This window comes from Lonchura striata, chromosome 6, assembly GCF_046129695.1.
Source record: "Lonchura striata isolate bLonStr1 chromosome 6, bLonStr1.mat, whole genome shotgun sequence".
In the NCBI taxonomy this organism is placed as follows: Eukaryota; Metazoa; Chordata; class Aves; order Passeriformes; family Estrildidae; genus Lonchura; species Lonchura striata.
Window position 1 is genome coordinate 40,536,748 of NC_134608.1, and position 70,939 is coordinate 40,607,686.

At 48.7% G+C, this 70,939-nt stretch overlaps 2 protein-coding genes across 3 annotated transcripts in view; one reads left to right on the forward strand and one right to left on the reverse strand.

The window, feature by feature from the left end:
- Positions 1 to 15,435: 15,435 nt before the first annotated feature.
- ALX4 (ALX homeobox 4) lies at positions 15,436 to 54,016 on the forward strand. The gene is made up of 4 exons (XM_021533620.3): positions 15,436 to 15,832; positions 43,186 to 43,496; positions 51,016 to 51,144; positions 53,160 to 54,016. The coding sequence occupies exons 1-4, from the start codon at positions 15,436 to 15,438 to the stop codon at positions 53,472 to 53,474; spliced, it is 1,152 nt and encodes a 383-aa protein (XP_021389295.1). The 3' UTR covers positions 53,475 to 54,016.
- Positions 54,017 to 63,747: 9,731 nt separating this feature from the next.
- EXT2 (exostosin glycosyltransferase 2) overlaps positions 63,748 to 70,939 on the reverse strand; it is a 71,936-nt gene continuing 64,744 nt past the window's right edge. For both annotated transcript variants that reach the window (XM_021533226.3, XM_021533227.3), the window contains one exon: positions 63,748 to 66,499. In XM_021533226.3, the coding sequence (XP_021388901.1) occupies positions 66,361 to 66,499 (139 nt within the window). In that variant the 3' untranslated portion in view covers positions 63,748 to 66,360. The remainder of the gene's footprint in view (positions 66,500 to 70,939) is intronic.

Here is a 70,939-nt window from a genome sequence, read left to right on the forward strand (position 1 = left end):
TGCTAAAAATCCTTTCAACTTCCTCCAGCTCTTTTCCAGCCAGAGAAATGCAGAACTGAGTGTGACATTTGAGTACCAACATTACCAAGTGTAGTACAATCTCTGCTCCCAGAAAGATGCATTTCTACTGGTATCACACTGGCAGTATTTTCATTAAAATATGTAAATAAATTTTCTTTCAGTTTATAAAGTTCCATCTTAATTCCACATACTAGAAATTTTTAATCTGGCAATATTAAGACAGGCATCATCAAGAAATATGATTAGAAAGATTTAATATAAGTTGACTTTACCAAGCAAGCTGTATTCCTGTTTCAAAAGGACAAGTAGCTCCCCTCCCAAGACACATTCCTGTGAAACAGTGTATTGGCAAAAGACTTTTGTCCTTGCTGTTTACCAAAACTTTTAATCCATGACCAACATCGGACTGCTCTGTCTATAGATCCCTGAATCATCCTTCAGTCCCAGACTAAGCGTTGTTTATTCACAAAATCTTGTGGATTGGCCCTAGATTTACCTCTGTGTAACTGAGAGCCCAGCCTGGGCACTGGGAAGCAGTTCTGTCTAACCATCCATGCTGGAGAAGGGACATAGCGAGGATACTTTCACAGTAACATTTTGCAGAAATTATCCAAACCCACGAGAAATTCCTGTGCCTGTAGGTCTATTACTATGTTAGACAAAAATTGCATTTGTCCTTTGATTTTTTTAATAGAAGAGTGTCTGTATGTCAAAACTTTGGGGAGCTGGGCTGTGTTAAGGCTCCAGCCTGGAAGTGGACTTGAAGTTTTTCTGCTCAGGAGGGAGGAAGGACTGAGAGCCAGAGGCAACCCTCAGGCACTCGGTTTTCCTTTCTGTGCTTGCAGAGCAGGGTGTAACTCAGCTGCCCCCACCAGGACACTGAGTCCTCTCAGTCCCTGCCAGAGCCCTTGGCCACGCTGGTCTTTGCCCATGAGGTGCAGAAACCCCACTCCTGTGACTGCCCTTCCCAAGCTGCCTGTCCAGCAGCTGCCGCCCAGCATGGCACACAAAGGATGCTCACGTACCAGCTGGGCAGCAGCACAGAGGGGACAGTGTCCCTGTCTGTTTGCAAATGCTCCCTGCACCAAGGATACACTCCTGGCCAAAAATAGCCTTTGGGTTTACATGTATTGGCTAAACAAACCATGCAGCTTTTAACCCCACTTGAAACCAAAATCTCCCAAGGATTTCTAATCAGAGAGAGAGACATGTACCCTCATGTGTTCAGGAAATACTTTTTTTTTTTCTTAGCTCTGTAACTAAGCTTTTTGTTCTCACTTCATTTTCTTTTTGGTCAGTTATGGTTGATTAAGCCCAATATCTGTGTGTCTGTGCTACTAGACACTGTTCCTGCTGCTTCTGGAGAATAGAGGATTTGGTTTATGGCCCATATGAGGCAGAGAGAGACAGAGACAGTGTGAAACAGACGGAGAGGAAATAAGTTAACTTTAGATTCTTCTTCACCCAATTTTTGAAGAACAACTCATGGCCATATCCTGCTCTTGGATCTTAAATGATTTGCGTAATACTCTAAGTGTGTAAGATGTACCAAGTATTTTTAAGAGCCATTATGCAAAGGTGAAGTACAGAGTAACTGTGCCAAGTTATTGTAATCTGGAAAGGTAGGCATTTGCATAGAACTGTAAGTTTTGTACACAACTAGTAAGATGCTCAGTGTGTAGTATTTCAAGTAAAAAAATAAATCGTCTCTCCCTCTCCTCTCGCTTTCCCTATCATCAATTGACATCAATGGTTAAAGGCCTTGGCAGAAAATCTAAATCACAGATAAAGAAGTAATGCAAACAGAAAGCCTAATCCTGCTGCCAAGAAGTTAAACAGCAAAAATTTTACTGACGTTAGCACAGGCCAGATTGGGCCCAGGCACAGAAAAATTAGGAAAAGTTGCTATCTAGATTGTGTGAGCCTACATAATGCAGTCTCTAGAGGTTTGGGAGATTTCCCTTTGGAAACATGTCCACCCAAATATGCATAAGAGAAGGAGATAGTTCCCAAAACTCAACTTCCCTCACAGACTTGGATGTATTCTTCTTGGACAGCTCCAAAAATATATATATATTTCTCTTTTTAGTAGATAGGAAAGCAAACTTTATAGTCCACATACCTGTACTAGTAGAACATAAGTGTAGGTGTATTTTTTGTGTAAAGATGGGCTGAAGAGAAATGGATATTTTTAACACCTCTCCAGACATGTTGCATGTTCTTGCACTCTTCAAACTCAGATATCTTTTTACAGGTTTAACACTGTGAGCAGCCATAGCTGCAGGGAGTCCACACTGCTGTATGTATGTGGTCCTTCATATTCTAACCAGAGGAATCTCTCAGGAGATGGAAATATCAGTACAGGAGCCTTGAACTGGCCTCTGCTTCTGTAAGGAGACTGTGCAAGAGGTGTATCCTCAGCAGATCTGAGCAACAACATCACTGCAGCAAACTTTACTGCAGGGCTTTTCCTCCAGGGGATTAATTTAATCTCCAGGTAAATTCAGTTCCCCACAGCCACACTTGCCACTCACAGAAGGACATTTGTGCAGGCCCAGTCATACCCACAGCATTTTTCTGCTGCAGTTTATTTAGGGGTTTCAGAGGGCAGTCCAGAAGGATCACCTCAGCAAACCCCATATAGATTCTGATAGCAAAGCAGGACAGTGCTTAGCAGCTTGTCACATGTAGGTATGAAACAGGTCAGGGTCAAGTGTCCAAGAAGACACCACCAAATTGTCCCCACTGCCCCTTGCACCAGGTTTCCTGGGTAGTTGCCAAAGCCAGGGCACTGACTCCACCTGAGAGGCTTGCACCCAGGGTAACACAGGAATTATGTCCCTGGAGAGGAGGAACTGGACACGAGGCAATGGATGGAGTTCTGTTTCATCCTCAGCCATGCAAGGAACTGGATTCATGTTTCTTTGGTATCTGTGAGGTCTCTGTTCATCTGTGCACTTCAGTGATCTCATCCTTGCTGCTTGTCCCAAGGTAAAATAAATTTATGGATTTAAGGTGACTGAAGGTTTTTAAAACAAATCTCTTCTTGTCCCCCAAGGAAACTAAAAAATCATATTTCAGCTTTCTGTTTTGTTTAAATGGCATCACACAATTCCATTGCCCTCCCGGAAATATCACCAAGAAACTGCCTCAAATATGACCTGGGAGAGTGCTGATGCAGTTGAAGTAAATCATGCCAGTCATCCAGAGTGAACTTTTATTCCCATTCTCCTTATAAAAATAATATTAACCAAGGTAAAAAGGAAAAAAAAAAAAAAAAAGAATGCTGACTTTCTTGGAACTGGCTATCAGTTGAGTGGGTCAATTTAAGGTTTTTAGTGAATATATTTCCCTCATGCTGTTTGAGGCCTTGAAGAGGAACTACTATACATCTTCCAATATTTTTCAGTGCTGTGTGTTGTATAAAAAAAGAAATCAGATAGACACACCACTGAACCCCAGGTCAGCTGGAAATTTTGCTTATTCTGACTGTTGAAATACAATCAACCCAAACCCAAGCCCTCCTTCTGAACAGCATTATTTTTTTTAAACATAAATAGACTTTTTTTTTCTTTACTTGAGACAAATACTGAAGAGACAAATGCCTTGTGTGAATTGCCACACTGCCTGTCAGAGCCATGTCAATTTCTGTGAGGTGAAAAACCATCCCGGATATTCAGTACACTAAGGCTGCTGCAGACAGTTCTGCTGGAAAGGAAGATAGAAAAATATAAGAGGTAAAAAGATGTGCCTTAACCACTCTAGAAACAGCAGGTTCATATTTCAGACTCATGGGGTCACAGACTGATGCATTTCTTAAAAGGAGTCAAAAAGCCACAAATACTGTTCACTGAGCAGATGTTCTCCAGGTAATGGCAAAGGTATGTTTGATTAATACTGTTTTACCAGCATATTTAAAATTTGCCCCACAGAGCTGTAGGCTGTTTAATTGAATTTCTGCTCAAAAGAAGGTTGAAAAGAAAGCAAAGGACCAGCTTCTAGGTGTAAAAGTAGTGTTATCTTCGTTGAAACCACTCTGAAGCCAGTGGAGCAAACAGCTTGAAGTAAGGAAAAATGTGACATTTTCTAGCCATGTTCTGGCAGCAAATCACTCAGTGGCAAGGAGCTGAGAGTTGTTCCCTTTCCTGTCGGTAGAGTGCTTGCTGCTGGGCAGCTCACCCTTGCCATGAGCTTTTTGCTTCCAGTAAAGTAAACATAAGTTCACAATCATGTGCAAATAATCACATTGGCTCAAAGATGGAGATCAAAAATCTTATTGGCCTTTACAGGCAGTGACACCTTCATTCTGACTAGTGTGCTCAGGATCAAGTCTTGATGCTCATTTCATACCACTGAAAAATCCAGAGGCACACTGCAAGATGCCATGGGCAAGAGTAATATATTTTGTCTCTCTATTATTTGGGTTTTTTTGCCTTCAATGACAGGATTAAATGCAGAGGTTCACCCAGATGGCATGGAAATTTCAGAGTCACAGACAGTATGAAGTCCCTTTTAGGAGAATCTGGGTATTGTGAACACTTACAAATTGGTCATTTATGTCAAAATGTAAGAATTTGTGTGCGAGAACAGATTCTTCCACATATGGAAGTCCTGACTAAAATATCTAATTTATTATATCCCACTTGCCCCATGAATCTAATATCATAAGCCAAACAACAGACAGTCATTATGTCCATAGAAACCTCAAGTGTTGGATGCGAACTCAAGAAACATATGGCCTAAATGCAAAAAGGAGTTGAAGGCACTGTGTGCCACCATAGCAGAACTGTTTGGTGGATTTGGTGCCCTTGATCCAGAGCAGAGAACCTTTTTTATTTCACTGCTGAAAAACAGGGAGAAGTGAATGTCATATAAAAGTACTCAGCGATCAGGGATACTCCATGGAAAAGGGAAAGTTGGTTGAGCTGGTGGTGCCTCCATGAACCAATGGAATTTGTTCCAAGGGAGTGTGTACTGGCACTGGTGGTTCAGTAAACATCACAGAGTGGTCAGTCTCTGAATCTGCTTGGGGTCGAAAGTGATCCGAAAGAAGGAAATCTGAAAAATTCAGGTCTAGCCACAACTGGATTCATACACACCTCAAGGCAGAGACACAGCCATACCAGCATGTGTCTGAGGTACTGGACAGGAAATGCAAGGTGAAGGGTGCCTTGGAGAATGGGCAACCCAAAAGCTTTTACGACATTTAAATCTGGTAATTCCTGGAACCTTTTGGCTTCTCCTGGTCTGATGCACAAAGATGTGTTTCACATGCTCTGGATGTGCAGTTCTACATGATTAGCCCATGCTAATCACCACGGGCCTGGGACACATCTCTCAGTAGTGAGCAACCTGGTTGCATGGTGCTGCTGCTGTCAGCATGTTTTTGTTAATCACATCTGAATGAGGGTTACTACTTCTGGGTAAGCAATCAAACATTTAAACTGCATCTGCATAAATGCTCACCACCACATGAGGGTTTAAGCTGCTCTCAGCAGAGTCAGGAGTCATCAAGCAAATGCCCATGGCTTCTCTGGGTGTATCACCATCTGTCTGCATGGTTTTGTCCTTTTTCAGTGGCAAATGTAGGCTTAGTGCTGGTGCACGTGAAGGACTGGTGGCTCCACAGAAAAGCAGGTGCTCTGAAAGCTTTAAATAGCTCTGCCACATACTTCAAACATGACTGGCAGCACTCCTAGTATTCTGCCCTGCATTATTTGGCCAAGAAGCCTCAGCCTTTAACTTCCAGACTTGGCCATTTCAACCTTAAGCCTCCATATGTCTCAGTCCTTCAGAGCATCCCACCCCTGAACCTTGTTTAACACAGGTATGGCTCCCTGGGGTGCTGTTCAAACATGCCAAGGGAGTGGAACATAATGAGAACCCATGGTAGGGCATCTTTAATTTAAGCCAGGATTTGAGCCCAGGCCTTGGCAGATGTCTAGGAGAATGTTGCCCAAGTGTGCTTGTTTTCCTCCTTTCTTTTTCCAAGTGTTTGTTTCCCAGTTTGCACTAAATTTTATTGAAAACATCAGGCTAATAGCAATGGGGAGAGTGGTTGAGTAGATTTTGCCTCTTTTTCCCTTTTCTTTCTGGAATGCAGCCATCAAAATAAACATTAAATGCAAAATGCTGGGGCTTGAGTTATTACTTGTGAGGGTGCTGGGAGGGAAATTTATAGCAACATTACTGTGTTTTGCTAGAAATCTCTTAATGCACCAAAGTGGAGAGGTGTGTGTGTTTTTTATTAAAATGTTGCACTCTATAAATCTGAGCAGCAGGGAGGACACAGGTGGGCCCGGGGCTCAGCTGACTGGACTGTCATTCTGAACTTGGGGAAGGTCTGTCTGACTGTCCTATCACCCCATCCCAGCATCAGCACAGCCACAGGCTGTCTCCATCACAGACTGCAATGGCTGTGGAGGCTCTGCCTCCACTTCATTACTTTATTAGCCTTCTAGTACCTAAAGTGGAAAGAGGGAGAGGGACTTTAGGCAAGAGCATGTAGTTATAGGACAAGGGGGAATGGCTTTAAACTGAAAGAGAGTAGATTCAGGTTAGATTTTAGGGAGAAATTCTTCACTGTGAGGATGGTGAGGCACTGGAAGAGTTTGCCCAGAGAAGGTGTTTATGCCCCATCCATGGAAGTGTTCCAGGCCAGGGTGGACAGGGCTTTGAGCCACTGGCTCTAGTGGAAGATGTCCCTGCCTCTGACAGGGGGATTGGAACTGAGTTATCTTTAAGGTCTTTTCCAACACAAGCCATTCTCTGATTCTTTGTTGTTATTGCTGTTGCTGTTGGGTTTACTCCCTCTTTTTGTCCTTCTGATTTTTAAGCCACCAAAAATGGCCAGTCAGACTGTCATTGCTCCTGCTTTGATAGCAAATTTCCTATCATTCACAGTGTTGCTTTTTGGACTTTCTCAGTGACTTTCTCTTGTGCCCTGGCAGCAGTGTGTCCTGATCAGAAGTTTTCATGAGTGGATGACCCCTAAAAGCTGAGGATGGCAGCTGGGCAGAGGTCTGTTGCTGTGACTGGGCAAGAGTGTCACCATGCAATTTGGAGACTTGGGTGCACTTCACCAAGGTTGCTAACTTGGTACTTAATATGGACTCCAGGGAAAGCTGACAAAGCTCAGGACCTGAAGAAATAACAGTCACTTGTGTCTCTGTGTCTGTCAGGAGATAAGGTACTTTTGCCTGAAATTCAGGGGCTGACCATGCCACTCAGCTGGGCTGCTGCTGCTGAGCTGCTCACTGAAGGAAGGGGCAGAGACCCACAGGATTCCTGGGCTCTTCCCCACCATCCAGTGAACAGCAGATATTGTGGCTGAGTGAGTTCAGGCAATCACAGTTTGAGGCTCATTTTCTCTGCCTTAAATCAGGGGTACTTCCCTCAGTGTGAGCTTTTAAAATGAGGACATGACATCATCGTGAGATGTCCATGCAGGCAGGCATCTCCTCAGCCTTCTCCACTGCTTGGAAAATGTCTTGGGTGCTTTCTGTAAGACCCAGTCCTGGACCATCCTGTGGAGGGAATTTGTGAACCCTGTGAACCAACTCCCCCTTAATTAGACATGGCTCTGACACAATAAGCCTTGATAGGATTTTTCACATGTTAAAAAAAAAATAAATAAGCAATAGCAGTGCTCCTGGAAGGCTAAAAAAAAATAAACAAGCAAGAGAGTAACAGGAAAGAAGGGGTCATATCTATGGTTGAGGAGACTGGAAGAGCAGCATGAAGCCCTTGCTAGGAATCACTTCTACTCGGAGATGCCGCCGCCGCGGCTGCGAGACCCGGCCGTGGCGGAAAGCCGAGCTCCCGGGGAGCCGCGCCGGGGCCGGCAGCCCTCGGCCCGGGCGCTGTGTGCCCACGGCTGCCAAGGGCGGCTGCCGAGTGTCCGAGAGAAGACACCGTGCGAAGAAGCCGAAGATTTTATTTGCAAATCCCCTTTGTCCTGCTCCCCTCCTTCTTCGGGACAGTTCTGGAAGGGACTTTTCTAGGATTTGCCTAACCCCCAAAAAAATCACACGCTCCCTTTTCCTACACTCCTCCTCGAATGAACCTGCTGATAAGAGCGGGGTTTCTTCCGGCGCCAGTGCCTTGGAAGCCAGCGCTCTGAGCAGCGGGATGGGAGAAAGCCGCTGCCGTGGCCCCGGGACAAGAGTGGGAGCCCAGCGCGGGCGCTCCTCACCCGGGCCGGGAGCTCAGGAGCTCAAGCTCCGCGGCGCATTTAGCCATCGCCCTGAGCACTTAAACCGTGCTGGGGCAGCAAATTTTGGAGCGAATCACAAGGAAAATAAGTTTGTGCGTGGTGCACTGTCCGCCGAACATTGTGCTGTGATATCTGTAACTGGTACGCAATTGTTATCAGGAAAAGAAAAACCGTCATGATTATAATTCCTAGTTCCGGATCAGGAGTTATTGGGAAGATCTGTTTTCTTTGGTTTAGACTTGGTTTAAGGGGGCTGCTTGGACATTGCAACGAGAAAGGTGCATTTGCTACAAGCAACCCCTAAAATATCTGCCGAAGAGTAAGACAGGGCGGGGAGCAAACGAAATTCAAGGAGCGGGGCAGGGGCAGGGGACGGGGCTAAGCCGGCCCCTCCGTCGCGGCAGCCCGAAGGTTCGGGGGCGCCGAGCAGAGCACTGTGAAGTGCGGGAACGGGCGCGGGTCTGCCGCCCCTCTCCCAGACCTGAAGCCGCCTTGTCCTTGCCTCGTAATTACAATAAAAAGTATCCACGCTTCTCTGGGAGAGGTTTTCATCCTCCCTTGGCAGCAGGCACCAGCTGCTGTTCGCCGAGGGATGCTGGAGGTGGGTCTCCGCGCTGGGCCAGCGTCCTCCCTGCGGCCTGGGCGGCGAGGCCGGGTCTCAGCACCAGGCGTGACGGACCGGGGGCGAGCTCCCTCCCTGCCCCAGCGTGTCCCCGTCTGCCTGTCCCAGCTCTGCCCTGCTGATAAAGGTCAGGGAGAGCCGCTCTCGCCGCGCTGACAGGTGCACCAACTGCTGGATGCCTTCGCTCGGAGCTCCCTCCTCCCTGACCTCTTTGTTTCAAGCGCAGGGCAAGGAGGACATTCACAGGCCGACGCACCCCAAGGGGAAATGCTTATCCCGCGGCGCATCGCGGCCCTGGCCTCAAAAGGTCACCAATGTCGGGGCAGTCCTTGTCCTGTTCCTGGGAGCAGAGCCCGGACGCTTGGGGCGGTGGGTCCGCCTGGTCCCGTAGCACATTCCCAGGACAGGAGGGCGGTACCCAGAGCGCGGTGCCGCATCCCTGGGGCTCCACTGCCCCCCGAGCCGCCCAGCCCGCCGCCTCCCTCAGCTCCCGGGGGTGCTGCCGTGCACTCTCCCGCGGAGCCCCCGGCAGGAGCCGCGGGGCAAGCTCGGCAGCTATCTCGGCGTTACAGCCCAGGGGACCACCGCTTCCCCTGAAGGCAGAGCCGCCCTGCCTCCACTGCGCCCGAACTTCTGGCACGCAAAAGATAGCGCCTGATTTCAGAGCCAGTGCTGGCAAGGTCACACGCAAAAGGAAAGTATCGAGCAAATTAACAGCAAGCGCATATTTCCCCGCGTGAAGTAATTTACCGACAGCCACCTGGGATTCAATATAGACACTCTCCCCCCACCGTCCCAGATCTGTCCGGGATGCTTGGAAGCGGGACGAAGTGAGCGGCACGGCTTTAACTCAGCCCGGCCTTACCGCCTAAGCCAGTCTGGTCCTCAGACCCGGCTCAGCCCGCACCGGGACACGGTGCCAGCTGGGTGCGCTCCGCCGCGCCCGGCGGGACGCGAGGCGGAGCGGGGTGCGGAGCGGGGTGCGGGGGTGCGGGGGCCGCCCCTGATCCATCTTCCCATTGGTCCTTATATACCGGCGTCACCCGGGGCCCCGCGAGTGAGATGCCAAAAGAGGTGATTTTCCATCTATTTCTGGGAACACCAGGGGAAGGACGGGGTCGAGGGGTTTCTGCTGCTGCGGGGACCCCGGGTCCCGCTGACCACCTGACAGCGCAGGACACGGCCCGCCGCGGAGTGGGCCCAGCCACCCTACTCCGGCCGCGGCAGCCTCGGGGTCTGCATGCAGGACCGGGTACATAAATGCCCTTCGCTGCCCGCAGCTGGACGCGAGTTCCACACTGACTGGAAAGAGAAACAAAAAGAAAACAAAATTTAAAAATTAAAATAAAAACTAAGGGAACACAATTCTCGTCTGGAAAGTCCTTGCGGCCCGGAGCAGTTCCCTAAGGCACCTTAGGGACCCCGGCGTCATGCGAGCAGAGCAGGCCATGACGGCTGTGGCCCCTCCTGCCGCCTCCCCTTGTGCCCCGCACGGAGAGGGCTGGGGGTCCCCGCCTCGCCCCCACCTCCCGAGCGGGCACCGGGGCCCCACCCTGAGCTGCTCAGCCCGCGGACCGGCAGCGGGTCCGGCGGGTCCCTCACCCAGCGTCCCAGCGACCAAGCAGGTGCCCTCTTTGGTGACAACACACCGATACACAGGCACAGGTGGCCATGTGGATCCTCATGGAGCCCCCCGCCCCCGGAGCAGCAGGACGGGCCGCGCTGCGGAGTGGGGCCGAGAGCCGCGGACAGCGCGGCTGCGGGACCGCGGCCGAAAAGCGGGGCTGAGGGGTGGGAGCCTGCGGGAAGCGGAGCTCTCCTGCTGAGGTAGCTGTAAGAAGCAACGGGGTGGGATCTAAGGAGGTGGATGAAAAAGCTTTGCCTGCACAAGCCTAGAGAGGCAGGGGCTAGCCTGGCCAGCATCGGAGCCTGGTCCTTTCTTCTTCCCGGAAAGGAGGGGAGCGGGTCAGCGTCAGTTCTCCGTAAGCGCTTTCGTTACACGAGGAACGTATTTTAACAACATTAGATATTTAGTCCCGAGGAAAGGCTCAAAAGGCAGGACAGCAAAGCCCCCTCAGCGTGCAGCTCAGGCCCCAGCCGGTGCCCGGCAACAAGAAAGAGCCAGAGCACAAGGCGGCAGGTATCGGCCGGACGGCCACTAAGCAAGCTCCACTCCTGAAATAAAGATGCAGCCTTCATCCCGCTGGGAAAAAAAAAAAATGTTAGGGGAGATTAGCACGAGTACTTTTTTCCCCTCACTCCCGCCCTGCAGTGGTGTTATAAATAAGTCGCCTTCAGATCTCGGTCCAGTACAAAAGGACCCCTCAGCTCTGAAGTGACCACATAAACCAATCCGTTCGGGAAACAAATTCAAAACAGTTTTCATAAGCAGGGCTCAGTCAAAGTGCCAGGAGGGAATGGTGTGAAAGATCTCCCCTCTCTCCAACCCCCTCTCGAGTGAAATGACCCTGCTCCCTAAACCGAGCTATTTACTCTGGGGTGCTGGACCTGGCACCCCTGACTACTGCACTGACTCTCTTCAGCCATCCCGCCGCCGCTCTGGCTGCAGCCATCGGGAGTACCAGGAGGACGGCGGAGGCTTGAGGGGACACCCCTCAAGCCGCGGGTTTCCCTCGATGGTGGCTGGGAAAGCGGGGAAGAGCATTCTTGCCTCCTCCCCCGGCCTCCTGCGAGAGCCGGGCTCGTCCCAGCAGCCGTCCCGCCTGCCCGCTCCTCACAGCCCTGAGATGCCGCGCCCGGCGTGCAGGGACCAGAGGAAATCTCTGCCTTTTCCCTGGACTTAACACAAGTCTGAGTGTTTAAATCACACGGGAATAAAGATTTATTTTTCTTCCAGAAATCGAAATGCAGGATATGCCCGCAATCGCCTGCGCCTCGCTCCGGGTCCTCACCCGGGAGCGACGCCCGCCCTTGCCTCGGCAGAAAGGAAACAGCTCCTCGGAAACAAGCTAGTCAGGGCTGCCCTGGGCTGTCTCTTCTTCCTGAGGTGTCGCCGGCAGGGACACCTCGAACGCCCGGAACTGCAGATTCCTGACGATTCCCGCATCTATTACTCTGTCGGTGTGAGCTGCCGTCCATAAAGGCGGGACCGGTTTGCTCTCACATGGGCTCCCGCAGCTCTGGGGCGGAAGGAACCCTCGGGAGTGATCTCTTCCAAAACCAACAGGGACCATACCTGAAAATTGTCTCGATATAAAACCCATGTACATATGGAATTGGCTCCTACGGAGCGCAGACCTTTCGGCCGCTCTTTTTCCCTTCCCTTTTGGGATGCATTTGATGCAGGGACGGGGCAGGTTTGGGGTCACTCAGAGGAAAAATTATGAGATCGTGTTTCAAATGTTGCGCGTCCCTTTGCGCCCTTGCTCTGCGGATCCTGGGTCCAGCAGTGGAGAATGCGGAGAGACCGGGCGGGCAGAACGCCGCGGCCGGACGGACACGGCAGTCCCGGCTGCACCGAGACACGCAGCTCCATCGCCTCGTTTAACGGGAGGGCTGCTGCAGGCTCCCTGTGTGCTTTTGTGTTCGCAAGGCTCCGCTTCTGGCTAACGGGGGCTGAGGGGAATCCCCCGTCACACTTGCTGAGAGAATTGCGCGCAAACCTAGTCCTGCTAAACAAAAACAGTCAGGAAAAGTGATTTCCCGGTTATTCCCCCCCACGCCCTCTAGATCGCCAGGTACTTGCGCACATCCTTTCCCCCGGTAACGATTCCCGAATTAACCTTCCGCTTCTAGGGATGCAAATTGGTACTTAGATAGCGGGTACCGTTGCTGTCCTTTCCGAGGGCTGCGGATTAGCTCTGATTTGAAGTTAATGGATTTTTCGTTATAATTTAATGCAAGAAGGGGCTAGCCGAGACTTCTGACCAAAAGGAAACCTGGGCAGCTCTTTCGGGTCGGCCACGCTGTACTGCCTCTGCGAACCAGTGCATTGCAGCGTTTCTGAATAAAAATTTTATTGATATGTATTTATATGTATATACATATATATATGTTTATAATCTCCTGCCCGATCCCCAAATCTCTCCCTTAGGTTTTTGCTCTTGCTGTTATTTAACTTTGCCGAAGAGAAGTCCCGAGGCCGTGTATAACGCTGTAGCATCGAGAACTGCTCTCTCATAACTTCTTTCAGGCTTCTTTTTCGTTCCCCAAAAAAATTGCGGGAGAAGGAACTGGGAAGCACGTATTTAAAGCGCCCCTCCACCGTGCGGACGCTGTGAGTCCGCTGCAGAGGAGCTGGGGATGAGGGAGCTGAATGGCTCCCGGTACCCAGGGCAGCTGCCCTTCGGCAGAGCCGCTCGTAGGCTGCCGGTACCGGCAGTATGCAGGCTCCCTTGGCCGTCCCAAAGTGGATTTTAGAAAGGCTTTCATGTATTGAGTTGGTTTGGTTTTTATTATGTCGTGGACGAGGGAAAGAATGGGGCCTGCAGTGGGGTGGGTGAGTTTGGGAGGGGAGAAAGAAAGGACGAGAAAATAATTAAGTAGAGGTAATAAAGAGAATAAGGAAGGCAAATCCACTGAAAGCTTTCTTGGACTAGAAAACTCAGCGAGCCCGGCCCTGCTCTGAGGCAAACTCACAAAACGGTTTAAAATCTCGTAAATGAATCCGTCTCTGGCTGTTTTTAATGACGACGTCGCTAGAAATCCCTTCTGCATCTGGGGGGCGAGGGGTGGGCGCCTATTCTTGTCAGATCCGAACTAATGAAAACGGCGGTGCCGGTCTCGCCCGTGGAGCAAAGGCCTGGAGGGTGGCGGTGGCCACGGGCCCCTCCCGAGCATCGTCTCGGTGGTCACATTCCCGTTCTGCCGTCCCGCTCCCCCTTGAGCCGCATCCCGCTCCCCCGCAACACAGATACACACATACACAGATGAAAGCCACGAGTCCCCCCCCGCTCTGCACGGGGTGGGGGAAGCTACTCGGGAGAAGGGAGGACACATGGTTCGGGCCCCGGCGGGAGCCCGCTGAGAGCCCAGAGCAGCAGCCGCTCCCCGCGCTCCCCGCCTGCAGCCGGCTCCGCTGCGGCCCGCGCTCCCGAAGGGGTTAAGGTTCTTCTTGTCTTCCTTTTCTGTTACTAGTTTTTTTCTTTAACTTCGTTAAATTCTTTTCTTTTCTTTTCTTTTCTTTTCTTTTCTTTTCTTTTCTTTTCTTTTCTTTTCTTTTCTTTTCTTTTCTTTTCTTTTCTTTTCTTTTCTTTTCTTTTCTTTTCTTTTCCTTCCGAAGAACTGTGGATTTAGTTTGCGTAATATCTTTATTACTGAAAACTTCAAGGTAAGTGAGCAATAGAAACCAGATGTGGGGATGGGAGGAAGGCAGGGTAAGAGTAAGTAAGGGGTAGCAGGAGTTAACTGGAGGAGGAGGGGAATCAGGTTGAATTGGGGGGGGGGGGGGGGGGAGGGAGAAGGACGACGAAAGGTGAGTATTGATTTATTTTTAAGCTCTTTCTGGGTTGTAATTGACCCCTCAAACCAAAAAGGGCTCCAGCCAGCCTCTGTCCCTTTGCAAGTCACCTCTGGCAATCCCAGAAGCTTGGTCCAATTTCTGTGTGCTTGGTGACCCTGTCAAAATCCGTCCCTGCTGCCCTCCCGTTTGGATCCAGTAGTTTTACACCTGAAGAAAGCACGCTTTTAGAGGTAAATAAATAATGACCATCGTAAACGTGTGGCGAGACCCGACGGAGAGCTCGCCCGGCTCTGTGCGGGGCGACCGCGGCACCGCCGTGCCACAGTAGAGAAACCATGGCTCACGGCAGCGCTGGCAGAGCTCTCGGGCCTGAAGGGGTTAACGGGCGGGGGGAGGCTTAAAGGCAGATAGCTGCGAGGAAAATCCGTATCGCCTTTAATAGAGAGAAGGGGGTCGCAGAGGCGAGGGTCCCCAGAGCTGGGGCAGTGAGCAGAGGAGAGAGCCGGAGTGAACAGAGCGTGTCACGGCCATTAAATCGTCCCCGGCGCTCCCGTCGGCGCGGATCCCGCACTCATCCCTTCGTGGAGTTTGTGTCATCTGCTTGATTTTCTGGTTTATAATCATAAAAAATTTTGGGGCTGGTTTGTTTTTCTGGTTTGGTTTCTTTTTTATTTTTTTTAACGCAAAAGATTATGACCTCCACCTTCCCTCTGCTTCCACACACCCCCATACACACACACACACTCACACACACCCCTTCCTAGGCCCCCTCCCCTCCACTGTCATCATCTACATATTAATTGGGGGAGAGGTCTTCCTCTCTCTCTCTCTCTTTTTTTTTTTTTTTTTTTTTTTTCCCAATGTGGTGGGGGGGAAAGTGCAGAGAAGAGCCTCTTTAGAGTGTAGTTTGGAGAGAGACACGGAGGGCAAGCGTATGTGAGAGAGGGAGGGAGGGAGGGAAAGAAAAAGACCCCTTTTACTGTGCGAGAACTTAAGGGGGTTTGGAGATCTGGTCAGCTTTCACAAACATCTGAATCCTCTTAGAGGTTCCCGGCCCAGCTGTGAGTGTGTGTCTATGCGAGAGGGAGAGAGAAAGAGTGGCTCCTGGTGCCCCTCCAAGCGCATTAAGGACACTTGGGCCTTTTAATTTTAGGAATGAATGCTGATACTTGTGTTTCTTATTGTGATCCGGCTGCCATGGATTCCTACTACAACGCAGCCTCCCAGGACACAGAAGGCTCCTCGCCTTTTAGGGCATTTCAAGCAAGTGACAAGTTCAGCCCTACTTTCCTGGCCAGCAAAGGACAAGGCTTTGGTGACAGCAGCACTAAGTGCCGGAGCCGCTACAGCCAGCAGGAATGTCAGTCCCTGGATGGCAGCGTGCAGGCTCCCGGCTCTGCCGGGTCTCCGGCCTCCTTTAACAAATACCCTCCGCAGCAGCAGCCGCCGCACCTCTATATGCAGCGAGGCCCCTGCAAAACCCCCCCGGACAGCAACATCAAGCTGCAAGAGAGCAGCGGCCACAACGGAGCCCTGCAGGTCTCCTGTTACGGTGAGTCCTTGGCGTGCGGCGGGGAAGCACCGGAGGCGAAAGCGGAGAGAGACTCCCGGGCCTGGGAAGGACCTCCCGGGAATGTGGGGGGTGGCTGCCTGGCAGGACAAACCCTACCGGGGTCAAGGAGACCTTGCCCGGCTCCGGAGCGCAGCCCTCTCTCGCCGCAGCGGGGGCCGCCGTGCCCCACGAGTATCTTCATTCCCAGCCGGGTCTGGAGCCCGCGATGCCCGCGGGAAGCCGCCCTTCCCCCGTGTCCCCTTTAGCCGTGATCGTAATCGTAGTTTCGGATTGCGGGCGATGCGCTCCCGCAAAGCGCTAGCTCTTGTGCCTCGCGGGGAATTCCGCGGAAAGCGGGACAGAAACAGAAAGAGCGGAGCGCCAGGCTGCGCAATGTGCTCTCCGCGGGGACCGTTTTCCGCAGTAGGAATTTCTGCACAATTTCGCCGACATCATCTCTGTCCGCGGTAACGGCCTCTCCTGTCTCTCACTTTCTTTCCTAATTGCCACTCCCCTAATTGATTTCTGCCCGGCTGCAGATAACCCCCTCGCATCCCCTCCGTGGGTCATTAGCAGTAATTAAGACACTCCCTCGCGCTGGCGCTCGACAGTACAGCCGGGATCGGGGGCGCTTCTCATGTCGTTTCCGACCGTGGCTTTAAAAGGCTTCTTTGGAAGGCTTCCGCTGTATCGGAGCAGCTAGGGAAAGGCAAAACAAACAAACAGCCCCCCCTAAAAACAAACAGAAAAATTCAACAATGAAATAAATAACCCCCCTAAATTTTCCCAAGAAGAGGAGGTGGAAATGAAAGCTTTTCCATTCCCTCCCGGTGATCTCTCTGTGGGCAGAGGGGCTGCCCCGGCCTAGATTCAGAGCGTGTCTCCGCTGTCGGAGTCTCATTCTCGATGCGTTAGTCCTAAACGCAAGGACAGCTATAGGACCGTGTCTCCAGGGCGACCCTAAGGCGGACAGTGACTATGGACTGGGGGCACAGAGGAGGTGGAAGAGGTCCGGGTCAGGCCAGCAATCCCACTTCTAGTCTCCCGCCGTCATTTGAGCACTCTTTGCTCTATTTACCCTTTTTCTCCACCTCTAGACTTAAAAGAGGGTAGAAGCACCTTACTTACTTCTGCCTGTCTCCCAAACCCTGGCTTGCCATGTCGCCTTCAGGCGCCATCCTTTGCCCCCTTCTTGCAGCTGAGGTGTCCCCGGATCCAGCTCCACAGCCCCAGTTCCCCGAGGCACAGGTGACTCCTCTTCACAGGAAAAGGACATTAAGTCCTCTCCATACAGACGTGCCCGGGAACGGCAAGTATAGCCCAGCTGCGCTGCCCCACACGGGCTCCTGCCCGGACCCGCACGGGTCCCTACCGCTCCCGGTGGCACAATCATCCTCCCGCGGGTATGTCCTCACCGGGCCCAGCAGTGGCATGAGGGCTCTCTTTTAGGGCTGCTTGCACACATTTTCTGGCCAGAACTTATCTCTTACGCTCCCTCTCTTCTCCTGCCCTTTCCCCCTGGGCGGAAAGGGGGAACCCTTTCCCCCACCAGCGTCAGGCCCGCTCCGCATCCACGGAGGCCCTCTGGAGCCATCCCGGGCTCCGCGGGAAAGGACACACGGTGGGACCGGGGAGACCTGCGGGGCTGCGGCCCGTGCAGGAGGCAATCGGTTCCCGCTGCCTCTGGGAATGGGATGGTAGGGCAGCCCCCCGTGCTTTCCCCGCCGCCCTGACATCCTCTCTCTTCTAACCGGCTCTCTTGTTTTTGTAGGTTGCAAGGCCCAGGGCGCCGGCATAGCCTGTGATGACACATTACAACCCCCCGGTAGAATCACACGAGTTTATTGCCTTCCTAACACCGCCAGGGTCCCCCTGATTTATTTTCAAGCGAGGCTCGGGGCTCTCCTTCAGTGGGAGCCCCGCGGCGGCGGCGGGTGGCCCGGCCCGGCCCGGCCCAGACCGCGCTCGTTGTGAGCCCCTTGTGATGTGGCTGGGGACGGTGGGCTGTAATGAGAGACACATGGTTCGGCAAGGATAATTAATAGCAATAGCGATAATAATAGTGCTTAATGGTTGAAGAGAGAGACTTGCTAATAACAGACAGATCGGGGTTTCGCGGAGTGACTGCAGCATCCATAGGCGCCTCTCCGCCTTTTCCCAAACCGCGAGACCTCTGCGCCGGGGCAGGAGTTGTGCCCGAGGAACCCCCGCGAGGGCTGAAGGGACGGGGAAACCTCCGAGTCGGGGTAGATCCCCTCGGCGCGGGTGAGCCCGGGGCAAGAGAAACCCGCCCTCGTTCTCCGCAGCGGGCACAAGCGCGGCCAGCAGCGCACACACGGCGCTCAAGGCCGTGAGGAGAGCCACCCGGAGAGCTCTGCTCGGGAAGCCGGGGACAGGCGACTGTCCCACTGCTTCCCGCCGACACCCCGCCGCAGCTTCGCTGCTGGTACTGCCGTGCGCGTTGTGCGGAGGTGAAGGAGCGCGTCGGGGACCGCTGGTTCCCCGCGTCTTCTGCTGTCCGGGCCTGAGCAGCATGCTGGAGTGGTGGGACTCCGTGACTGTAACCCCCTCAATTTTAAAAACAACAAAATCCCAAAAGAAGAGGAAAAAATACCCAACCAAGCAAAACACAAACCGAGGCCAACCAGCAGGCAGGCTCTCCTGCCAGGCGATACCCGGGCGGCGCTTCCCCTGCGCCCGTCGCTGCGGCGGGCCCATCGCCCGGCCCGGTCCCCTCCTGGTGCTCCCCGCACGGTGGCCCCGTAGCCCTCGCCTCGCCTTTCCCGTGGTCGCTGTGGAGGCCGGGGAGAGCCCGGAGCCGAGCGGCCGGGCGCTGCGGCGGGGGCCGGGCCGGCCGGGCACGGCGGGCATGGCACACACTCCGTGTGACGGAGGGACAGGGTGTCCCCTTCTTTTTTTAGTTGTTTCATTTCATTTTATTTCTTTAATAAACAAGTATTTTTGAGTTATAAAAAGCCCGAGCGTGCCATCTATTGCCCTCGGCTTCTATTTCTAGATCTAAGACCTTCCACTGCATTGTACGGATAAATATAGGCCAGGGAGAACTGTGGCCGTAAATACACGCAGGACACGGACGGCAATCTTCGGAGCGCTTCCAGCCCGGCTTCTGGCAGGGACAGCGGCACCGGGGGGCCCTGGCTCTCGGCCGGGCTCCCCGCGGCCCCCTCGCAGTGGCGGCTGCCAGCCTGTCCCTATGGGGTTCCCGGCACGGCTCCTTCTGTGTCTACCCGGAGCCCGCTGCCCCTGCGCTTCGACGGGCCGGCACTACTTACCCCGGATTCCCTGCCTCGAATAGGGGTACGGGTTATTCCGCAAACCGGCACGGGCAATGAGAGCCGAACTCTTAAAAATAAACTCACAGATTCAGAGAATTTTCAAGGTTGGAAGAGACCTTGAGTATCATCTAGTCCTGAGAACAGGTTATATATCTTGGCTTAGGAGGAGAAAAAGCTTTCAGATGATTTATGTGCTGTAGTAATTTGACTTGCTATTTCTACTGCGTGGAGCTGAAGTAAGTTATATTTCTTGAAACATATGTATTCACATACCCCTATACACACAGAAATATATACGTATATTGCTGCCTAGAAATACCAGCTGGAACAAAATCCTTTTGAGAGTGAAGGCGAATGTGATGGGGACGTTTGCTCAAAGGAAACAGGAGAAAGGAAACGGCTTTCTCTAACAGAGGAAATTCTTTAAGTACCGCGTTATGCAAATAACAACTTCTTTTTTTATTTAGCTAGCAAATAAGAAGTGCGGCCTTAAGTGCGTTATTACTAAAGTACAGAAAGCCACTGCTGTAGGAATCGGAGGCTCACTGCGTGCTCTTTAAATTGACACTTTTAATGGATTTCTCCTCCTCGTTCCCTGATGTAACGCAAGCGGCAGGCACGGCAGGAACGAGCTCTCTGGCGGTCCCTCTCCGCCTCCCGCGAGAGACGCTCGCTGCCAGGCGCTCGGGGCTCCCCGCGGCGCCGCGCACAGCCCCCGCCGACGTTCAAGGGCTCTGCGGAGCTCGCCGCTCGCCGCGGAGGGCCGGCGGCCTCTGCTCCCTTCCCTCGGCTTCCGCCGCAGCCCCACGCCCGGAGAGGAACGGGGGCCGTGTGCTCCCCTTGGGACTCCCGCAGGGCTCCCCCACCTCGGCCGATGCCGTGTCCCTGCACCGGCGTCCGGGCCGCCCTGCTAAGGATCTCCGCAGGAACGGCTCTGCCTGGAGCGGGGTGGCGGTCCCTGCCCCTCGCCCGCCGAGAGCCCGGGCGCGGAGGACTTGGGGAGGGGTGTCCCGAGCTGCGGCGGCCCTTCGGTCCTGCCTCCCCTTCCCTCTCCCCGCGGCTTTGATCTCGGCTCCCGACTCCTGCCCGGGCTCCTCCGCCGCGGCTGGGAGCGCAGGGGCGGAGGCGGGCGGGGTGCGCGGCCTCCCCCGCACCTCTGTGCGCCGGGGTGGGGAGATGCTGCTGCCCTGATCCCCGCGGGGAGCAGCAAGGCAGTATAAAGGGGAGAGGCGCGAGCGGGGAAGCGGGGGAAAGGGGGGACGTGATCCAAGCTGGCATCGGGGAGCAGGAGCCGGCAAGCGGAGCCGGGAGGGCGGGAAGGCGAGGCGAGCTTCAGGGAGCAGGGCGGCAGAGCCGGCCCTTCCCTCCCGCTGATGTGGGACCGGCTGCCCGGCGAGGCTCGGCCGCCGGCTCCCGGCGTGCTGCTGACGCCGCCCTGGCAATAGCCCTCTCTTTTCCACAATAGGGCCACCAGATCTGCCATTCAAGGGTTCCGGCACCCTCCCAGGGAGGGGAGGGAGCTCTCGCCAGGAGTTTGGCTAAGCCTCTGTTTGAACAGACACTCGGAGGTGCGGGATCTCTTCCGCGGAAACCTGCGGGATTTCCTCAGGGAGCCAGACACGAAGGTAGGGCTCACGTTCCTTACCCCTAGGGCCGCGCAGGAAAGTTTATTCGCGGCTCTTTCCAGAAGGTGTTTTGTGCTTCTCTCGAATTGGACGGTAGAATTGGTAGATCTGGCTGGAGGCTTTTATAGGATTCCTGACCCGAGCTGTTTATAACACTCATGTGTCAAAGGACCAGGAGACTCCCTCCCCCTGTATCCCTGCCGCTTGCTCCTTGCAGGAAGATTTCTTTTCGCATTAGAGCTGTTTATTTTCGACTTGTCTGCTGCTGATTGGAATTAACTCCGCTTTAGCCCTACACTTCAGCAGCGCTCGCCTGTAAACCCAGCAGGACGCTACCGGCAACAAGAAGGTGCGGAAAGAGAGAGAGAGAGTCTTAAACTTTTACTAGTCTTACTTATTTTGAAAGCAACACAGAGCGAAGCAGACGAGAAAAATACTGATGTAGAGAGAGATTTGGAGATGCTTGAGTGTATTTTTTTCCTAAGGGTTTGGTGTAGGAGTCCTATTAACAATATATGCTGATGCCAGATAGCGCAAATGAGCTCTTCGTGTGTTATCTGGAGCTGCAGGCTGTTTATTTTGTGCAGCCTTTTGAGTGTACATTCAGTGTGGTTGCATGACTAACTGGCTGGAGTGATTCACTGGCTGCTTTATGGGTGACTGCTCAAAACAAGTTGTGAATCAAAAGATATTTCTTTGGCTGTGGTTTCTAACCTCCCAAGTTAAATGCACCCACGGTTTAAGGGGAGCTAATGTGCAGATTTCAATCCCTCAGATCGTGAGGATTTATTCATTTTCCAGGCCTTGCGTTCAAAGTCATGATGAGTTTCCCTTGTAAGAGGGAGGTGGTGTCTGAGAGGCTCGGAGCCAAGGTCTGCTGCTAAAGGACATCTCCAGACCTGTCCATTCGGTCACTCTAATAAAAACTGCTACTTTAGCCAGTTTTGCTCCCTGGAGTCCTTAAGATGCTTTATTACTTGTTCAGGGCATTTTTGTAGCTTAGCAATTCTCAGGTAAAAAGTGTGAATGTGTCCTGGGGCAGTAAGAAGCCTTTATTCTCATTTTACAGTAGGAAAAACTGACAATTGGAGTACCGGAGTGGCTTGTGCAAGGTGAAACTGTGGCCACTCAGTGGCATTAGTGTGACCTTTGCAGGGCCGTGGCTCGGGCAAAAAGAAGCACTCAGCTGGCTTGAGAAGGGGCCACTGCTGGAGTCAGAAACTTACGGAGTAGAAGTCCCATTTGTGATTTTGTAGGGGCTTTAATTTGACAGCCTTATTCTGTACAAAAAGCTATAAGCAATCGGTGTGTTCTTATATCCTCGGGTTTTTTGGTATGTAAAATAGGCTTAACCTGCCAATCCACGTTAATGGTCTAATCTTTGAAAAGTAACTCATCAGCATAGACAACCTCTATTGGCCAACACAAGATATGAGTTATGCTTTTCAGAAAATGCTGAGCAATCCCTGCCCCAAAAATCATGTTTCTGAGGTACTCATCCTACACATCTAAAAAAAAAAAAATATCCCATCTCAATTGTTAATCATGTTGAAAAGCATAGGTCTAATATCTTTATGTAGATAGATTTTTAAATGGAAAAAAGAGATAGTTGTGGATTAGGAGAAGCCTGTATGGTAATGCAGCTGATATAGGATCCCTGTGACTTGAGAAACATTTACTAAGATGGATGGTTATATTTCATATTAATAAAATGTCAGAGTAATTTATCATATTTACATGTGTTGAAGCAGCCTCAACTTGTAAAGGAAAGTTCATAAGTAAAGGAGGTCCACTTTACTTAAATAAATGAGCTCCACTTTATTTTCTGTGTAAGTTCAGATTTCCATGTTATTATACATACTGGTGAATCTTCTTGGCTATATTTTTTCATTCATTCTTGTAAATCATCTCCATATTTTGACTGTCACATAAGTAGACACAATGTGAAAGAGCAATTGTGATCACCACGATAATTCTAAGGTCATTTTTCAGTCAAAGAGAGGAATCGGTGAGCAATAGGGTAAAGGATGGAGAGAGGAAGGAGAAGAGAAGGATGAGGAGAGGCAGGGTAAGAAGAAGAAGATATCGTGGATGGGTAATAAGCAGTGACAGACTCAGCATTATTATGGAAGGTGGTCTGCAACAGATTTTATGAACTATCTAAGTATGAACCCACCAGTATAAAATTCTTTATATCTCCCTTGAGAATATCTGTGATTCAACATTTTGTAGCTGCTGTCTTCAGGTCCCAGCAGGACTTAGTCATGACAAGTTGGTACATCATGAACTATGGTCTCTCATCTGCACTGACTGGAGACAGTTGCATTATCCAAGTCAGTACTAAATGTCTAAGTCTGTTTGTATCTATTTTTTTTAAATGAAGACTCAGTTTAAGTTGTTTTTAATCTGCTTATTGGAAACAGATGGTTGAATCAGTATTATTTCTAAATATATTATTTATTAGCAAGAACTAATAGGTTCATTAGCTGTAAGGCAGTGGGTGAGCTGGTGGTGGAGCCTGAAAGATAAGCTGGTTTACTCACCAACAGACTGTATGCTGCATGCTGAGCCTGGGTGCAAACTCTGTGGGACTTGACACAATAGCCACCTTTATGAAGTCTGAAAACCCTACAGAACCAGAGGGCAGGGAGTCAACAGCATCAAGGCCCATCAGAGAAGTGCTATCAATGGGGAATGAGGAAATCAAGGAAGAGAACAAATGCTTTGGGCAGAGTAGTGTTGGATGGAAATAAAATAAATTTGTAAGATGTCAATATAGCTCCTATCTGATTGCTGTTCCCCATCTGGGCTCTAGGTGCAAGCACTGCTGCTTAAAAGAAGTATCTCGTGTCACATCAGTTACCCCCTGTAGTGAAAGCAGTCCCCTCGGGACTTTGCATATTGACTGACTACTTCACTTGGGAGCTGTAGCATCAGTTTTAAGGTAGGATGCTGTTTCCAGAAAGGGAAATGGGGAACTGTATTCATTCTTTTGATGCAAGAGAGATCCGATAGCAAAAGTGGTTGCAGATATCTAATCTATTCAGGAGCAGTGGGAAGTGAAAGAAATTTACACCAGAATTAAATCAAAACAAACCAAAATTGTACAATGTGCACAGGGAAAGAGTGCAACATCAAGAATTTTCCCAGAAAGGATCAAAAACAATCAGAGAATAACTCTGTTCTGGGACAGTGCTCAAAGAGATCTGAAGCCCCATGACTCTGCAAGGTGTTGAGAAATGCGTGTGACACAGGCCAGAAGTTGTTTTACAAAACAGGGGAAACAGGAAAGTATTGCTCAGCCCAAAACTTAATACAAGACCTGTGCCACAGTAAGGTTTCTGAAAAGAAAAGCACTTCAAAAATTATACCACAGGCTCACAGGTGTCCCAGTATGCTGGGCATGGAGCAGTTCTCAGGGCCTTGTTCTGCAGAGCTGGTTCCCAGAGGGGAGCCTGAGGCCAAACTGTGGGGCAGGGTACGCACGAGAGCCTGAGCCCCAGTGCTGGTCTGCAGCCCATGAGGCAGGGAGACCTTCCGGAGCACCGTGCAGTTCTTTTCCAGCCTTCCTTGGGATAGTGCATGCCCAGACCTCTTCCTGGAGTAGAGTCAGGAGCACAGCTGTGGCAAGGACCCATAGCTGAGAGCTGAGAAGCCCTGCACTATAGACATAACCTGGCTTATCAAGATTTGGTCTGAACCTTCATAAGCAGATTGGAGCCAGATATCACTCTGAGCTAGACAGGACGTAGCCAAATGCTAGAAGGCAAGAGGAAGAAGAACCTACCTAAATTGGCAGAGGACTTGCAGACATTTTGTGTTTCTCACATCTCCAGAGAGGACTTCCAAGATAAATAGCCGATGGACTAGACAGTTAGGCAGAATGTGCAGAAGGCCAGAAACACTCCATGAAGATGTGGGATTTACGGCAGAGCTTAAATATTTCATTTCAGCTCTTGAACAGAAGTTGGAAAGCTGCTACTGGAAGGGAAGCTGGTTGCTTTATATAGGTATGAGGTCTTGTGCTAAAGAAATGAGTATTTCCATCCAGATCATACCACTTCAAGGTATTAGAAAAAGGGACTTATGAAGGATAGAAAGCATTGAGGTATTGGCTGCAACATCAAACATGGGTGCAGCAACTCAGTTAACTGCAGCTCTGTTGGGGAGGGGAAATATCCACAGAGAGGGTTGTTATAAATGACTGGTCGGGACAGAGACTCATAAAAATCTACTGAAAGGCCAAAAGTCAGCTCAGGAAAAATAGAAACCTGTAGCTGCACATGCAAAATTGGGTGATGCTGGTTTTAAGTTAGAGTTGAAGATATAATAAAGCTTATTTATGCCTAGGCTTGGATATTAAGTTGGTATCCAGAGAACCCTGCTGTTCCCTTGTGGCCTTTAATTAGTTTGGTTTTGTGCCTGGTTGTCCTGAAAATCCCCTTTCCTTGGTGGTAAAAATTGGAGCTTTTGGTTGAACAACCTTTTTCTCCATTTATCATCAGTCCACCTCAGAGGGTGGTCAATGGGAATAGCCAAGTAGCAGGAGAGGGGTTTATCATCTGTGTAATTTACAGGCATCACAGGTGCTCATTCAGACATGGAATTCAAAGGTGAAATCTTGTATAGGAGAAGGGAAAATAAAACAACTTGTGACAAGCACTCTTGAGAGTTCATTATCACCAAAACACTCATAGAAGAGGTCCTGATGTTTTGCTACGATGTCTTGAAACTGTAAAGTCTTTAGTCATGCCATGAGAGAACCGGTTTTGAGGAAAATGCAGACAGATGATGGCAAATTACAACAAGGAGGTGTGATGCTATTCTTGCATGTGTTGTGTTTCTAAAGTGTGTCCCCAAAGATGGGGAGAAACCCTACTGCAGTTGGTCATGGAAACCAGAGAGGGAGATGATGGCACAGTCCAACATGTAGCCCTCACTCTTGCATGGGTCTGAGGCAAGGCTGGGACTGAGTAAAGCATCCTTGCTGGCAAAAATTGCATGCAGCAGACCAGACTGCTGGGATCCAGGAAATTGCTCAGCATAGCCAAGGTGGGAGATGAACTAACACTGAGCATACACATCACTGGGGCTGGGACCTGGGACCTGGTCAGTCCTGAAAAAATCAGGCTTTCAGCCTGCAGTATTTTCCTTCAAGAACTTGGCTCGTGTGAAAGAAAGAGGTTTGGGCCATCTGTTTGTGGTGCCTGCCCCTGTGGGCAGGCCCTGAGCTGTCTCTTTGAGCTTCTATACAGGTTTTTGGACCTCATCAGCTGTCCTGGTTAGAAAAGAAGGACAGCAAGAGCTTTGCTGTGTGATACATTAACCAGAGGGTGCTTATGTCTTATTATTACTAGATAATATCTGGGATGTGCCTTACTAGGTTCATTTTGGTTTCCACGTGAATATCTGGAGGTCAAAATGGCTTTCATGTTAGCACAAGTCCATAAAACACTGTAGCATGGGTCTCCCATGCCCTGTGTACAGCAGCCCTCCCTCTGGAGACCGAGACAGCAGGTCCTGCATGGGCAGCCACCCAGACCCTGTGGTACAGCTGGGATGTCCTGGTGTGAGGTGAGCCCTTTAACAGGAACCAGTGATGTTTTATAAACAGGCTGTCAGGAGCTCCAGCCTGCCAAACTGAATTGAACCCTGAGCAAGGTGAACTGCTGAGGAGAGGCATAACATGCACCCTGGGCAAACTCAGCCAGGAGCAAAGGGGCAGTGTTTCCCCAGTGTCATGGAAGGCAGCATAGAACTGTCAGTCTGTCTGGCCTTGCAGGGCACTGATGCTGCTCCTGGAGGCTCAGCTGAAAGGCTTGCCAGGATTACAAAAGCTCCACATGCCCCCTGTGAGAAGAGAAAGCTACCCTGACAGTGAAAGGAGAGCAGCCAGGCATTTTCAGGGCTGAATCATTTTCCATTGAACACAGCTAGGGGTGCCTGTGGGGTTGGAACAGCACTGACACAAGAGCACAGTCACCAAAGGCTAGTTCTGCCAGTGCCTTGTTCAAAGGCTTTTTTTTTTTTTTTGTGCAGATACCTCCCTCAGCAGGACAGCAAGAAAAAATCTGAGACTACATCCTTTTTTTACCTCTTTCTTCCACAGTGTGCAGGAATGAAAAGTCTCCTATTTCACCCATAGATGTAAGTTTGCAAGAGCAGAGTTCATGGAACTAAGAGGGAGTGTTCCTCAAAAAGGCTCCTGGTGTCAAACAAGGTGTGATTAAAAAAACCAAACCCTCGCTTGGCAGCCTTGTCTGCTTTTTGGCTCTTTTCAGACTAGCAAGGCAAAAGCCCTCTGGTCATGGTGGGAAAGCTTGGAATTTAAAGATGAAATGTCCTATAGGAGCTGAGAAAATAAAACAACATACAACAAGCACTCGTGGGAGCTCATTATCACCAAAACACTCAAAAAAGAGGTTGTGATGTTTTGCTGTGATGCCTTGAAGTTGTAAAGTCTTTAGTCAAGCCATGAGAGAACCAGTTTTGAGGAAAATGCAGACAGATGATGGCAAATTGCTACAAGGAGGCATGATGCTATTCTTGCATGTATTGTATTTCTAGAGTGGGTCCCCAAAGATGGGAAGAAACCCTACAGAGCAGTGTGTCCTGGGGACCTTACAGCAGTTCATTGTTGATGTTGTTGGGCCTTTGCCTGAGAGAATCTGCCAGACAGTATTTGTTGGTAGCTATGGATTTCTTTAGAAAATGACCTGAAGTTTACCCAAAAAGGAACCAAGAGGCTATGATAGCAACCAAGCTCCTAAAGGCTGAATTTTTCACCATATTTGGGGACCAAGACACAAAGAGCATGCAACACGGCAGAGACTTTGATGCCAAAGTATTTCAACAGGTTTGTCAGATGCAAGTAAAGGCAATAGGAGGTATCCAGTATCCTAAAGATGGTAGAGAGGAGAAGCTTGGAAGGTGCTGAGAGAAAGCATTGAGCCAACTGAATGCCACCTGGCCTGAGATGCCTCCATGTACACTCCCTGCTGTCCCTGTGCTGCTCCTGAAGGCTTGAGTACTTGCCTCATGTCAGCATCTGAGATGCCATCTGAGAGACCTGTGTTTTGCACAGCACCAAAACCCCATGAGTGTGCAACTGAATCACCCCCCAGACACTTCACAAGAGAGTGACAAAAGGACCAGGACTGATCCAGCCCTTTGTCTATTCTGTTGGGTTTTAACAACTTTCAGTGTAAAGGGAAAGTTGTGTCTGGCCTCAGTTGTCCTTTTCAGACATTAGCCAGGAAACATAGCACAGTCCTTGCAAGAAATTCCTAAATCTGGACCATGTAAGTCTGGCCTATCTGGACTCTGCAAAAATCCAGTGGAACAGCCTAGGTTTTTCTAGAGACAATCTGATGCAAATATTGCCTTAGGCAATGTGAATGTTCTCAGATGTATGATTTTGTGTGTTAATCCGGCTGATTGCACCTTCCACAGAGATGGAGATATTAGGAGCCTGCAGCAGATAAACCACAGTCTGTAGCACTGGCCACATACATGCATTAACACATAAGAGGCCAGTGGGTTCTGGCCAAGGAGAAGTTATGAGGGTAACTGAGTGGGTCCTGAAAGCCAAGAATACAGCTAAGGGTGTTGAGTCTGGTAGAAATTAGTTCCCTACTGGGGAAAAACAGGGAATGGCCTCATTTAGCCCACAGACTTCATTAAAACCAAGAACTTTGCTGAGAACTCCTCCTCAGGATTTCAAAAGAAAAGGGAGCAGCAGCTGAAAGCCTGTGGTGGCATCTCAGTGGGAGCAAAGTCAATCCAAGCTCTGTGGAAATGTCCCAGTAGGAAAATGTGATACGAGTGTGTAAATAGCTAGAGTGGTTGCTCTGGCACTTCCTCCCTGTATGCCTGGCATGAGGTAGGTCCATGGGTCTGGGTTCTTCTGGAAGGAGGCTGAGCAGGGCATGTTTTTGCAGGTGTGCCTGACAGTGATGAGCAAAGCAGTTCCCCTTTGTTCAGCCCTGTGCCTGAAGTATTAACACCTTGGTGTGAGCATGGGCACTGAAGACTGCCCAAAGCACATCCCAGAGCATGTCTGGCCCAGGTGGCAGGGGAAAGCAGGGGAGCTGGCATCATGACAGTGATAGCAGTGTAGCAACATGGGTGAGGTGACCTGATCCTCATCCTGTTGTGTCCTGCTCAAAGGGATGTCAGACCACCCCTTTTCCAGGCAGGCAGCTCTGCCTCACAACCTTCAGCTCTCCTGGGGCAAAAACCATTAAACAAAAATATGGCACACTGGCTTCCAGACTCTCCCTGCCTGCTAATAATCTATGAAGCTTCCTAATGTATCATCCAAACACCATAGTACATCAGCTGACAGGAGAAAAAGTAACCTTTTATTTTCTGTTTGTCAGATCATGTTCTTGACAAAGTTAAAAACTCATGTCATATAGTCAACAGTGTATTACAGTTTGAAGAAATTGGACTGTATAGCAGTTTATAAGCCTCAGCTCCATAAGCTGCAGGAGATGTCATTGGAAAGAATAATATGGTTTAAGCCAAGTCAGGAAGCTGCATTTTTGCTTTGGAAAACAGAGGACATAAGCAGCAAATACTCAGAGGTCCCTGATGCCAGACAAATCTCTCATTACCAGCAGGCACAGCCCAGGGTGCTCCCTTCTTTGGGATGGAGAGTTTCCTCTAGCAGTAAAACCTTGGCTCTAAAACCCTGGCTTCTTGGAAGCTACATGCTCATAACTGTGTTCGCTGAAGGGGTTTTGGAGTTTGGAGTCCTATTATTTACATCCGACTGTATATTTTCTCCTGAGAGTCCTATAAACCAAATGAATTGCAGAAGAAATCACACATTCCCACACAGGCATGTTTGCCTCCCATGAATCTGAGCAACCATGACCCAAATGTACTGTGAGATAGTAAATCTCAGAAGGCAGTGTGTGGGAAGCCTAGTCTGAGATGAGAAGGAAGGAGAAAGCAACCCACTGCAGCCCCCAGCATCTTTCCCTGCAAGCACTCGGTGCCCATGAGATGCTTTGGGGAAAAAGAGGCCAGCCATTGCCTAGCGGCCCCACTAATTCCAGGAGCCTTCAGACACTGGAAACTGAAGTGTTTATCTGTTCTTCCTAAACTTCAGCCTTTCCAGAGCCTTGCAGACAGGCTTGTTCCTGAAGAGGAAAGGCAAACAGCTGTTGAAAAGGAGTCTTGTTTGCTCTTATCTAGGAAACTGAAAGAACACATACCTTTCCAACCAGTGCTTCCCAGGTGTAGTGATTCCAGCTCATGATTTCTAACTGTGTATTTTACTCTCCTTTCTAAGCCATCCTGCCTGCAGCCACTCTTTTAAAGCCTCCTGTTGCTTTCCACCCTGCTAGAAAAGGCATCATGACGTCTTTAGGCAGAGACTTTCTAAGTTGTGGTCCATGTCAGCACACAGCCACCTTTATGGAGATCAGGTATCTCCCAAAATAAGGGCTCCCCTAAGGAAGTATTTTGGAAGACAGGGAGCAGGACGGATGGACACTCCGTGTGTTTTATTTGCAAATTGTGAGCAAGGTATGAGTTTTTGAGGTCTGTCTGGGACATAGGATTGTTGTTGGGATGATGTTTGTGAGTAATCTTTGGTCAGCAGACTGTGTGTGTGGGTGAACTGGTGCAAGGAGCAGGCAGCTGAAAGGTGGTGAGTGGAAGGCAGGACACGGTGGACACGAATTATGAGTTCTTGTTCCTTGACTGGATGAGCACCTCTGGCAGAAGCAGATTTCTGGGACAAATATTCCTTTTCACAAGTTCCAAAAGATGATTTCTGTAAATGTTTGCTAATGTTTACTTCACATTTGTAGTCACTCATGTCAATATGATCCTGTTCTGGAATGTTAACTGGAAGCAAACAAAAAAGTGGGCATGAACTCAGCTGTCTAATTTAGGCTGATTTTCATGGTCATTATCTTTCATGTAATCATCCAGTTTGGTTGAGAACTAGTGGTGCTCCAGGAGTTCCACTCCTTCCAAGAGTCATGATTTTTTGTGTTTTCTGTTACAAAAATGTGTTACCAGAGTCACTGTTGTTTGTGTCTACTGCCTGACACTTCATACCACAATCTTGCATCTAGTTTCTTCTAACCTAATCAAAACTTAACAGCCTAAAAGCTTGCCTAAAAGCTCCCACAGCAGTTGGCTGCCTCTGGCTGTTTTTACAATACTTTTTTTTTTTTAAAGTTCTTCTGAATCAATTAAGCCATTTGCAAGAATGTAACTAAAACCAAGCACATTTTTGTTTTCTTCATGTCAGGAAAAAAATCCAATGATGACTTTTTTCATAAGTTCTGCTGCACTGTGCTGTGGAGCAAGATCATCAGACTTACAGTGGAGCTGGGCTTTGGGTAGGAAACATGCTTTGTGCCTTTCCTCTGAAAGATTATTCAACATCTAGCCATACGAAGTTGTGGTTTGAACTGTCTCACACCTAAAGACACTGCAGATTTCTCATGTTTTAAGAGTGTTTTCAGCCAGGTCTGAACTTAATCTTATTGAAGTGACCATTTACCCTAATAGTTGGTCCAGCCTTGCTTGAACGCAGGCAAGGAAGGGGAACAAAGGCTGGGATAAGGATAAGTAATTTTGATGTGGCAGAAACTTTTTCTGAAGACTGATGAGTATGCTGGATTGAATGGCGGTGTAGATCTACTTGGCAAAGATACAAAGGTTTATGGCATGATTCAGGGCATCTGAGAGGCACAAGACCTTCACCTTCAGAATGCAAAAATATTCTACAGTGCTAAGTACTTTTTAAAGCTCAGGCTTAGATAGGGTTGTGTTATGTGCTCTGTCTCACTTTGCCATCCACACAACACAAGAAGTAGCAGTGCCTCACCTCACCAGGCTTGTGACACAGGCATCTCTGTGTGACCTCTGGCACAGCTTGGTGGTTGCCGTGGGGAGCCCAGACAACACTGCTGAATAGAGTGTGGATGCCACGGAGTAAATAATTATCACCTTCAAACCCTGGATGATGGTGAGAAAATGGAGAGGTGTCCACTATAGAGAGGGGTCCGGTGTCTGTGATCCGAAGACCCAGAAAGCAAGAAATATTTAGCTAGAGAGTTAGAGAGTACGTGCAGGATGGGCAGCCACTGTGGGAATGTGGCTCACCAGGCACAGTCTGGGAAAAGAACTGAAACTCAGAGATGGAGTAGAAAGTAAAGGTCAAATGCTCTTGGCTCATGCAAACCTAGTTCTGTGTGGGTTTTTTTTGTTGTTGTTTTGGGTTTTTTTAAATTTCACTTTTCCCCCCTGGTGACAATTATTTGTGTTGCAAGGTGAAGTAGTTCTCAAGTGAAATGAAATCCCTTTCTCTGACCTCAGAGTGCATAGCTCTCTGAATTACTTGAGAAGCACAGTTTACCCTTTGAGCAATTCATAACTCCCCTTTCACAAGTAAGAGCACACTTTTGTGGATGTTTTCCTTTTTCAGTACTGCTAAATGGATTTTTTTCCCCTTAATAACTGTCATTTGACCTGCATCTTGGGTTCAATCCCCATATGGGCCATTCACATCAGACTTGGACTCAGTGATCCTTGTGGGTCCCTTCTAACTCAGAATAATCTGTGAGTCTGTGAATGTTGCTATTCTTAGCTCAAAATTAAAAATATAAGTTGCTGATTGTGAATAATATTTATTGTTCGTTTACTAGAGGAATCTTAGGCACATCCATTCAATTTCCTCTTAGTGCCTCATTATCAATAAACCTTTGCCTCACTGCTTCTGTAAATTATTTTCATCTCTTTCCTTTGGGAACCATGTATTTGGGCTCTTGCACAAGTGTCTCATGAGGGTAATTGGTCAAGTCAGGGCATATAAGTTTTACTCCTTGATGAATTGGCAAAACTTCATTAAAAGGGGATTATTGAAAAACACATAAGTATTTTTCAGATGAGGAAAGCAATGCACTTAAACCATGATGCAAGAAGAGTTTCCCAGTATTTTACCAAGCACAGTGGCTTGTGTCAGCTATTGATATCATTCAAAAGGCTTAGGTTATCCTGACTCCCATAGTAAACATATACCTTCTCTCTTCTGGGATACGAAGGATGTGGAGCTAAAGCCCCAGAGAAGCCCTAAGTTGGTATATGTGTTTCAGAGCTGATGACAAATGAGAGAGAGTTTCAAGCACTCTTTCCCTACTCCTCACAGCCCCAGCAGAAAAGAATGTGAGGTGCAAGAGCGTAGTACTCACAACTAATGGTGGTCTCCCATCAGAGGCTGCACCAGTGTTGGCAGCTCATGGCCAACACCAGTGGTGGACACAGACCCAGAGCCACGCTGAGGCAGGGGAGAGTTGTTTGCTGCAGAGGCTGGAGGAAACCTACAGAGGCCAAGGGTTTATTAAACTTCAGTTTGACTCAAGCTGAAATATGTGCCTCTAGAGCAGGGCAGCAGAGGTTCACCGAGTCCTTTCTGCAGACATTTTATGACAGTCTTTGGGGATACATATATGAAGACTGGGGCGTTCTGAGTAATTAAAAAAAATATTTGTTTAGACTGTGTCAGGGTCATCTGGAGTTTCCAAGCAAGCCAGTCTTAGATTTTTCTCTCTGGCCTTTCTCCACAGCTATAGTGTCGACACACACTGCGGTTCATGGCCAGGCCTAGCAGGGCAGCCATATGTCCTCAATACCACAAAACAACTCTCAAGCTCAGAGAGACCTTGATGTCATTATGTACCCCCTGCACTGCATGTGGGCTCATGGAGATCAGGGATGAAAGTGCCTTATACCAGGCATTGCTGCTGCCACCTTCAGACCCTGTCAGGAGTCTGGGCTTTCCCACCCCAATTGGCATCAGAATCTCCTCTGCAGGAAAACCCTGTGGGGCTGCAGCATGGCCCCCACCTCACGATGAGGGTGTAAAGGTCAGGGGAAACAACCTGCTGCTCTCAGCTTTGCTGTTGGTTATTTTGCTTTGCTTCTTGGCTGGCAAGTTCCCAGTTTGGTTGTGCTGCTTTGTTTCACTTTGGGATTTTGCTGCCCTACTACTCTCTGCCAGTAAAAGCTGATGCCAGTCTGTTGCCTAGGCCCAGTGACAGTGAATTAGTGGGTTTGGTAGCCAGAGACCTAATTTCTTTCTGGAATGCTTCTAAAAGCCTAGTGGTTGTAGGAATTTCCCCAGACCTGGCTGGCCTTGAGTTTTGCAATGTGCAGTTGGAATGAAAATAAATTATAGATGTTCTTCCAAGAATAGGCAGGTTTGGGGAAGGCTGAAGGTTTTTCTTTCCTCGTCTGGGCCTTTCTTTACTAATCAGCTGTATAAAACTGAAGAACAACAGAATGGCTTTACTAAGAAATCTTGCCCAAACTTTGTCTCAATGTTTAAAGTCAAGTCTTTCTGTGGTTCTGTGAGGTTCTGCCAACTTTGGTTGTTTTCTGCTTTTACTCCAGCTTTCTATCACTCCTGCTTTCTAATTTCCAAGTGTAGTACTCAAATCCCCCTGAGATGCGTCGTACTTGGGTTCAAATGGGGTTGCCACAGCATCTCATCCAGACTCAGCAGTCCCAAAGTCTTCTCCATGGGGGCACCTGGGGGCCCAAACTGAGAAGAACAAGGAGCACCATGGCAGCAGTGTTGGAAAGATTTGCTTGGGCTTACCTGACGGGCATCTGAAGTACAGAACACTGCACTTTAGCATAAGGGTAGTCCAGGGACACACATGTGCTGCAGTGCCTTGCTGGACTAGGGCCACAGGCTGGCTGCTTCAGCTGGGCAGAGCCTGCTGGACACCACCCTGGCCAGGCCCTGCAAGCCATTGAAGTTCAGCTGTCATTAATCTGAACCAGGACTTCATAATGCAGATGCAGCTGAGTTTCTGCCCAGCCCATTACAAAATGGCCCTGACCTCCCTCCTCCTGCCCCTCTGCTCAGTTGGCAATTTTCAGGTTGCAGGTCCAGCCCTGCTACCAGCAGCACAAAAAAAATAGGCAACTAGAAGTCACCTCTGGGAGGCAGCTAAACTTCAACAATGCTTGGCTGTCTCTGCTGCAGAGAGGTTGCTTTTGCAAAGCAGACAGACAGAAGAATGCAGAGAGAGGCAGACAGACCAACCAACCCAAGGATGTGAACAGTGTCCAGGCACGCATCGACCAACAGGATGGAGTGAATCACTCTGCAAGCTGGCAGCAGGGAATTAAACTCTGCCATAGCCAGACATCAGAGCAAGGATCAACTCCCTTCAGGCATCTTTGTCTTACCAGCAGGAAGTAGAATCCTCCCTTCTTAACTAATGGCTGATTTCTACCTTCAGTCACCAGATGATGGCCGCTGGTGCCTCACTTGGTGCATGGCTAGCATGGGAGGCAACACGCACATTGAAGTGTGGAAGGCACGACTGCCTCATACCTCCCTTTCACCTTGTCAGAGCAGAAGTCCTGCTCATCCAGCACACAGCCTGGGGTGGAAATTGTAGGGGAAATGTCCACGGCATGTTGTGGGGAAGAGAGAGGGACTGACCGGTGCAGGGGAAACCTCTGGAGAAGATTGTCAGGACAGCTTGTCAGGAGGGAAGAAGAGCCCCTTTCATCTTGCAGTGCTGAGCTGAGGGATCTTTTCAGATCCTTGCAGTGGCCAAACGGCACGGGTGAGGTCAAGATGAATACATGAATCTGCATCTGATGGGAACTCTTATGCTCTTCCTTTCAGAGTGAGAGCTTAGCCCTAAGCCCTGCATCAACCTCATCTGTCACTCACATCTGAGCAGCCTCAGTGCTACTGCGGGCACTGAGTGGCACTGAGTGCTGCCAGCCCCAGGGCTCCACAGCACTTACCTCTCCCTGCTGCAGGGGCAGGGCCTGACTTCACAGGGCCCCAGCACTGGGAGGGGATGAATCCCAGCCATCTTAGATGCTACTGTCACTAACTCAGCTGGAGATAGCACCCAACAGAGGAGGAGCAACCTTGCTGAATCTAGATTTTTCTAAAAACAACACAACAGAGGAATAACTGAATGATCCCAAAGTAAGGCAGACCTGGTGGACTGGGCAGGTGTTTCTCCAGATGCTGACAGCCAGTAAAGATGTTGCAGTAGGAGAACTCAGCTCAGATAGGAGCAGAACTGAGTTCCTTCCCACACTGGGACAGAGCATCAAGGTGCACAAAGCCCTACAGTGCCTGTCTGTGCAGAACATAAGTCTTCAGCAAACAGAACTGAGGACCTGTCTGTTCTGTGCGTAGGTGTGAGTGTGTGACTGAGATGACACCATTCAATACTTTGTCCAATATTAGTGATGCTGATTTTTTTCTTAATGAAATCACATATCTCATCTATTCAGCACTGAGCAGTTAGGTGCTTACATCTGGTTCTGAGGAGCTTAGGAAAAACCAAGACCCTCAGGTGATTACTGTCATGGCAAGGCATGCAGGACTGCTTGGGGAGGAGAATACTTATCTAAAATTATCAAAACCAGAGCCAAGAGGAAACTGAAAGCCCTTTCAAGCCCTCTTCTCATACTTGTCTGCCTTGTCCATCTTCCCTGGCTGGTACTCACTGGGGATATATCAGTTCAGAGGTTCTAGATAGCTTTTGCCTCACACACACTGCTTTAGGCAGAGATACAAGTAGGATGGAGCAGAAATCCACCATTTTTTCCTAGCTGTTTGTGACATGCCAGTGGGACATGTGGGAAATGAGACATTTTAAAATGCAGTAGCTGATCCATCTTGTTTGTCATACTTTCAAATTTTGCACATGGCCTGGCATGCTGCAAACCTGTAGCTGATCACCCCCAGCCCTGTGTCTGGGGACACCTGTGTGTCTAATCTTATGTGGCTCTGATGTCACCAAGGTGGCTGTCACTTCCATCTGCTGTCACTTAAAAAGTCATCTTGTGGCTGATCCTGGCATATCCCCAAGGCACTGTGTCTACCTCTGCAACACTGAAGACCTTCAGGTGTCAGAAAGAAAAAAACTATGTCACTGGAGAATCATCAGAGAGAACTGAGATGCCCAACTCCAGAATATTGGCATAAGCAATTATTTCCCTTCACATTCAGCAGTGGGGAAGCCATAGTATGCAATGGAGCAGTTTAATTTTCTCTTCATGGAGGCAATGGCAGTACATTTTCTCGCTCTTTCCTTATATAATGTTCCGGGAGCCAGAAAGTCAACTACCATTGCAGCAGGTTGTTTAGAAGCATTTTTGTGCCTTCAAAATTTGCTAGTCAGCACTTTCCTACTTTTCAGATGGTTGTGTCACATGAAAAAAGACTTGGGGAATGAGCTGTGCCTTTTTCTCTAGCCACAGCTTCTATGCAGAGTTTTCAGAATTGATCTGTTTATGTAAAAGCCAGTTTTGTTAGTGTCCTTTAAAAAACATGAAAGAGGAGCAAGCAGCACATGTTGCATTTGTAGACAATGCTGAGCTCTCCCCAAGTAGCCACAGGGTGTGTGAATCCAGCTAATCAGGCAATAAAGCAACACATGCCCTCAAAAACAGATGTTTGTACTGGGGAGAAAAAAAGCTAGTTCAGAATAAAAGTGAGAGGAGCAGTAATTTTACCAAGTAAATAGTGCATATTCCCAAGGCTTGCTGTGATGTAAACTTCTCAGCAGCGCTAGAGCTAATGTTTATCAAGCTGTCTGTCCCCAAACTCATACAGTGATTTACTCCAGGAGAACTAGCCAGGAACAAAAGCCAGGAACAAAAGGGCTTAAGTGCAGCCAGGGCTGAGATGAATCTGACTCCCTCAGAAACATCTCCCAGGCACAGAGTGGAGGTAGAGCCAGTGACTCAAGTTAAACACTGGCTTCAGGGCCACCAAACATCCACCCATGGACTTACTGTGTGGGACATTTGACACTGTCTCCAGACTGCTTTTCAGGAACAGAAGAAGGTTTTTAGATGTTTCTGCTCCAGGCCTTAGTATTGTTCCTGCTGTATGCTCTGATCAGAAAAATAAATCTCTTCTCAAAGAGGAGAGCCCTAAGGTGTGGTCAGGAGAAGCACATTAGAAAGAAACACTCCTTTCCCTTTTTCATTCTTCTACAAGCAGACTTTTCTGTAGGACTTCACTCTGCCTGTAATTAGCTCCCCAAGGTGATCAGGAATTTCACAGCTATTTTTAGTCACTGAGTTCCACCGTGAGTAACCACTGTGTCCCCCACTTTGCTGTAGAGCCCCAGCAGGCGCAGGCAGCAGAGCAGCAGAGCCAGCAGCTTTGACAAGCTCAGCAGAGATGGACAGTGTCCATGCAGAGGAGAACATTCATGCAGTGGTCTCTTGAGCACAATGGGAGGTCTGTGAGTGCTGTACCATGAGCAGAGGAGTAGCTTAGACCGTATTCAGCCTTCCTTCAGGTTCTGCAGAATCAACCAAAGGAGGTCCCAGTCTGGAAGGGACGCACAGGCTGTGTATTCATCCTTACCCAGAGCTGAAATGGAGATGATCCGACCAGCTTCTGCTTAGCAGAAAATGGTAACTGCAGCTTCCAGAAGGAAGCCAATGGTTTTTCTCCTATCTAGAATTATACCACCTGCATTTAAGAGATGAATGCTGCCCAGTTGGGCACTTCAGTTGGGCACAAGAGTGAAAGTATGATTAAGCATCTGATCATTGTGAATAAAATCAGTGATGCCACATACAACTGAAAAAGTGTTAAAATCCTTTCTACATGTGCAGACTGTAAGAGCACTGACTCCCTCAACAGAAATAAACCTAAATATTCAGGTCTTTATATGTCGAAAATTCAGTCACTTTGTTTTTTCCTATATAACCCAAAATGTGAATTTTTAAAAAATAATAGTCTTGCGCTGACTTCTAGACTTTAATGACAGATAGGAGGCAGAAGACTGCAACAGATAGCTTAGAAACAAGTACAATCATTTCAGCATGAGTTAAGGCATGATCACAGGAGTTGGATAAGATTCCTGTGGTTGGCCAAGTCCTTGAGATGTGCTGGCTGGGCTCTGGTGCAAATCTGCCTTAGTAAGAAGTGCAAAATACACTGCCTGAACCCTCTCTAGACAAAATTTTAGCACTGGTATTTAAGTGAGAGTTCAGACAATGACATTAAGAGCTTTTTTTTTTTTTCTTTTTAAGCTTCATTGCTATGAAGACCCTTAATTTTTTTTTTTCAAAGGGCCATACCTGTGTAGGCAAGGAGAGGCACCCTAAAGTGGCCAGCACCGGAGGCATGGAATCTGGGGGTGGGTGGGGGGAGCACTCCTATTCCCACACTTGGGAACCTGTTCCCACACTCCTGTGCCCACACTTGGACAGGAAAGCAGAAGGCCCCAGTGTCATTTAGTGTGGGAGCAGAAGGGCAGGCTGCTGCAGCCCCATGCCACCCGTGCTGTGCTCTTTGGACATGGGTTGCCCACAGACAGACAATGTCTGTGAGCTGCCACATGCCAGTAGCAGTTCCAGGCTATTCTTGAAGCCTCCCAGAACTGGGATAGCATCAGCTCTTTGCTGACACTGTAATAGCTTGGACTAGATGTTGCCAGAGCAGTACATAGCAGTGCCAAGCCCCAGCAGCCTCTTTAGCAGGGGAAGCTGCCGTGTGCTGGCTGTGTCCCTGGGCTGTGCTGCCCATGGAGCTCTCCTGCAGCCTTATGGGCTGTGGGGCTGCCACCACAGGATCTGTGTGAAGCAGCCTATGGGGCAGGAGCTGTGACTTGTCATGCATGTGCTGTGCAAAGCAACCCTACCATTTCAAGTTGGACCCAAAGCTGTGTGCTGGAAATGTCCCAGCCTCCATCCCTGTGGATGCACCAAGCTGACTTTGCTCTAAATTAAATTCCATGGATAAGACTGTACATAGTGAAGATTTTCTCTCAAAATAGCACACCTGAGGAACAAAACAGATACAAGCTGTGAATCCAAGCATTCTGACAGCATGATAAAGATGACTGCTCCCTCCAGGAGCATGTGAGCAGAGCAGCACAATGCCTTGCTGTCTCAGAATGGCCTCTCCTCATGGCCATAGGTGAACATAGTCTTGTGTCTCCTGCACCCCGTTTCTCCACTGTAGGGTTCCCAGGACAGATGTGGTGAGATTTGAAAGGCATATCCCCTGCAGAAGAAGTGAGAATGCAGGCATCCCTCCTGCCCAAAAGGAGCTGCAAGATGCTTGGGGCCCACATGCCCAGTTATCCTGGACTGTTCCTTGGCAGCTGACACAGGGTGACTCAGGGAAGGTCTTGGGAGTGCTGACAGTCTAGCAGGGAGCCAAGGCATTGAGAAAGGATGGTATAATTGTGGGAAGTCAGAAAATATCCTCCTTCTACTGCTACAAGGGCAAGGATGGATTGGCAAGCAACGAAGGAGGCACCAAGCTCTGCTGTCAGGCTTGTAAGGGTGCAGTGGTGCTCACATTAACTCCTTGTCATAGAGATCTTCACAATATGTAACACAAGGTCTCTCTAGGTTTGATTAGAAACAGACACTCCAAACTTTGCACTGAAACTTTGAGGCCATCTCCAGTTACAGGAAGTCTGGGCATATCCATATGCAGATGTATGCAATTTGTTTCACTTCAGCAGTTAGCATGACTGTTTTGAGGTCAGGGAGCCTGTTTCTAGGGAATGAGAGTTATTTCTTGGGATGCTCAGCTGAGGGTGGATGCACACCATGCCCTCCCAGCACTGCCATCAGGCCCTCCATCCCGGAGTTTCTGCCCCTCCCACGGAAACAGTTCATCCCTACCCGGGCTCTCAGGGGCTAGAGATGAAGAAGCCCATGTCTGCTGCAGTGCAGGAGCACTAGAGCAGCATGGCTGAGCTGCAAGGAAGGCTCTGGACTGGCAGAAAAGGCACAGGAACACCCACTGCTTGTGCAGTAGGGACAGTCCTTGCATCTTGGGGCTGGTGGTTTGTGATGGAGATAACTTATCACCGCTGAAAGTCTGCTCTCAGCTGCAGTTTGAGCTATGCTGTCAACAAACTTAGAACAGACACAGCGCTTTTCTCTGTCCCTCTGTGTGTCTATGTGTGTGTGTGTTTGTGTATCTGTGTGTTTGTGCAGACCCTTCCCCAGCTAACTGAGCTCCTGAAGCAGATAAAAAACAGCAGAAGATTTCCCAAGGAAAGTCTTCAAGTCTCGTGTTTGCTGCTGTTGGAGCTGCAGGGGGTTTAGGAGTTAGGGAGGCAGCCAAAGTAAAGTTGTGGGGGAAAATGTACTGAGCTTCCTGACAACATAAATAATAAAAGAAAGAGAGAAAGGGGAAAAAACCCCCAACCTCTTGGAATACTTTATTTATTACTCTGTCTCTACTGAATCTCATAGGTGGCAGTCCATTGCTGCAGACTTTCTGGAATTGTTCTATTTTCTGTTGTAAAAATTACAAATATCATGTCTGTAGTGTATGATTTACCAAGGCTTTGGGGCAGGGCACTGTCCCAGCCCATTTTGGACAGGTCTGTCCACTTGCATCCCCCAGGAGCAGTGCGAGAGGTCAGCCAGTTGGAGAAGGCAGGATCAAAGAAGAGAGAGTGTATCAGTCCCTCCTCTGTGTCTGTGTCAGACTAGACACAGGTCCTGGAGCCCAGGGAGCATAAATTTTTGCAAAATGTTCCCAAGGATCAAAGCAAAGAGAGATGAGATAGACATCAAGCTTTGGTAAGCTTTATATGGAGCTCCTCAAAAGTCTGAAGTAACAATATTAGAGAAAGCAATAAATCTGAAATCACAGTAGGGTGAAAGTGGCAGGTAACTCCATTGCCTTCATCCAAGGTCTGCCTACAATCCCTCTGTACCACCTGGGCAATTTTCTTCTCAAATCCCTTTCATAGCTCATCCCCCCCAGACTTAAACCTGGGCCATCCCTGCTCTTAAGCCTGAGGGTGATAGCTACATTTCACCTCCTGGTTTCATCCCAATCATCTCAGTGCAGCCTTTGAGCTGCAAGAGTGAAAGATGGGCAAGGACTTGTACACTGTACCCCTTGTCACAACAATTTTCATAGGCTTTTGGCTGTGAAGATCTGACAGAGATGTTCACAGAAGGGCTAAACTGTACATATACAGTGAATTGGCAAAAGGATTTTGTAACAAGAGATGAGTACTGCCAAAGACACAGGCTAAGATGCCCAAGCTGGCATTAATGACCCTGGCTATCACATTGCCTGGGAAAAGCTCCCAGTGGGGACATCACTACACAGTGGAACTGTTTCCCAGAAAGACTGATCCTGGCCTAGTAAGTTTTAGAAATAGACTAAAGGGAAATTTCAAAAAAATATGAGATTATGTGCTCTTGGCTTGGTAAGGAGAGCATGGATAGAAAATAGCACACTATCACTTCCCACACATTTAGGAACTGAGCATAGTGGCTCAAGGTTAAAACCTGCAAAAGGGCTACCATGTTTTTTGCCCAAAGATCCCAGCCAGAAATGGGGTCAGGTGTGACCCTTGGCTATGCATTTTATGCCAGGTGGCCAGTCGCCCACACAGATCCCTCATTTTCTGTCCTGGGTTCAGCCCACCATGCAGAGCAGTGGAATCAGATAAAGGAGAGCCATGGGTCCCCACCAGGGTCCTGCTGGCATAGCATCACTCTTGCTAATGAAGGGGACACCACTGCCACTGGAGGCAGGAGGTGTGCAGGGGAGGACACAAACAGTGCCTGCACCTGAGAACACATATACGCCATTTACAAAGCTCAAAGGTGGTTTTTAGAAAGGAACAAGTTCACTGGTCCAGGGTTTGAAACCTCTTCCTCCTGCACTGCCATGCTGCTCTCATATGTCATGTCTCGTTAATTATTAATTGTTGAGGGCAACCAGGTGGAAACAGTGCCCCAGACCGCTGTCACACTCCTCTCATTTCCCTCTGCCCTGCACACACGGGGTGCTGTTTCAGCAGGTGTCTCAAACTGTCCTTTTCTGTGGCACTAAGCCCCATTAACAACGTCTTTGCCAAAAGCAATGCAAGTCCTGGCAGAAGGCTGTGGGGGTGACTGGGGGTGTCAATCAGGAGCACCTCTGCTGACACACCAGCATTGCCTGAGGATGCAGGAGCATCAAACAGACCCCACCGAGCATCACATGGGGCTGCTCTGTACTCCTGGTTTTCTACTCTGTGTTATTCAGCAGGGGAGCACAGATGGGCTGGTGGCAGGGGACCTGCATGGTGCACGGAGCAGATGGGTACCTCTCAGAGACCTTCCCTGTGGCCAGGACCAAGGGATGTAGTGCTCCATGATGTTCAACCCTGATGTGGCTGTTGAGAGGTTGAAGGAGGGTCTTGCTGGGATGTGCGCACCTGAGTGTGCAGAGCTCATCCTCCCACCTGGGTCTCTGAGAGGGAGCTGGAGCTGAGAGAGCTGGCCCCAACCTCCTCTTGCCCATCTGTGCCAGGCAAAATATGTCAAAAGATTTACATCTCTTTCCTTTTCTCTCTCTCCCTGCCCCTATCCCTGGTCAAACCTGCCCTCCTCTTCCCTCCCCTGCCTCCCACTGAAACAGGTAAGGAAAGCGGCTTGGGAGAGCCTGACTTGCAGCCAAGCTCCGACCCTTCAGCAATGGACAGCAGCTACCTCAGCGTGAAGGAGGCCGGGGTGAAGGTGCCCCAGGACAGGGCCAGCACAGACCTCCCCAGTCCCATGGACAAGGCTGACTCGGAGAGCAACAAGGGCAAGAAGCGGAGGAACCGCACCACCTTCACAAGTTACCAGCTGGAGGAGCTGGAGAAGGTCTTCCAGAAGACCCACTATCCCGATGTCTATGCCAGGGAGCAGCTAGCCATGAGGACAGACCTCACTGAGGCTCGTGTACAGGTATGGGGGGAAATCCTGGGGCTGGGTAAGGGGTAGATGAGCTGCAAAAAACCTCTGAGGTTCCCTTGCAGCCCCATCATAAGCTGCAGGCAGCCAAGCCCTAATCAGAGCCTGTGGCACAAGGAAAGCACAAGGAGGTACATCCACACCTGACACTGGTGTCACCTCCTTTATTGGTGTGGTGTCCTGCAATCCAGTCTTCACAGAAACACCTCTTGCCCTTGAGCTAGTGGGACAGTAGGTGGGTAAGCCTCACTGCCTCTCTGAACAAAACTTGCAGAAAATCTGCTCCCTTCTGGAGGCTTGCAGGGACACAGGTTCTTTACTCTGAGTGGGAGCAAGATTTCCACAGCATTGGCTCTTTCTGGCAGATGGGGCTGCAGAGGTGACTGGGAGTTCAGTGCCAGAGAACATGGTGATGCAAGAGAGGCAGCTCTTGTTGCTGCTTGGCAGGTGCTGAGACTGCATGAAAGCTGGAGATCTGGAGGTAAAAGGTGCACCCACCACCTTAGGAGAAGCAGGAGAGTCAAACAGCCACACTCTGTTGACAGTCTCAATCACCTCCACCACACAGGTGCCAGCTCTCATGAATGAGCTCCCTTGAACTAACCTGGGGGGCCAGCAGACCTGAAGTCCACATCAGAGGAGGGAATGATTCTCTGACTAGTGCCCTTTCCTGTGAGTCAAGGTTAAACAGGAGGCATGTCAGGGCTCAGCCGTGTGCAAAAAGGAGCACCACTGCATGGAGCAGACATCCGCAGCTCATGCCTTGGTGGCCAGCTCCTTCTCCAGCACAGCTAATCCTGTCACTTCCATCTGCAGGCATTTGTCAGCTCACCACCCCCAGAACCTGCATTAGCATCAAGAACAATTGGCCCACGGAGACACCTTATTCTATCTTTTATACCAGGAATAGTCCCAGCTCGCAGGCAGTCTCTGCTTTAACCTTTACAAGTAGTTGTTGCAAATAAGGCCCACATTCATGCTTAAGTCCATTTTAGTTTGTACATTCCCTGCTGAATTCAAACAGTTCTCGTGTGCTTGCCTAAACTGGTTTGCAGGGTTGGTGTGCTCTTCCTCCCCACAGCTGTTTCTCTTCAGGCTGGACATGGCTGCGTTTCAGTAGGCAGCCCTGTGATTCCCGTTGGTCCCGAGCGCAGCATGCTGAGCACCACGGGATGGGCAGAGCAAGGCACTGCTACAAACATCAGCTCTTTGCTTGTGCCACTGGATGCAGCTCTTGATTTCCCAAAAACACACCACAAGTGCTAATGGGGTCTCCTGGGAGGCCAGGCATAGCATCGGGTTACTGACTGCACGGTGCATGACATTCCTTTAGCTCAGGAATGAGAATGAGGTGCTGGAGGGTGGCAAGCTCCTCCCGCTCGCTTCTGAGCCAGGGTTTGCAGCTACTATGTCATCCCATGCAGTGTGAAGGGCTGTCCATCAGAGCCAGGGCAGGTGAGGCAGATGCAATCTACACATTCCTTACATATGACCCTTCATTTTGGGGTTTTCCCTCACTTTACCCCTGGATCACACTTCAGCTGAGGGCAGAACTCCCTAAGTATCCAGGAGTACATTTGGCAAAGAGGGGTTTAGCTTGCTCTGAGATAAATGTGCCAGTAGCCTGCTGCCACAGGCAGCTAAGAACAGCCTCCCTGCTAGTGCCACCTCTCACTTGGGACGGCGATGACAAGGCTCGTGTGACAGAGCTGCTGAAGGGCTTGTCTGAGTGGCCTGGCTGCTCGTGCACCTATCCCATGGTGAAAGGGGTAAGCACTTGCATTTCAGTCATTCCCTGGCTCTGCCAGGCAGGACCCAGTGACCTGGGCCGTGGGCTGGCATCAGGCCACCAGCTGGTGATGCAGGACTGCTGTGCTGTCAGCAGCAGTGCAGACTGTCACTGGAGAGCGAGGACCTGCAGCTCGTGCCCAGCGCAGCAGGTGCTGGCTGGGCAGGCCCAGAGGCAGCCCAGGTCCTGGTATCCCAGATGTGTCCCCAGGGGCTGGGGCTGTAAGTTAGTGGGCTGCTTGGCTTTGGCACGGCAGTGGCAGCCCCCGGGAGGCGTGGAGGTGCAGTCTGAGGTGGCACAGGGCTCTGCTGCTGATAGCACAGGGCTGCTCTTCCCACGAAGGAGGATTTTGGAGACAAAGCCTTAGTGAATCAACCTAGTGCCTGTCTCCACCTCTGGGTTGTGCCATAGCTTGTTTAGCCTTGTTTTTGGCCTCCCACCCCCTGGGCAGTTCTGCTCTGTGGGGTCTTCCAGTACCAGCAGTGTGGCATCAAGGGCCATTAGCTCACAGCCCAAGAGTGGGTACGGGCATGGGGCTGCAGCTCAGGAGGCTGATGGTGAAGCAAAGGCCTACTGCAAGGACCAAGAAACAAGGGCTAGAGGGTGGAAATCAAAAATCAGATACAAACCCCTCACTACTTTTCCCCTTCAAGACAAAGAGCTGCTAGGTACTCAGAACCCTCCACTGTGCTGGGAAAGGCTCTGGCTGCTGTGGGGTATTTGGGCACACACCTGCTGCAGCCCCATGGGCTTTGAGGGAAGCACAGTAGTCCCTCTCCCAAGGAAGACATGTCATCTAAGGGATAAGCCTGCCCTGGAATGATTTTTTTGGAGGTCAGCTTCAGCTGCCTGAAAAGCTGAACTAAGCAAAGTGAGATGGCAGAAAGGTGAGGCACAGGTTTAAGGTGTGATGCTCCTTCTCACAGCTTTTGCCTGGGGGTCATCCCCTATGCATCCCCTATGGCTAGGCTTGGCTTCCTGGGGAGCATAACCAGCTGCACTGCAAGCAGAAACAGATGCAGAGCCCAGACAGGCTCTGCAGCTCTGATTTTTCCATCCCTTTCCCAAGCTCATGCTTCATTAGTGAAGTAGCTGCCAGAGTTTTTGGTGTCTGGAGAAGAGCCCATGCCAGCAGCATACATGAGGTGGACCATACTGTCTGTGAAGCAGTGGCATTCCATGGCCTGGCCCCTCTCCCACTCCATTTCCCTGCCTGCCTCAGTTTCCAGCCATCTGTATTGGGGTCTGACAATGTCAAAGCTAATATCCCCTGTGATGCAATGCAACATTTTCCTGTCTACTCCCCACAACCTTGCCCCTTGTTTCCATGTACTATTAAGATACTGCACATCCCTGTTTTCCGAAGTGGGAGCCATGCATAAGCCCTGTGAAGAGGCACAGCCAGGAAGAGGTTGCTACAGCTCAGCCACAAACCTGCAAGGGTGCACAGGGGGCGCTGAGTTCATGTAGGTCCTATCCACCATGTATATCTCATTCCTTTCTTCTCTTCCATGTCTGGGGCTGCAGAGCCCCAGAAAGACCTTCTGCTTGGTATCAGCAACTGCTTGAGGCTCTTTCAGCTCATCCAGGTCTGCTGCAGTTGCCTGAGGCAGTGGCACTAGAAAAATAAGGTAGACACATGTATTCACACATTATTCCTTCCCCTTGCATTGAAACACACACAGGCACATCCCAAGCCCATGCCAGCCTGGCCCTGGCTGCTTATCTCTCTTGGGTTATCAGTATCTACCTCCTGGACTGCTCTCTGGGAGAGGAGAAAGGGATGGGACTAGAAGGAGGCTTCACAGCCAGGGAATATAACCCCTCAGGCAGCCCCCCTCAGAGCCAGCTTTATGATTGCTGGGACCATTAATGAAATGTTTTTGGCGGTGACCCTGTGATGCGGTGGGGCTTAAAAGTGAGAGGGAAATGTCAAACTCTGCTGTAGCAAAATCACCGCCTTGGAAAAGAAAGAAAAGAAAAAAAGCAAAGCAAAGAAAGAAGTAATATATCTTGATCCCTTTTCCCCCATAAAACCCTGGGAGGCTGGTGGAAGGAGCGGAAAGCCTGAGCTAAGCCTGCAGGAAATTAAACATGAAATGAAAACAAGCTCGAGTTATTCAATTCTCTCATCCCAGGCTCCAATTTCCCATTCCAGGCCACTGATAAAACGGTGTCCAGTTTCAGCACTCAAGGATGAATTCTGGCTCTGTTCTTGCAGTCTGAAAAGCAAAGGACTGGTGTCCATCTCTGGCAAGAGGGGAGATGGCCTGGCCTTTCACAGAGGGATGGGGTCCTGAACACAGACAGATGGAGTCTGAGCAGAGAGAGGAGGGTAGCAGGGTGAGAGGACAGGAATGGGGAGAATGGATGCTTTGAGGCTGCCAGAAGAGAGTAAAAGCACAGGAGACTTGAATGTGGTGGGCAGCTCTTACCTGCATCAGAGCAGTGATGCAGTGAGGGCTGCTGAGCACAGGGCATGAACACAACCCCACAGCTGCCACCAGCCCACCACCACATGTGCAGCCTCACCACCACTGCCACGGTGCGGGCATGAGAGAGGGGAAAAGACCTTTAACTTGGAGGAAGGACAGATCAGTGATGCAGCCCCCAACTATCCAGACATGGTCAGTGACCTGGGTTAAGTCCCAACTGAGCCCATCCACCTGTGCCCTGTGCAGGGCACACAGGGCTTGGTGGCAGGGGCAGACTGGCAGTGCCCACTGGGTGCAAGGGTAGAGGCACCAAGAGAGTGAGCAGGAGCCTCCTTGCTTTGTCTCAGGCCACTTCTGGCCTCTCCACCCCCAACAGCACATCAGCTGTGTATGCATATATATTTAGGTACCAGCATATAGCTGAATGTTTATGGAGACATGAAACATTCTCTGTTCTGTAGATTTTTACAGGGCTGATTTGGATACATCAGGGCTTATCAAAGCGTTGTCTGCAGGAGTTAGACACATGCCATTACTGTACACTCCTGCTGTAGTTGCTAACACTGAGATTCAGTCCACAGTGACTGCTGGCCCCTGCACAAAGTAGCCCATCCTGACCCCAGAGGACATGCTGCACTAGCCACTGCAACCTCCGCTGTCACATTCCCATCCCACAACAGCCGCTCTTGACAGGGAGTGACAGGCAATGAAAGGAAAATGAACTTCTGTTTGGGTTTAGATTTGCTTTTTAAAAGCAGGTGTCTTCTAAGACTGTGGAAATACTGAGGATTAGTTGAGGTTTTTTGCTGACATTTTCACATTATGCGTTGCCATGCCTGTCTTGTTTTTCCCGGATAACTGTGGAGACCTGGAGAAACCCAACTGCAAAATACCAAGAAGCCTATAAGGATTTGGACCAGAGGAGAAAGGGCAGATTTTAAAAGTGATCCAAACTCACCACAAGTGCTTCAGAGCTCACTGTCAGCTCTCAGACTGCCTCTGGTGCCTCTGACACCAACACTTGGACCGAAGACACTCTTCTTCTTCAGCCTAATGCAATGACTTGCCACATTGCCCCAGCCACCAGCCACATGGCAATTTGGGAACTGCCAATTTAAATTGCTTTGCTCTGTTCAATCCAATGTGTTAGAGCAGAAGCCCAGACCCCACTCTGCTCTGTCAAGGCAGCTGTTGTGCTGTCCTGGGAGGAAGAGGGCACAGACCCTGCACTGATGTCTTCGAAGGTCACACTGCAGGGCCACACCCTGCCATGGGAGCCTGAGCTCGGCCTCCCTGCTCCCAGGTGGGATGCTCAGGCAGGCAAGGCAGCCGGTGCCTTCAGCACACAGGGAACGGCCGCGTATGCCTGGCATATGTTCATCCCGGCCTCATGCAGAGCCAGCACTCTGCTCCCTACCTGTTCTCCACCCCTCTGAGCACAGCGGGGCCTCCTCCGCCTGAGGAAGAACCAGGTCACCACCGCTAACTTTGAATCTGCAGATCAAAGCGGCGTGATCCAGGCCAGCCCTGGGACTGGCCTGCAGCTGGGCTGGAGTGGCTGTGCCAAGAAGAGGTAGAAGAAAAACAGACAGATGCCTGAGGCATCAAACCTGCTCCAGTAAGACGCTCTGCATGTGCAGTGTGTGCTGGGATAACGTTAGGATGCTTCTTCCGATGCTTTCTGCACCTACTGAAAACACAGGGTTATCGATTTGGGGTAGGGGGTTGATAGCAGGTTGCTGCTTTGGCCAGCTAGTGGATGGCCCATGCCAGTGGCATCATGGCCATGGGACCGGGCACTAAACCCTGTGCTTTCCACAGCCCACATGAGAAGCACATGCCTGGCAGCTGCATTATCGGCTCCCTGCCCAAAGCAGACCACAGTGCATGGCTAGACCCTTAGCAGCCTATCATACCACAGGCCTGGCTGCAAGAGACCCTCACGAGGCTGTCTATGTGGTGGAAGGCAGAAACTGAAGCAGGAGAGCCTGAAACAACTCTTCCAGCACAAATAGGAAGGTCAGCTCAGACCAGAAACCCAAACCCCTTATACCTCTCCGTAGCAGCTCCTGGCTGCACTGATTCAGGTTGCAGGACCTACAGCACTCCTGCCCCCGCAAAAATTGTCCTGCCATCCCACCTTGTGCCAAGCACCTGCCTTGTCCTGCTGTCCTGTGAAGACATGAGCTTCCTACCTGGCGTCTGCTTTCCCCAGGTGCCTGGCAAGCAGCGAAGCTGCCCCATGGCCAGGCGTGGGAAGGGCCAAGCTGCTTGTCAGCAATACCCCTCTGGCCCCCTGCAGCGAGTCACCGTGTAAAACTCGAAGCAGAGCTGAGAGGCTCTAGGAGTGCTCCTTTCATGCACTGGCGTGACCTGCACAACCCAGCCCCTGGTGATCGTCCTCATCTCTCAGTGCCTTCAAAGCAGCTCTTGATTGATGTGTTTCCCTGACTCACGAGCTTCAAGAGGCTTTGAAGACACTGGGCCAGGCTCTGATCTCTCTTAGGCTGATGCAAATCAGGAGCAATGGTGCTGACAACAGTGCAATAATCCACACTGATGTCAAGCCAGTAAAAATAAGAGCAGAAACAGAGTTTTGGTCTTTGCCTTAAAGGGATCTGAGCAGCACTGTGAAGCAAAGAGTAGCAAACCCTGCAAAGAAAACTCAGTGTAAACCAAAGGATGCTATAGGACACCTGTCCTTTCCTGCAGCTAAGGAGGGAAGGGGTGTTTAGCTTCGTATTTTTTGTTGCGGTTAAGAAAAATGAGAGAGTTGGTGAGAAATGCAAGCTGCAGTCAATGGCATCATAGCCAGAATTAGTCTTGGGGAAAGCCCCATCACTGCTGTTTTCAGCCTGGCAGCAGATGTATTCACACACGGATGTATTCACACTTCTCTGAGACTGGCTGACAGCAGGAAAGCAGCAGGCAGAGCCTGGGTAACACAGATTTAGGGGTGAGAGGAAGATGGGCTATTCCAGGGCAAATCAGGCAAGAGCTGGGAATGTCCCCAGAGAGGCTGTGCACCAGAAGATGGATATCCCCATTTGCATGGAGTGCTCCCTTTCCCGGAGCACAGGCTGGCCCCAGACCCTCAGGAGAAGCAGGGAAGGACCGTCTCTCCCCTGCAGAGCACGTGTGTGGAGCAGTGCCCTTCTCCATGCCATACCAAACCACACCAAACCACCACCTGGCATGGCCCTGCCCTTTGGTGGGCTCTTCAGGGCTGTCGGGCTGCCAGCACTGCTGGGCTCCCCTTGCTCACAGCCCTGCTGTCACCTCTCCCCAGGTGTGGTTTCAGAACCGGCGAGCCAAATGGCGCAAGCGGGAGCGGTTCGGTCAGATGCAGCAGGTCCGGACCCACTTCTCCACCGCCTACGAGCTGCCTCTGCTCACCCGTGCTGAGAACTACGCCCAGGTGAGTGCATTCCCCTGCCTGGCACAGTGCTTGCTGGACACGCTGCCTCTGGTGCCAGTCCTCCCCCAGCCATGCTTCACTTCTCAGGCACATCCACCTGCCCTTGGCAAGGCTGCAGAGACACTGGGGCTATAGTGCCAGGCATTGAAGGGCTGGCAGATTTTTAGTCTTGCTTGGCTCCCTCATGCTCTGGCCCAGAGCAGCTACATTTAAAGCAGGTACCAAGCCCAGCACTGTGTGATATAGAGAAGCACCCCTGGGCACAGACCACCCTGCTCAGCACATCCTATGCTGCTGCCCACTAGCTTTCCACTGATTCAAAAAAGATCCAAAAGGCTCATTCGTGTCTAAAGAATAGCAGATCCCAGGGTGGCTTCCTGTTACTATGTCTGGTTTTGATGCCCCTTGGACATGGTGGTTGGATAAAAGCATTCTTCCCCTGGCAAATTCCCACAGCAGTCTCCCAGTGATGAGCTGTGGTATGCACAGCACACTTGGTGACATCTGAGGATGCTTCCCAAGGAAGTGATAGATTTATGCTCCAAAGGAAGAGGGGAGGGAGCAGTCTTGTTGGAGTACCTGAGGCTGCTTCTGAGTCCTATTGAAACCATTCCTGCCCTGACCCTGGAACCAAGTCACAGGGTTGCCTCCCCTCCTTAGCTTCCTGTCTTAGAAGACCTGTCAGCAAAATTGCCTCTTAAACATTGGGCTAACCCCAGTTTCACAACACTTTAGATGATGCCAGGCAGACTGGGGTTTGCTAGCTCCAGGACTAGGCTGTGCCCAGAAAGCACTCCCTCCATCCTCTACTCCTCTTCCCACCACCCAGAATTTGCTCAAGGGCACAATTCTGCAGGCATGATGCTCTGAACCTGACTGTCCTCACAGATCTGCTGGAAGTCCTCCCTCCCTGACACCCTGTCTGTCAGCTGCCTCCCCAGCCACTGCTGTACCAATGCTACCCCACAGCCAAGCCAGGAGTGTTTGACCTCTCTCCCGCTTGGCGTCTCCCATAAACTGAACAAGAAATCCTTTTGAAACAGCTGAGACGCCAAAGCAGCTTTTCAAGCAGCCTTCTTAGCATGTCCTTCTCTTGCCTTTGTAACTTACACTGCTCTATCCCTTCATACTGCCCTCCTCTCCCAGCACAAGAGATCAAAAATTTGAAAAGCAATTTGCAGGAGGTAAGAGATCAGAGAGGGCCCAAGGGCAAGCAGTGGAAAGGGGCAGTGGGATGAAGGGCCCTTTGCCCTCTTGCTCCAGCCAGCTGCTCACCTCCTCTCTGCTTTCATCCTGCATGCCCGCGCATCCCCTGCTGCAGCACACCTATTCCCACTGCCAAATACTGAGCCCTCCTCTCTTCTTCTGCGATATCATTTTGTGAGTGACACTGCAGGATCCCAGATGGTCTCTTGAGGTGGCCCTGCAGGGCTCTGCAGCAGGGTGGGTGTTGCTGCCTGGATGGGCACTTTTGGGGGAGAGGGACAATGAAGCTGCCTGTGCTGGGGGCTCAGCTCCGACAGGCATGTCGATACGGTACGAAATAAACCTTGCCTAGGCAAAACTGCCCCAAGCTGGAGAGGGATGGTGGATGAGCAGCCTCACAGCACTGCTTTCTGCCTGACCCCTCTGTAATGAGTAGGACCACAGAAACACCACGGATGACACAAAGTTTCCTGCACTGAGAAAAGTGCTCATGGTACAAAAAAACTAAGAGGAGTGTCTGGGAGCAGAATAAATAAACAGATGTGGCAGGGGAGCACAATCCTGCTCCCTGTGAGTAACCCCGCTGCACTCCCTGCCCCGTGCAGGCTGGCATACAGGTTTTGGAGTGGATTTGCTGGCTGCAGCAGGGCTGAGCAGGGGCCAGCAGACGCGACTGCATGCCCACCTCAGTGGCTGCCCCTCCACTAGGCTGCCCTGCCAGACCGGGGCTGGACACAGTCCATTCCCTCAGCCAGCTGCCCAAAGCATCCTGCACAGGGCAGCCCTGATGCTTCTTTTCCCACTTCCAGATCCAGAACCCCTCCTGGATTGGCAACAACGGAGCCGCCTCCCCCGTGCCCGCCTGCGTGGTCCCCTGCGAGACGGTGCCGTCCTGCATGTCCCCCCACGCCCACCCCCACGCGGCCGGCGGCGTCTCCGAGTTCCTGGGAGTCTCGGCGCCCGTGGGACAGACTCACATGGGCGGCCTCTTCGGCACGGCCGGGATGAGCCCCAGCCTCAATGGCTACGAGCTGAACAGCGAGCCGGACCGCAAGACCTCCAGCATCGCTGCCCTGAGGATGAAAGCGAAGGAGCACAGCGCCGCGATCTCCTGGGCGACATGACAGGGCTGCAGCCCAGTGCCCGCGGGACACGGAGAGAGCGCCTGGGGACAGCCCAGGAAATCCATCCGCTTGGACTCCAGACAGCAGTTGCCTCCTCGGGGATCTGAATGCAGCACTTTTAGCTACCCTAGGCATATAAAGTACATATGTTAATGTAAGTGGAGAGTTTCCAGCATGAACGTGGCACCTCCCGGCTTCCTGGGGTCAGGCAGGGAGAGGGAGGCTGTGGAGCGGCACCTCTTCCATTAAGATCTGGGATGGGATGCCTCCCTTCTCACTGCCACCTCCCCAACAACCTGGGCATTTTTTCTTCCCGCTGTTTTTTCTGACACCAGACATGCCTTTCCAAAGAGCAAGAGCCCACTGGCCTTTCAGCAGCTTCTCCCATCCCACCACCCACCCACACACACACTCACTCACACACACATATTCTGCCTTGGGCAAGGGACTGGATGGGGACTCTGGCACCAGCAAAGAAACTCTCTCGCACTGCCAACATAATTTTTAGCAGGAGCTACTACTTCCCACAGTTGAGTGGGGAACCGGGCTGGGAAGATAACTGAAGCTAGAAAAAAGGCAACATTAGCCCATCTCCTTCTACCCTGTTCCCACTCCATCTTGTACTCTGAAATGCAGCAGAGTTGTAGAGGCCTGTGAAGGGGACGCCCTTACCCACCATGGCACGGTGCTATCATGCTGAGAGTCTTTGCCAGCCCTCTGGTGCCCCAGATGAAGATACACCCCAGCAAACAACAGCTTTCCAGCATGGCTCGATGCCCCAGGGAATGCCTGGGATTTGCTTTCCCTACTCGTGGTCTATGTTGAGCCTCACAAGGATGGTGGTACAGGAAAATATTTCCTCTGTCTTTCACTGGGTTGGGAATTATTAACTTCAGTTTAGAGACAGCAGCCCTGGCAGGGAAGCACAACTGCTATGTAAATCTGCAAGTCCCCAAAAAGACTGCCTCAAGAAAGAGCTCAAGCACTAGCACACCGCCACCGTGGCACAAGGCCACCAAATTGCTCATACACCTCATCCTGGGTCAGACATGTGCAATGACAGGCCCTTCCTCAGCCCTCCACCCCAGTGCCCTGTTGCACACAGTGGCCGTGGGCATCTCTGCACCAGGGACAGCAAAGGGAACAGGCTGGGAAGAGGCTCGAGGGAGAGCAAGGAGATGCTGCCCTATCTCCAGCCACCTCAGTTCCTCTTCACTTTGCAGAGGAAGTAGAAGAGACCAGAACTTCTCTGGTTTGTGTGAACCAACATGCCTGTCTGCTTTTCCGTCCCACGGCTCTTACCTGCACAGAGCTGTTAAGTAAGATCTCCTTTGCAAGGCTAAACATTTTACAAGTTTTTCAATGATCATAGTGCATGGAATAATTTTGGAATATCCTTTTACCCCACTGAAATACTGCCAAGGAGAAGCTGAAAGTCAGCTGAGCACTACCATCCACACAGTGTGGCTCTGCAAGCTGGGCTTGAGCTGGGGTAGCCATCTCTGAGATTTGCAAGGGAATTATAGGATACTACTCCCATAAAAACTGGTTTGTCACCCTGCCCTCTTTCCTCATGCCCAGTGTTAGGGGATCTTGTGGTTTAAGGTCCAGGAATATCTAGTGGTCTTCGAAAAAGTTCCAAATAAGCTACAACCAAATGTTCAGCTTCAGGTTAATGAGCCATATAAGTATTTCCATAGTCTGTCAATACACTACCTTAATGATACACTATTGCTAGGTCAAAAGTAATATATTTACTGGAATAAGAAAACACCAGTAGTACTGTTTTTTTCCTCTCCTCAGAAATGCTAGGAGATTACTTCCCTGCTATGGACAGGGAGCCAGCATGCATTTCACTACATCATCTGCATAACCAGGGCCTCTCCCATCACAAGCAGCCAGGATTTACATCCCAGCATAAACATTCAGCTGAGGCCTCAGGCATGGTGGCTTAGATGCTGAAAGGGATGCTGATCACTGAACCAGGCAAGATCATGCTGACCAGCTGGAGGTGTGTACATCCCACACTGGGTACCCCAGAAGCCACTGAGCTTCCCAGCTACCCAGGGACTGGTGGCAGGAGGCAGTTTGTCCATCAGATTTGTGTAGGCAGCTAAGCACAGCGTTGAGAGCCTTTTCCCAGGTACACTGGGAATCTTGATGCTTCCCAATGTCAGCAGGCAACCAGTGGAGGGCTGCTGCCTGAACAGTCCAGTACCATTGCTGACGAGGCAAATTAGCAACAAGCAGAGCTAAGGGGAGTGCAGTGGGCAGGCGGGCAGATGGGGACAGGTCTCGCTTAGCCTGCAAGCTCTGAAGGCAGCTCCTGTGGAGGGCTGTAGCTATTCAAGAGCTTAGCTGCATTCCCTACTGAAGTTAAAAGGTAGCTTTTCCTCACAGACTTCCACGGGGCCAGTATTACATCTGAGCTGTTTAACAGCCCAGAGGATTAAGTGCTGTATCCCTGTCTTGTTAGAGAGAGAGAGGAGAGTCTTCTGGCAGCAGACTTGGCATTTAGAGAAGCTTGGCCCCCACTTTCTCTCACCTTAAAATTCATGTGGAAAGCACATGTTGGACTCAGTCTAATTTAAACACCGCTGCATGTGCCCAGCCCTCAGCCTGCCTGAAAACACCACGAGGCAAGGGGAATGTTGTTCCCTGGACCCCTGGTGCAGGGCTCCCTTCCCACCTCCAGCTGCAGGCAGCCCCACTGTTCACCAGGCTCTGCCTCACCTCTCTGGCTGCTGCTGCCATTCCGGCACAGTCCCTTGCGCCCACACATCTGGGTAATACTGGAAGGGTTGTCCCTCCCAAACCTTCAAAAGCAGTTGTTCTGGCAGTTTTTAAGCTACATCATCTGTACTTAAAATACATTTTTAAAATTTATTTAAAAGGATTTTTAAGACTAGCTGTTAAATTAACATGAAAAACGGTATAAATATATATATATACTTATATATATATGTATATATATGTGTGTGTGTGTATCTTAACCTAGCCAGCCTACAGCTACTGCATTTCTTAAAGGTCACAGGGTCACTGCTGTTCTCGCAATCTCACATTGCCATGATGACACCTTTTTTAATTATTATTATTATTGTTGTTATTTTAATACTTTTCAATTCTATTTATGACTTTCTTCTCTATTTATTTCTTATTTAGTATTTTACTCCTGTCTATACATTGAATCACAATTCCCTGGCTGGGACTTGCCTTCAAAGCTGCAAGCTTTGTCCCCATCCATCACCAAAATATCTCACAAGCATCAGCCATCCCAACACTTGCCATGCCCATGGTGGCATCCTCTGTGGGTGCAGCCCAGCTAACTGGGCTCACCCAGAATCTCCCTCCAGCCTCATGGAGGGAGGAGCAAAACTTCACCCAAGCAGTTCTGGCCCTGGTACCCTACAACGTGGCTGCCTTATGTTGCCCATGGCTGGGAACCCTAGAGATGTCCCAGAGCTTTGAGAGCAGGAGGATGCAAATAGCAAGAGCAGCATAGGTTCCTGGCACTGGCTTAAAAGTAGTTGGGTACCACTCGCTGCCAAGTACTCGAAGGCACTTCTTGCCCACAAGCAGTAGTTAGTGCTTTGGTAGCAACTGAAACCAGTGGGGAACTAGGTTGGGGCTTGCTGGACCCTGCAGGGTCCAGACTCTTAGGGCTGCTGTGCCTCAACAAGCTCCTGGGGAGGGGCCAGGTCAGGCCCCTGGCACGTCACCTACTGCCAGCAGTGCCACCCACCTGCACTCCAGCAGGCTCTCTAGCCAGGTTCTGGCTGCCTCCTCCAGAATATGCTACCCAGTTCAGGTCCCACTGCGCCAGCACCTACCTGGTTAGACCCTACAGGGAGGAACACCAAGACAGCAAAATAAGAAGAGAACCACCCTCCCTCTCCTCTAAAGCCAGTGGCAGATTGTGAGCGAGTGTCCATGCCTGCCAGAATGCACATCCTGCCAGATGAAACGTCTTTGCTGGGCCATGCTTGGCCTGAGCCATTGCACAGGCAGGGTGCTAGGGAAAGTGTGCCACACGTGACACATACAGCACACATGGCTTCACCTGCCCCATCAGCCGAGGGGAGGCATCACCAGCCCGGGCCAGTTCCCCGTGCAATGCCCAACAGGGCTGCCTGCTGCTTTCCTGCCGCACTGGAGGTGTTTTGGGGTGGGGAGGCGCGTTCCCAATTCTCAGAGTACGCTCAGACCGGGCAGCACATTGTAAAACACTCTCCAAACAAACTAAGGCAAAAAGGTAGTTTCTTGGAAAAGGATTGAAAAATAATCAAGCAGAGGCAAAGCCCCGTGTTTATTTTGCTGCTCTGACTGACATAGCAAAAAGCAAACAGACCGAGGGAGAAATTAAACCCAAATGGGAAGGGGGTGGAATCGGATGGAAAGTCATTCAGCTCTTTGCAGCTTCCCAAACGGAGCTGGGAGGAGGCGAGGGAGCAGCCTTACACCCCCTTAACTCTTTGCTGGTAACATGGTTCTCCACCCCCCCCCACATAGCTAGGTAGGTAGGTAGAGCTAGGACTTTTATACTACTGATTTTGAAGGACAGTTTTCAATGTATAATAATATATCGGTTTAGGTGTGCAGTGCTTGAAAGAGAGACTGGGAGAAAGAAAACAAACCTCAATCAATATTATTGGTTTTTTGTTGTAAAATATTGTAACCTTGTATAAATGCTACCTTTTTTTTTTCTCTTTAGCTTAACGGCCTGGGGTAGAACATATAAAAAAAAAAAAAGTTTTAAAAATGTTCAGGAAAAAAAAAAAGAATAAAAAAATCATTTAAAATGTTGCCACATGAGGTTTGTGCCATGCAATGTTATTGCCTATGCAACCATGTATTACCAGTTCATTACAGTGGAATATTAAAAAAGAACAAACAGTCTTGCAGCTTGCTTCTTCTTAATTTTTGAAGTAAGTTATTGCACTTGCAGCTTTTTTTTTTTTTTTTTTTTTTTTTGGAGGTGAAGGGCTGGAATTTCCAGCCACCAATTTTTATTTTTCCAGGTTTTGAAAGGAGTGGGAAGGCCCCTGCTTCCCAGCCACTCTGGCCAAGGGGGCACAAACACTGTTGTTGTTTTGGTTTGCAATAAACTCCTTCTCTTCTCTCCTCTCAACTGCAATCTGGCTGGTTTGTTCCTGACTCATGACAGATGAAATGTGATCAGAGGGGCCTCCAAAATCTCACGTTAATTGAAGCTGGCAAAAAATACTAACAGTGCCCTTTTGAACTGCTGACGCAGTCCAGAATGGATTAGCCGGGGGTAGATTGACAACAGGTGGCAGCTCACGGGCTGCTGCCTGTCCCGTACAAAGAGCTGGCTGAGCGCCCGCGGGCGGGCGCGGGAGCGCGGCCCGCCGCCTCCGCAGCTCCGCACGGCTCGGCTCCGCTCGGCTCCGCTCGGCTCCGCACGGCTCGGCTCCGCACGGCTCGGCTCCGCACGGCTCCGCACGGCTCGGCTCCGCACCGGCCAGCGCCGCGGGCAGCCCGGCCGCGGGCTCGGCAGCAGGACAGCCTCCTTGCCTTACTGCTCCGCAGTTGTGCTTCCAGCAGAGCTTCAGCCTCACAGGGCTCCCGCACGTATCCCACCGGTAACCACAGCTGACACGGCGAGAAGTTGACTTGGCAACAAGAGGCCACGGAACTGGGGACCCTGAGCTCCCCATGCTGTGGCACCACCCCTTTTACACAGCACAGTCATGCTCGGGACACCAAGCACAAGGTCTCCTGAAGCCCTAGGAGAAGACACCTGGGGTTGGCAGTGTTTCCCATATTCCCACAGGCTGTCACACATCCTCCTCTCCTAGCTCCACTTTAGCAGAGGCATCCAAGCCTCACCCACCCTCTTCTCCTCTGTGGGTCTGCAGGGTTTCCCAGAGGTGCCTGCCTGCAGCCAGAAGCTGCTCAGGGAGCTGTGGGGCAAACTGAGCCCTCTGGGTTTCTCGTCCTCACGCAAAGGGAAGGGTTTGTCTGGCCCCACCAGTTCACAGGACACAGCTCTTGTCCCACTGCAGGGAAATCTGTATTCTGTGAGGGCCTTTCTGTTGCTTGTACTCCATCAATAAACTCAGCTGCAAAACTGTTTCCTTTGGACAGCACAGACCCACCAGAACTGGGACCGGTAAGAGCTCAAGTCCCCGTACCCAGATGCTGGGTGGACTGGAAAGGGCCTTTCGTGCTCAGGCAAAGCTAAGAAGGTGCCCAGCAGCTGCCAGCAACCCACCAAGACCCACAGAGCCCCTCTGGCCTTTCCACCAGTTGTCTGGGAGCATCAGCTTGCCTTAGTGCATGGCTGTTTTCTGTCTCACAAAGAAATGGATAATGCAGGTGCTGTTGCAAGCTTATCCATTCCTCTCACTTGTAGGAGAAAAATTCCTTCCCCTCCTGAAGCACTCAAAGCCAGATTCTCCAGATGTTGGCAGAGCTCAGAGTGTTGAGAGCCTAAAGCCAGTTTCAGTAACATCCTGCTTATAAGGGTTTACATCAGAAATTGTTCCTGTCCTAAATGATGCCAAAGAACTGAAGTCTCTCTCTCTAGATAGTGGCAGAACCCAGATTAGAAATGTGGATTTTCTTCTTGAAGCTGCACCTTCTTAGAGGAGTTATTTAAAACACATGGAAAAATTTCTCTCTGGGAGATGTGGCTGCAGCTCCTAGGTTAACACGTTCCTTCTCTGCTGGAGAATATGACTTAGAGGCAGGGCAAAGTTCGGGCAGTTTAAATGAAAAACAATTTTTTATTCCTGTAAACTAAACATATTTGCCTTTTTTTCTTCCTCTTTTTAAAAGCAGGTTATTAACCTTTAAGCAGATGGATGTTCAATAATCTTCTCATTGGCAAGAAAGGTAACAGCCATGCAAGGTGCATCTACTTATGGCCAGCTGGAGCCCACATGTAAAGGTGTTGCATTTAATCTGACACAAACAAGTGTTTATTATTTGTGAAAGGATCTTCCACTTTCTCTTGCTTTGCAGTTCATAACTTACTCACAGGGCAAAGACAGATGCTCTGAGTTAGCAATCTGCTCCTTTTGCTGTAGCCTTACTGAATTCCTGGATCTCATTTTATGGTCCTTTCTCCTTAAAGCATTTTCTCTTCCCTGTTTGTATGAAGTGTGGCAAAGCAGTTATTGCTGCCATCAGTCTGCAACTGAAGGCACCCGGCACAAACTTCGGCCAGCACCCAGCTGAGACTTGGCCCTCACCTTCAAAGAGAAATTTCACAAAAGAAGGGCCTGTAAGTTTACAAACAGCCAGCCAAGCAGGTGAGAAACAATGGTTTTCTTGAGTGTATGGCACATATACACATGGACATGTGGGAGGGAACACAGCTGGTGGCTTGAAAAGCTCAGGTATCTTTCCAAGGCATTATGAGCTTATCTCCTGGATGAGCATGAGGTATTCACACTGGGCAGCTGGATATCTGTAAGTGGCACTTTGTTCAGTCAGTCCCAAGCTTTTTAGTTTTACAGGTTCCCATCACTACACCTAATGGAGGGGAGGGGCTAAAAGAGATAAGCTTCATCCTCAAAAGCACAGGATGCAACAGAAACTACACCTCATAATGACACAAGGAAAACCTCGTATCTGCATATCCCAAGTTCTTTGTGCCTTCATTGGTCAAATGGTCCAGCTTTGACCTTTGTCCAGCCCCCCCCCCCCCAACTGAAATTTAGGTTAAAAATATAATACATGTGACTTAATAATTATGCTGGTATTTTCTTAGTCACAACATTCCCCCTGCACAGAGTCTGGTATTGAGCACTGACACAAGTTTATAGACCAAATAAAATCATAACCAAGTTGCACTGATCTCTGTCCATGGTCGCTACAGAGTTGGTATGCTTGTCTGGAGCAGGAGCACTTCCTGTTTATGCAAGTAAACAGGCATTTAGTATGACTAAAGGAAATTTGAAGGACAATTATGAGATCCTTTTCCAGACAAATGAAGACAGCAAACAGGCAACCTTGCAGGAAGAACCTTTGAGCAGCACTGTTTTCAGTCGGAAAACTCCCTTCGTGCTGCTAGCTCCAAGCCAGTCCCTGTAATTGCCTCAATTGTCCCTGTTATCCTTTAATGGGAAACATAACTCACTTTCAAAGCAACCACAAGAAGCTGCAGACAGGGGAATCCTGAAGATCAGCAGAGGTGGGACTGCATTACAGCCATTTCCATCAGGCTGAAATTACACAGAGTGCACCAGGAATGTCTCTAAATGGCTTCAAGCCAGGGCCTGCTGAAGCCTGCTGATTCTTAAAGTCAAGGCTAACAGTCCTCTGCCTTGGTAGTGAGGAACCCAAAACTCCAAACAAACAACAATTCAGATAAAAGTGTAGCTTGTTCTGCTAAATCCCAGGCTTGGTATATTGGTGTTCAATCCTGTTTTCACCCACACATCTCCAAAGGGAATCTGACCATCTCCATTTCCTTATCTGCAGCTACAAGTAAGAGGCTGATCTTACCCATGCAGAAGGACCATGAAGCTCAGTTTATTGCACTTAGATACAGCAGTGGCATCCATCATAAAAAGAACTTACACCATCCTACAGGCACTCCCAATAGCATGAGATATGACTCAATAGTAAAACAAACATGTTCTACCTGAATTTTCTGCTAAGCAAATGCTATCTCTGTCACGTGCCAATGTTAGCAAGAGGTTTGAAGAGACTACCTGCTCATGGGATAACCCACAGATCCTATGGAGCATTGTGTTTGGTATTTTCTGGCAAGTTTCGACAGAAATTATTATTTTCAGCCTAAAAATTGAAATGAAAAGGCAGTATAGGTGAAATACTTGCCAGGATTTGCTCTGGTCTTCTCAGTTCTTTAGGATCAGACTCAAGTTAGCAACTGGACCAATTGGAATTGGGAAATTGTTCATTTTCTAGCACAGATTTAATCAAACATAAATTTGCAGGATTTGTTTTTGTGATTCAAGTACATAGATGAGACTATCCAGGACTGAAAGAACTACACATACTTTACATTTTAGTTTACAAAAAACATGTTTTGCAGCAGTCATAGTAAAATTTAAGTATGCAAATCTTCAAAGAGAAAAAAGAAAAAATTCATACTCACTCTGATCCTATTTTCTCATCAGCACCATTGATTTTAGTCTTTCTCCCATGTATATCATGCTTTGGTTGTGAGAGCAGATTCCATGTAAGAGGGCTGGACAGATTTATGCAGTATTCATTAACCATTCTGAGATCTTTCCTGATCAAAAGATGCTTTACCTGTGAGAAGTACCCAATGTATCAGACATTCATTATGGAGGGCACTGATATCAAATCTTGGAGGTATATTTAACATTAAAATTGCCCTTCTAAATCCATTTTCATGTATCTCAGTTTAGCATCTATTTAGAAGGCTCAACACTCACCAATACAGCCTAAAAGCAAAATGAGTCAGAAGTACTGAGCATCAATTAAATCCCACCTCACAATTATTTTGACATCTCCAAGGTCCTTGAGTTTAAAAGGCCCTTGAATGGATAATTAAGAGGGATAAACTTGTTGCTAGAGTAAAGCATATTTGAACCACACCAGCGGAAGCATGACGGATGGCAGGAGGTTCCAGAGCAGGAGCTAGAGATGGAAGGACAGAGTCATTCAGAACATCAGGACCTGAATCTTCACAGCCTGTAAAATGATGGTGGAGCCGTGAGGAAGGAAAAGCTCTTGCAATGTAGGAATAGCTAGTGGTGCTAAAAATGCACCCTTAGGACTCCTCATGACTGGCAGAGCAGCCCCTGCAGCACATTCCCCCTTGCTATGCACAAGCAGCAAGGTGTGCCATGCACACACTGCCCTTCTGCAGCATGATCCACAGGGCTTCTGGAAGCAAAAAGCTGACACCACATTGGATTCCACAATCTCAGTGACTCAGCCAAAGAGCTCTTCTCAAAAGTACAGTTATTTAACATCTGCTGTATCTCTTTGCAAAGAAAAAACGAAAGAAAAAAAGATCTGTTCCATATTTCTCCAAGATAAATGCTATTGTCAAATCTTGGCAGAAAATTAGAGTAACAACTACTCTCCCCAAAAGGTGACTGGGATGCAGACCAAACTTCTGTTTGCAAGACAACCATCAAACTCCAGTTATGGGAAAGACAAAATATTGGCAGATCTTACTGAAGTGCATTGTGGATATTCAAGTTTAACACAGATTTATGTAGTAAAAGAGCTTGTTACTGAAGTTGTCCCTTCTGAATTAATTCATGTTTCCTTGTGCCACTCCAGAAGTGAAATACAATAAACACTCATGTGATTTGATTTTTAATATACAATTATCAAGTTTTTTTGGATATCATATATACAATGAAAAGTTAAAAATTATCTTAAAGATTGACAAAAACTCCATTGTAAATAAGACACACAATTGCAGCTTACCTTTACAGAATTTGCATCAAGAACATCACAATAATAAATGCAGAGAGCAAGTATGTAGGCAATTTTACAATTTTTCTTTATGGTCAATTGCCCAATTTTCTCCATGGCACTAAACAGAGACAAATGGGGTTGTAAATGAGCTAGCCCTATAAAAGCAACTGTAAAAGGCCAAAGGATAAAACATAATTGTTAGGGGTCACTGGACATTTTGTGCAAGGGGAAGCTACTCAGATGCTCCTGGATGCAGACACAAGGACAGGTTACCTTTTTACTGACTGGAGATTATATCTCAGCTTAGCAGGACTGGTTTGGCTGTCTACATCTAAAAATATTCAACCATGTATTTCAAATCTTCAGTGTCTTTTAAGATTCTGTGCAAAATGAACCTTTTACTGGCTTACTGAGAAAGAATCAAAAAATCACAGCAGCTTCACAACTCTGTAAGGAAGGAGTTATAACTCAGTTAAACTGCTAGGGCCTGCCAAGCTGAGATCAGCTCCAAAAGGACAGCTAAAATTGACTACTGCACTGTTACAGCTACCCTTTTAAAGCAAACTTCTCAAGGGAAATATACTGGTATCTCCTGATGCTCCAGCACCAGCATATAAATCAACAGAAAGAGTCGAAAAGAAGGTTCATGTTAATAAACCTGAAGGGCTGCAAAGGAGATATAATGAGTAACAAACCTTCCTCTCTCTTGTGATAGCCACTGTGCAGACAGCAGTTGTCACTGCAACAGCTATCCTTTTAGTTCCCATACCAACTCAGGAATGAAACAAAGAGTGCAGCAAAAACCATTTATTAGTAATTAAACACTCCCAGAGAGTCAGATGATACAGTTTACAGGCACATCCCAGGGAGGTTATGAAGTGAAGCATCCCCTCAAAGCTATTGTTCCAATATGATTTTTATTCACAGCACATCCACAGCATTGGGCAATAAGATAAGTCTTAGTGGGGGTGAGACAAATAGGAGCAGATGTTTCCTGTTTCTAGCCTGACTTTCATTTGGTTTCTGTCATTGCTGCATATCCAGTTTAGGAGAGGGGGTGAACCATGATGTCTAACACTTGTCCTATTGTTTGGGGTTTGGCAAATCTGAGGAATAAGGTTGCTTGCACTGTAACAGAAAAAACAGCCCATCAAGTAGGATGTGTCTGTAACCAGTAGCAACAGAGGTTTCAAAAGAGAGTCACACTTATCTACGAACAAACATTTCATCAGTAGAGCTAGAAAAGAGATTGCTTTCTCAGTCCAACTTAGGACCCTCAGTAACACTGAAAGGCAAGAGTAACAGTCCAGGCAACTTTATTTCTAATTTTGCATTTGATTTTCTCATTCAGGTTCATTTCAGTATGGAGAAACAATTCAAATGCTCCTAAGAAATGTAAATCTTCTCCAAAAGGCTTCCTAAGTTGTATGTTTCAGCCTGTGGCAATGTGTCCCTTAAATTACAAGCAAAGACACAATAGCTTTTCTAACAATGGTAACTTACAGGACTTTGTAAGTGTGCTTTAACAGTGTCTTACATGTACCTGTACACTGAAGCTGGAACTGGGAATTTCTGCAAATAGAGGTACTTTACAAATTAGCAGACTGCTTGCTGAAGAGGATTCAAACTTATTTCATACTTCATCCCTATGGATGGCTACAATGTAAAAGTGTAACTTGATTGCTGGTTTTATAATGAAGATAAAAAATATAAGAAGACTAAAGACCAATAATTTTCTGTATAATACAAATAGTTTGATAGAGAGTCAGAGTCTTTTGCATGAGTGCAGCAGAAAACCTGAGATTTACACAGGAAGTGCAGCAATTGTAGTTCTGTCCTGCAGGTCTCTGCTTTGAAGGAGAGTATCCTCCTGGTTGCTGTGTCTCCATCTCCATCAAAATAATTTAAGTAACAAAAATTGCTTTGCTCTTTAAACTAGGTGAAAACAGACAGATTTTTGTTTGTGATGTTGTAAAAAAAAATAAACATTTGTATCATATTACAGAAGAAAATATTTGTTAAACAGTTACTTAAGACAACAGTTAATGCTCAAAAGACAGAGGCCCACCAGCCACACAGGAAATAAACTCCTCCCAAAATACAACAGCTCTACATTGCAGACAGTTGCTTTGAATGGATGGATGCTCACTAACCAGAGAGCCTGCAGCACATTTGATAGAAGAGGTCAGTCATGCCAGTCAGACCACAGAGAGCAAGATTGTTTTATTCTTCAGGTACATAGCCTCCTTTGGACAGAAGTGTGTGTTTGACATTTTTTGGAGAACCCACAAATAGATTCAATTCTCTGTGAGCAACAGAGAAGCAGTTGTTCAGAGTTCAATTACATCTTTGTGCCATGTAAAAGGAAGACAACATTAATTCCCATCTCTCTCAGATGCAACTCACTCTAGCAAGTTTTGTCTTCGGGGCCTTATATTCCTCATAGCACCTTTTCATCTGTCGTTTTCCTCACGGAGGTTTGTCTCACTCTTTACAAGCTGCCAATATTGGGAAAGCTCTTCAGTTTCTCAGGAAAGTCATCTTTGTACAGGACGGGGTCAGCACGATGCTCCACCACTTTGAGAGGCATGGTCCCAAAGACAGAGGCAAACTTATTGATGCATTCAGATCTGGTGAAAAGGAAAGCAGAATAATTAAGAACTCCAACAACTGGGCTGGCTACCAACTCCCACACCAAAATAACTGGTAGAAACCTTCTCTCTTGCACTTGGAAGTATTTCAGCCATGCTGGCTACTAATAAATAAAAAGAAAGTCTCACTGCAGAGAGAACAGAAAAGAAGCTGGTGTTCTTTGATTTATCCATTTAATCACAGAGACGAGCAAGGGGATGCTGGCAGCAGCACATGTGCACATGGAGGTCAAAGCTTCCCTTCTCCCTCCCCCTAGAATTCCAGTCATTCTTAAAGCAATGTACATGCTGTAAACCAGAACAGATTAACTGCCAACATGTCTCTTAAAGGGCCACTGTTGGGTCAATTTCGTTTATAACGAAAGTTTTGCAAAAACCAAGGCCTTGTGAAAACAGAGTTCTGAAAAAAAAAAAACTCTGTCTTTTTTCAGGCTTCTTCAGAAGCTCTATCTTTTCCCACAAAAAAAAAAAAAAAAAAACATGCTTCAGAGAATAGGCAGAGCTGATTGTACAGCAACTTAAAGGTAAAGCTGAATTAAAACTATAAAATGAAACAAACTAACTAGTTTATTTTCCTTGTCTAAATAAAGATATACTGAGCAATAAGACATCACATTAGCACAAAAAAAACTGGACCACTGATGACTCTTTCAGTTTTAATAACTTCAGGTGCCAGTAATGTAGAAAGGAATAGCCATGTTCTTCAAAAAACAAGCAAACAGATGTTTAACCATTACATTGCTCTTTTAACTTTTTCATTGAAGGGTGCTGTACCTGTGGAAGCAAGGCAGAGAAAACCTGGCTCATCTCACCTCAGCCAATGCTCAGCTAACATTAGCTGTCTGCTACATAAAACAGCTTTTAAGGAATTCAGATACCAAGAATCATGACAACAGTTCCCCGCTCTTAACAGAGAGCTACAAGAAAACATGTGACATTTCTTTTGCCATTCAAAAGGGAAAACAAAAAAAGAAGTGGGCACTTTGACTCAGCTACAGAGACTGATGTGCTGCAGGCAGTGGCAGAGCAGGTCTCACACTCCCCAACCACTGCAGCCTCTCCCGACCCCTTCGAAGGGTTAGGGGGTCACTATGTCTCCGGGATAATTTTCCTCATCAGGACCTGGTCAATCACACCAACTGAGTGTGACAGTTCTGTGATGGGGACTGCTCAACACTGCCCCAAACACTCTTTTGAAGTAGACGGGACAACAAGAGCAGTTTCCAAAATTATTTCCTCAACCACATAGCTGTTTCAAGCTATAATGGTCATAATGCAGACCATTTTCTGCCCTGAGAAAAGTGTCAGAAAACTACTTCATATGAAGTGATACTTGAATAAAATATTAATACAGGTAAACGCAGACGCTTCACTTTCTGCAACCTTCCCATCCTCTTGTACTTCGTCCTACCTCATACCTTCCTATGTTCAGATTCAAATTGCTGGGACCACAAACAAAAGAAAAAGAATTCAAAGTGTAAGAGAAAATCATGTAAAGTGGGACACAAACTCTACTCCTGTGACAAGCACTATCTGCTCCATGTAGCACAGATCTGAAAGAGCAAAGGAACCACCAGTGAGGGCTGAAGTGAAGACCCAGGTAACTGTTCAGTAATCTGCAATTACAAGGTGAACCATCTAAAGAATGAGATTTGGACCACAGACACTGAAAGGTTCACTGCAGTAGTTTCTGCAGAGAGCAGGAACTGAGTGTTTTCTCCAGGAGCACTAAGCAGTTTCTGCTGCTTCCATAGGATGCTCACCGCGAGATATCTTAAACACATCTGATTTTAGATAGACTTTCACATAATCTGTTACTTGTAAGAAACGTGGCTAACTAATCCATGATGTGTACTGGAGAAGCCTCATGGCAGGAAACCCACAAACTTCACAGGCAAGGAGGTAGATGCACTGGGAGATGTGCATGTGAGAGGTTTGCACAGCTGCTGGCCTTCACTGGTTTCTGGAATACAAGAATACTTTTAGTCTACTGGTTCAAATTCTGCCTTTGCCAGTAATGACTGAAAGACATTGTAATGGAACAGCTGCTTGGTGGCTGGTGTGAAATGAATTAGTTATCTCAGCCTACTGCCTGGTAGGCAGGTGTCCACATCAGAGCAGCCATTGTCACAACCGGAACTAAGTGGCACCCTCAGAGCAAAAGACAAAACTAAATGGATAGGGCACACAAAATTGACCTCTTCCCTCCAGAGGTTATACTCCTGAATCAAAAGTGAGGACTGGTGACAAAATATCAAGATGGGATCCTTCTACAGCTGAACTTATTTTGGTAGCAAGTCCATTTAAGCCTGCCAGCACAATATCTTTAACCATCAGCAAATCATTTTATTGTTAAAGAAATGGCAAAAATTAAAAATGGAAAAATTAGTATGTTCTAAACACTCTGGCTGAAACAGAAATTAGCCCTCCACAAATAAATACCAAATTCAAAGATCAGAAACAGCCTTTTTTGAAGAAATGTCATGCACAAGCCACAAAATTTGAAAGAAAGACATTTCTTTCCAAAAATGTAATCTGTAGCACTGAACTAAATCATTTGAATTCTGAAGTTCTTGCCATTTATGGACAATATAAACCAGAAAGGATATCTAGAGCATTAAACACTGAAAGCTAGGTAGCCAAGAGAATGTAATGTCATCTCAATATGGAGGGAAGGTGTTTCTCTTAGTTGTATCAATAGTTTTTCAAACTCAAAGTAACAGGCATGTTTGCTTCCAAGTATTATTTTTTCCCTAGCTTTGCTGACAACAATCAAACTCAGCTCAATAAGACATTAAGATTGTGTAAACTCAGAAATTGAGAGCCTCACTGCCCCTGGATGAACTTGGTGTTTGTTAAGGTCTCTCTTAATCAGGTTCCTCAGTGCTATAATCCAACTAATTTTTTGGCAGGGTAGCCCCGTACCTGCAACCTTTGGCCAACTGTGACCTGGACAGTTTGCCTCTTAAGGAAATGGCTTCCTATTTTGACTCTGACAAATACTTACGTGTCCTCAACAAAACACTGCTGTTATTGTGGCTACAGAAGCAGCTCAGCTCTTTGCTATATCTACTGTACTGGCAGTTGCCCTCCAGATTGCATTTTATAGAATTCTCCATTTTTGAGAGCCAGATGCAAAGATGCTAAAGGCAATAAACTTCTTGCCACTTAAACACCTGTAAATACAGTGATTATGAGACCTTCCTGCAGTTTCTTTTGTGACTTGATGTAAAGGCTAAACTAGGGCAAGAAGGGAATTCTTGGTTCAAAGCTTTCTTCAGTTAATGTATTTTAATGATGGATTTTGATAACCCTCGGGACGAAAGTCTTCTATTTATCTCAAATAAATTAGACAGCAGGAAGAATAGCAAAGCTGGCTTTCCCATTATTCAGTGTATTGCTGAAATAATAGAATTTCTTAGTAAGAGACAGAGTTCAACTGTACCATCTTCCTTTGTCTCTACTGAATGGGTCAAAATGCCCAACAAAACCAGTTAGTTACATATCTTTCCTAGAGAGATCTCCACAACTGACTTCTCAAACCTTTTCCATTTACAAAACCAACACGCAGTTGCTGGGCATCCCTCTGCTATTTCTGAGCCAGAAACCTAACACTAAATGTTGTGCATGTACGTGACAACCCTGAAAAACTATTTGTTTCACAAACAGTAGGTTGATCCCTGGATATCCGGACAAGTAATTAGCTCAGACTACCTGTTTGTTATTTCTGAATGCTAAAAAGCAAGGAGTCAGGCACTTGGGGAAGCTGCAAGTAAATCTGATAATGGCTCTTTGCCTGACACCTCAGGTATTGTCACTGTAAATTATCAGTACAAATTTAGTCTTTTGACATTATTCTAATGACAAGGATTCAGTGATACATGCATTTTTTCCATTCAGCTTCTCTCCTGGCTGAAAATAATTAGCAGATAGATAGATAGATAGATATGAGATCCTTACTCACTCCTAAGTTAGAAAAATTTGCTCTAGGAGTTATCATTTATTATCCACTTTAAATTAATATCTAGCATGCAAGATTCAAAAAAATAAACCATTTATAACACAGGACAAGAAGGCATTAGGTGTAGCAAGCAGTTTCAGTATGATATTAAGGATTTTCAAAATCAAGTCTGAATATACCTAAACTGTACATCTCTCTAGATTCTCCTGTACTCAGATTCTATCTCAGCATGTACTTCTTTGGCTGGGCAAATAAAAGTATGTGGATTTGCAGTCCATCTAACACTTCCCACAGCCCAGTATTCCCCACTTTTCAAAATTACAGACAAGCAAAACAATAGTTTAAACATATTCTCAATAAACTGTCAATGACACTTTACTCTGAGGATACAAAAATTGGTATAGACATGGAAACATGACCTTTACCCAGCATCATAGTGCACTTCAAGGCAAAAAGCA

Bases quoted from the DNA above. Each gene is read 5' to 3' on its own strand.
- ALX4 (XM_021533620.3), top strand. From the start codon at position 15,436: ATGAATGCTGATACTTGTGTTTCTTATTGTGATCCGGCTGCCATGGAT. The intron at 43,497-51,015 runs GTATGGGGGGAA...ACCTCTCCCCAG, and splicing joins TCACTGAGGCTCGTGTACAG to GTGTGGTTTCAGAACCGGCG. The intron at 51,145-53,159 runs GTGAGTGCATTC...TCCCACTTCCAG, and splicing joins GTGCTGAGAACTACGCCCAG to ATCCAGAACCCCTCCTGGAT.